The following is a 72,089-nucleotide window of genomic DNA, read 5'->3' as shown; positions in this document are numbered from 1 at the left end:
ACCATGCGTTCGCTTGCTCACTCCTACCCCCATGGGATGGGGGAGGGAATCAGAAGAGTAAAAGTGAGAAAACTTGTGGGTTGAGATAAAGACAATTTAATAGGTAAAGCAAGCAAAGCAAAGCAAGGAATTCATCCACCACTTCCTGTCAGCAGGCAGGTGTTCAGCAATCTCCAGGAAAGCAGGGATCCATCACTTATGATGATTACCTATGAAGATGAACACCATCACTCTGAACATCCCCCCTTTCCTTCTTCTCCCCCCAGCTTTATTTGCTGAGCATGACGCCATGTGGTATGGAACAATATCCTTTGTTCAGCTGGGGTCAGCTGTCCTGGCTGTGTCCCCTCCCAGCTTCTTGTTCACCCCCAGCCCACTCACTGGTGGGGTGGTGTGAGAGGCAGAAAAGGCCTTGACTGAGGGAGCACTGCTCAGCAATAACAAAAGCAGCCCTGTATTACCAACACTGTTTCCAGTACAAGTCCAAAACAGAGCCCATACTAGTTCCTATGTAGAAAATTAACTCTACCCCAGCCAAAACCAGCTCAGCGTTTAGTTGAATTTGTAACTCATGAAAGAAGTTACAGGAGCTTACTGTCAGGCACTGATGCGCCAAAGTGGTGCAGCAGAATTTAGACATTTTAGGTGTCTCCAGAAAGAGGTGTAGCCTCTATTCTACAGCACACATATCCGACAATCAGAGAAGCTACTCTGTTTCAGTGCCTATACATTTTCTCTCTGCTGCAACTCTTTATTTGTGCAGGTGATATTTTTTATTATTTTATGTTGCAGACACCTGTCCACTTGGAAACATCTAAGCCACAAAACAGCTGTCAGACAGTAGCAACTTTTGGTTACTCTGAACCAGGGCTGGATTCGACCCAACAGTGACTGAGAGGTGAGAGATTTGGTGTCATCTTACCAATTTTCTGAGCCATCTGGTTCCAAAAGTGCAATTTAACAGTGAAACATTACATCTAACAGCATTTATGAAGTTCAAGACTAGAATTATCCTCTGAATGACAGATACAATCCTATCAGCTTCAGCAGATTATGTGTTTAAAATATAGCTACCATTCACAGTGAAGAAAAGATAGCTGTGTATCATTAAATCTAATGCAATGTAAAATAATTCTCATATAGAAGCGTAATCTCAACCAAATACTAGAGCTGATTTCTAAGTAGCACATGTAAATCAAGATCAAGACATCAACACGAGATAAACAATTTAGTAAGAACATCTGTACAAATCTCCATCAGAGTGCTTCACTTCTCACACACAAGGTAGAAAACACCTTCTCGTGTATTGCACTATCTGCATGCATTGCCATGAACAGCAGTGCGTGATAGTCTTCTGAAGGAAGGAAAGGATTTAATAGGTTGTTTCCACCAAACTTACTGCTCTAACTGCTGAGTGTCCCACAAACTTCAGCTTAGTTGGAGCAATTCCTGCTAGGTCAGTCCTTTCAGCTCTTCCTTCTTCCATCCCTCCTTGTGACTATTCTCCAGATGGGGAAATTAAAACCAGGCACCTACCAAGACTTGATAGATCACACAAAAAATCTCTAGCAGAGGTCTAAGCTGACAGACTTTCTCTAGCTCCAGTTTTGCACACTCGCTGGATGACCGTGTGACTTCTCATTTTCCTTCTATAAAGTACACCTTATTTTTATGATACATATTTTCTAACGAGTTTGGAAGCTTGGACTTCAGACTGGGTGGGCAGTCTTTGCAGCCGTTAGGAACCTCTATTAAAGTTAATGCACATCTGGGAAAGGGGAGGCTATGCTCCAGATCTGGCTACCGATATAGTGCTTTAATATTATTTAAGACTTTATTTGAACTTTTAGTGAAATATTCATTCATATCCTGATCCTAATATAAAATTCTTTGTTATGTAGTGGTACTGATTTTCAGACTTGCAGTTTTAAAGTAGGGCAAATGTTAGGTTTAAATACCCTGAAATTGTCATTCTCGAAGATAATAGTCCGTCAAATGTAAAATTGAGCTTGAAAGGTAACACATCTGTACGGATCAGTGCGATTTTGAAGACTAAATTATGCCTAATTAGCTAGGCTGAGATAGTAGCTTTTTTTCCCACCTCATATTTCATTTCATTGTTAAAAGTCATAATCTATACATTAACCAGGTCTCCGCCTGAAATGTGGGGGAGTGCTGCTTGCAGAAGGCTCCAAAACCAGACCTAAATTATCAGCCTGCGCAGTTCCTCACAGCTAAGAAATATGTCAAATGCTGCTCTCTGTTGTATCACATCCCTGACATTGGCTTTCAAGGAAGATTCAGCCTGAAAACCCCTTTGAAATGGAACAGAAACTTCGAAGGCAGCATCAGAACAAAATCACGTTCCACTCTTCACATCTGTCTGTGCACTTGGCAGATGCCACACACCAATAATTTAAATTAAGGCATTTTTCATTCTCAGGCATTGTGATAATTCCAGGGCATTTCCTCCATCATATTTGTAACCTATTCATTATGCCATTTTACTGCATAATGAAGACAAATGCCAACAGTTTAGCAACAGATTTGGATAATGACAAGATGTACAGTAACACAGAGTAATGTGACCAGGCCTGCAAGTTCTAATTGAATATTTTTCTGATCCCACTTCCATTAATCTTTCCTCCTGTTTCATTTTTCTAGCCATTTCACGTGTCACCTGCCCCCTTTCCCTTCCTCCTCAAACCACTTGCTGAAAGCATTTTCAAGAAATAGATTCTGCCTCCATTGTGGAGTCAGGCTTTCTCCTTATCAATATACACAGCTCACTTGCCGATGAAACATTGAGCTTCTGACGGAGGGAAAAGCTCACATTCTAGGCATGGTACTTAATTGGTATGCTGGGCCCATGCAAAGCTATCTGATTGCATTCAGTAACTGGCAGGGACAGAAAGCATTTCCAGAGGAAATAATATCTAGCTGTGAATGTCGAATATGTGTGTAAGAACTGAACAGTAAACACCAGCCTTAATTTTAATACTCACATTATGCAAAACTTAAAAAAGATGAGTGCTCTGATATTCAAGCAGAACCCTGAGGGATAGGAATGTTATCATAAGAATATTATAGAAACCAATGTAAAATATCCAGCTGCTGTGAGAGTTTTGGGGCATCAAATGTTTTTGAATCACCATTTTCCTTCCACAAATGGAGGTATTTACCTATTAACAGCAGCAAAACTATATTATTTCACTGGGCTGTACGACTGCAAGCAACATTGCCTTTCAGTTTAGGCTTTGATATGTTAGCACTTAATGTCCCAAACAGCCCTTAAAAGCTCCAAGGTGAAAATGTAAAACCATAATCCAGCCCTAAATGGTCATTTAAAACATGTTCATCCCAAAGCTCAGGAGTGCCTTTATCTGTTTATGAGGCATTCCAGTTAAAATAGTTACACTAGGAATGCGGGCAGTATGATGCCTATTTAATTTTATGGTGTTTTTCTCTCTCTCTCCAATGATAAAAGGTGGCTGGGACTGCAGCAAGAGCCAAATCCTGTTAGCCTTATTCACACAACTAGTGACACTGAGTACAGCAGGACTGTGAAAGGGGTTTGGCCTGGATTCTTACTGTGTCAATTATCTTTACAAACCAGTTTCTCTTTTCGTCCTACGCTCTAGCCAAACTGTTACCCATATGCTTCCAGATGAAATGTGTGACAGATGACAGCAAAGATGTGAAAGCAGCAAAAAGAAACATCAACTCGGATCAGTGGATCCAGATTTAAAACAAAACCTTGACAAAACAAAGCCTCTTACTGGCATAACTTTCAGGGAATTGGTCAAGGAAGATTTACACAGAAGTGTTTAGACAATACCTATCTAGGATTTACATCTGCTTTCCCAGGAATGGAGGGCAGAAAAGAATTTGTGATATTTAGTGAGACAATTTGTGTGCAAATCTTGACCTTCATAAAGATGTCCAAATGTCTGCAAGTTAATTTTTTTTTTAAGTAAGAAACATGTGACAAAAAGAGAATTAAGTGCCTATCTGGCTGGGCAGTCATTTAAGCTAGGAAGACAACTAAGCGCAACCTGTCAGCACCGTACAATTCCTTGCTTGTATTCTGTCCAATGCACAGTCCAATGACCTCATGCTGAGAGCTTTTCACACCTCAAAGCTAGATCTCAAAAGTCTTGGTCAGTTCCTGGGTGAGACACCCCCAGAAGCACCTTGGGAGCATGGTGCTGAAAGATGGTTGCTGCCCTGGTTTTGCTAGAACTACTGCTGCTATCAAGAAGGACCTTTGCCACTTCAGACATTTGTCCCCACTTTCTCAGCCTGATTCCAGCTCTGCTTGCTGACTTCTTTCAGGGTTACTCCTGAAAATAATAGAAAATACATCAGTTCTCCAATGCTGTCTTTGCAGGGGTCCCTGCTTCAGGGTGAGGTTGACGAGTTGGCATTTCTTGACCAACTTCCCATGCTCCCCTTGAACTCTCTGCTTTTGAGGGATGGGGAGAGGATTCTTCTGTAAACTCTTTTCTTTTTCTGCAGGTGGCAGAAGAAACCTCAGCAAGCTGCGCAGACTAGCTCCTCCTAGAGCCTGAGCCCTGTGAGAGGAGGGGATCTTATCATCGCCTTTCTCTGGGATATGCCTCAGCAAGGAAAAATTTCTCTGTAAGAGCCCAGACCTTTATCCTGAAACACTGAAGAGCATGACATGATACTGAAGCCTTTTGTGCAAGCCTGGAAGCAGCACAGAGAGAGATGACTCAGGGAACTAGCAGACCTAGTGAACAGCCAAATTTGCTCTGCTTATAATTAGAAATCTTGATATTACCTCAAAAGAAAAAAGCCTGAGACAGAAAAAAAACACATAATAATTTGAACACCTGTCATTACTGATTCTTCCAGAAAAGATGTGGATTGTGAATTTATTTGGGACCAAGTTTCAGTCATCCTCAGACTTTGCAGATCCCTTCCTTCTTGCAGAATAGTAATGGAGAATGGTGCAAACCTTAAATGATATTATAATGTGAGAGATAATAGCAGCAAATCCCCATCAGTGGCATAAATCTTCAATATCCTATGTTTAATCATTTTGTTTTCTTCACTGTTGTGCATTAATGGACATAAGGGACAAAAGATTCAATAAACATTTCTGCACCCTTTGTGCCCTATTCTGGATGTGAATGTAGGCTGCAGCAGTCTGTGATGTTAAGTCTAGGTGTCAAGGCAAAAAAGAACAGAGATAAATGGTCACCCTGTTGCACAGCTGTGCTTACTGCAAACTAAGCACAAACACAGTATTTAGAGCCCGAACATTTGAAAGGTTACGACACTCCTCCGAATGAGTTTCCGTAATTAAAGGATAAAGAAGTTGACATCGTTTCTTAGCCTACTTGTATAACATTTTTCTAAAAGTAGGAATTTAAGGGAGACTGGATTCACCTCAGCAAGCTATACTACACAGTGAATTGTCTGATGTTTCCCCAGTACATTTTGCCAATTTGATCACCAGTAGTAAATTGGGTGAACTTTTGAATTTCAATGCATGAGACTCCTCATGCGTCAAGATGAGATAATTCTGTGACTTGGATGATTACTTGTGAAGGCAAAAGGCCAAAGTTTTCTCCTTGAACTTTACATATGAATCGATCAAGTAAATGCATTTTACATAGTTTGAGGTACCTTCTTGCTTTGCCTAGCCACATCAAGGGAATATGCTGGTAAAAAGCCATTTCTTTCTACTTGCAGAACATATCAGCATTTGAGAGGGAAACATCTATAAAAGACCTTATAAAAGTCTTCAGAAAATCCATTAATCCCAGACATTTTGTCCATAGTTCCTTGCAGTGCTATCGGAGTGTCTAGGCTATTGACCTATAATCCATTAATAGGATTTTTAAGAGTTCTGTTATGGTTACTCTTCAGGAAATGAGTGAACAGATGGATAGGATGGTCACCCCCTCGCTATAACCTTTGCCTAACAAAGCTGATTAATTCAGTCTTTCTAGTTGATAAGGCATCAAGTGTGGCTTTGTCTACAGATAATTAACTAAGATACAAGGCAGAGGAGTCAAAGGAGGTGAACAGCAAAGGGAACTCTCTAGGCTAAATCCAACAGATTGGGGACTAGAAGCAGAGGTGAGGTATATGATGCTGTAAAGTATATGTCAGTAATGACCATTCCTTTAGCACAAGCGTTTGTGAGCAGATGCAAGATACAACCTAGCAAATAAGCAGGTATTGAGCAATGCCAGACACCATGACCACCAGCTGGAGCTCTAACATTGTACCATCCGGCAGCCCAGCGTTCCACTCATTGCTCATTACACTTACCTTCCAAATACCTTGACACCGTCAGAAGACAGTCCACCTGCACTAGGTGGAACTGAACATGTGGCATACAGCAACATCCCTACCCTGCGAGCAAAGGGGCAGTTCCACGGCAAGCAGAGAGGCAGAACTAACAGTAGCATAAATGTAGATGCCCTACAAACCCACACAGACATGGTCCTCTCCCTTCCCATTTGCTTTTGTTTGGCTTTTTGGAGCATTTCCATGGGCCCGCACCAGACCGGAAGCTAGCAGCTCTTCGCCTTCCTTCATTAGATGTGAGCAGTAGGTGTTGCAGCCATCTACCACACTTAAGACATTCAGAAGCTCCCAAACACATAATTGACTCTTAGCTCCTTTCAACTCCAAAGCAAGCTAACTACAGTCAACAATAATGAATAAAGAAAGAATTCAGGCCTAGTGAATAACCTGAAGTAGAACAGATGCAATGGGAAGGGAAGCAGCCAAGTGAATTAAGCCTCCCATGTTCCTTGCTTAGCCTTGCTTTTCTCTCCCTGACCTACAGCTGAATACAGCCTCTTACCACTGCTCCTCCCAGCTTGCAGCTGCACGGCTCTGAGGCTGTGCCTCTTAACTCTCAGCTGGTCAGTAGTAGGGAATTTGCACCACCAAGGCAGGTACACCATGTTGCTGTGCCTTTATCTGCTCCTCTAAAGCCACATCTGCCTTCCTTGGCATCCTCCCAGCTCACCTCCCAGGCTGCGCCAGCACACACCACTGACTATATGTTCATAAAGAGCTTATCCTAATCAAGCATGTTAGGAGGCAGCCTCAGCCACCACATTTCAGCAAGGAGGTTAACACAACAGTAGATTAGCTGGTTTGCTGCCTCACCTTGCAGTGTGGAGCAGAAGAAACACACAATCCCTGCCTTGTCAGAAAACTGGAGGGCAAACTGGGTTTTGTGTTTTCAGTTTTAAGTTTCACGCCATGAAAAGTAAAAGGATGTTGTTAGGCTATGTAGAGAGAAAGTCAGAAAGATGAAGGCACAGATAGAACTAAATTTGGCCACTGCCATAAAAGACAATAAAAAGGACTTTTACAAATGTATTAGCAATAAAAGGAGGTCCAAGGAGGACCTCCATCTACTGGATTCTAGGGGAAACCTAGTGACTGAGGATGAGGAAAAGACTGAGGTACTTAATGTTGCCTTTGCCTTAGCCTTTAATAGTCACTGAGTTGGATGGCAGAGATGGGGACTTGATTGTAAGTCCCCATAATCCAGGAAGAAATGGTTAGCAACCTTCTGCTCCACTTAGACATACACAAGTGTATAGGGCTGGATAGGTTCCACCCAAGAGTGCGGAAGGAGCTGGCAGAGGAGCTTGCTAAGCCACTCTGCATCATTTATCAGCAGTCCTGGTCTAGTGGACAGGTCCCTGAGAATTAGAGACTGGCCAATACGATGCCTCTCTACAAAAAGGCAGGAAGGAAGACCCTGGGAACTACAGGCCTGTCAGCCTGACCTCAGTGCCAGGGAAGGTCATGGATCTCATGGGAAGGTCATGGAGGCTACTCATCCTAAGTGAGATCATAAAGCATGTGTGGGAAAATGGAGGGATCAGGCCCAGTCAGCATGGGTTCATGAAGGGCAGGTCCTGCTTGACCAACCTGATCTCCTTCTACAAAAAGGTAACCAGCTGGTTGATGAGGGAAAGGCTGTGGATATCATCTATTTGGACTCAAGTAAGGCATTTGATACTGTCTCCCACAGCATTCTCCCAGAGAAATTGGCTGCTCACAGCCTGGATAGGTATATTATTCCCTGTGTTGGAAACTGGATGGATGGCCAAGCCCAAAGAGTGCTGGTAAATGGTACCATGTCTAGTCCACAATCGAGTGCTAGTGGTGTCCCTTAGGGCTTGGTGTTAGGGCCAGTGTTGTTTAATATCTTTATTGATGATCTGGATGAGGGGATCAAGTGCACCCTCAGTAAATTTGCAGATACCAAGTTGGCTGTGTGTGTTGATCTGCTGGAGGATTGACAGGCTCTGCAGAGGGATCTGGACAGGCTGGATCGATGGGCTGTGGCCAATGGTATGAGGTTCAACAACGCAAAGTGCCAGGTTCTGCACTTGGGTCACAACAACCTCATGCAACACTACAGGCTTGGGGAAAAGCTGCCTGGTGGGAAAGGACCTGGGGTTTTGGTTGACAGGTGGCTGAACATGAGCCAGAGAGTGCCCAGGTGCCCAAGAAGGCCAATGGCATCCTGGCTTGTATCAACACTAGTGTGGCCAGCAGGGCCAGGGAAGTGATCCTCCCCCTGTGCTCAGCACTGGTGAGGCTGCACCTCAAATCCTGCGTTCAGTTCTGGGCCCCTCACTCAAGAAAGACATTGAGGTGCTGGACTTGGTCCAGAGAAGAGCAACAAAGCTGGTGAAGGGCCTGGAGCACAAGCCTGATGAGGAACAGCTGAGGGAACTGGGGTTGCTCAGTCTGGAGAAGAGAAGGCTCAGGGAGGACCTTATTGCTTTCTACAACTACCTGAAAGGAGGATGGGGTGAGGTGAGGTGGTTACTTGGCCTCTTCTCCCAAGTAACAAGTGATAGGACAAGAGGTAATGGCCTCAAGCTTCACCACGGGAGGTTTAGTTTGGATATTAGGAAAAATTTCTTCACCGAGGGTGGTTAGGCATTGGAACAGGCTGCCCAGGGAAGTGGTGGAATCACTGTCCCTGGAAGTGTTCAAAAACTGTGTAGATGAGGCCCTCAGTGACATGGTTTAGTGGTGGCCTTGGCAGTCCTGGGGTAATTGTTGGACTTGATCTCATAGGTCTTTTCTAACCTAGTTGATTCTATGCTTCTAAGTGTTGCCAGCTTTTTTTTAAGAACACAGGCTGGAATTTTATCAGCACTGAAAGGGGAGGTTGTGCAAAAGCTTTGGACCACAAACCCCAGAAATTTTTCACACATAAACCCCAAACTCTGATTTATAAACTGTTGATCCAGTTGTGAAACAGTACTATAGCAACCCAAACATTTGCTTTGGGATTGCAGAATTTTGCCTTTGGTAATTTCCAGAAATATCTCAGTATTGCTAAGGCAGTCCAGCTCTAACCTAATCTCACGCTCATGCCTCATCAGATGGCACAAAAACACAGCCCTCTTCTTACAGGCTAATTGCCAAACTGAAGGCTCCTCTGGGGTGGTACTATGATGAAAATGGCTCACTAGAAAAAATTGCTTATGTTTCAGTTTCTGTACCAATATCTATTTGATGTATTTTATTCTCTTCCTCTTTAAGGTGGACTACATAAACAGCCCATAGTAGAGGCCAGAAACCAAGAAGATGCTCTGAGCCACCAGTCAAACTGACACACAATCTCTTCCATGAGGAGCTACAACTGACCCTCTGTATTTGGTTTGCACATTTTAGAGCATTTTCTTAGAAGCTGGAAGATTCAACTTTAGTGCCATGCAGGCAGAGAAGAAACTGAACTCAGGTCTACCTTGTGCTAGGTAAACACTTTGAACACCTAAATAACATATGAAAAGGTGATAGTGATAGTGGTACACGCACAATGTTTTTACAGTCAGTTACAGATAAGAATGGAACCCTATCTTAGCCACATATTAAATTCTATCTATCTACATACAAACTTATATTCAGGATAGTATATAGAACAAATTTCAGGAGAGAGAATTTTAAAGAACATGGAGAGTTAAGCAATTTTGATCAGTTGGTTATGAATGATTAACGCATTCCTGTTCAGTAAGGGTGCGCTTGCCCTCTTTACTCAGATGAGCAGTACCACCAAAGAGGTTATTCATATGAGCAGAACAGCATGATTTAGCCCTGTCTGATTTCTAAACTCATAGTAATCATGATACGAGCTTGAAAATCAGGGCTGACTTGGATATTTATTAGCACAATTATGTCTGCAACCCATCGTACACTGAACACAATTTTGGTAGTAATTTTCAAATCATTAGCACACTGTTTTAGTAACATCTTATCTCAGCTATCAGACAGGCTGTCCTTAAATTGAAGTCATTTGCAAACACTCCATTACTGTATTGTTTTGCAGTATGCATTTAGGATATTGGATTATTTTGTAAAGTACATAGCCTCTGCATATGAAACAAAACAAAATATATCTACAAAATACAATTATGAGGCTACTTAATTTTGCATTATATAAAGAATATTTTCAACTTTTATATGAAGTAGCTTCTAAATAATAGAATTTATTGTACATAATTAATTATAGCAATGATGGCCATCTATCTGTGCTAAAATATGACAGTTTAATCTTCCAAATCACATCAGGAATGAAACAATTCTCTATCCAAGATATCCCTTCATGAGTTCTAAGTAGAGCTCATAAATTACTGTGGCTTTTAAATCTCATCTATTTTTCTGCAGCAGAGGGGCAAACCAATACTATGGTCAAGTCTGTAATCTTCTTCAGGTGAAATTCCCGTTCATTACATTATTTTTAAGGTGTGTTCATAAGAACAGTGCCATATGGCTAACTTCCTCTGGAAGGTATTTCCTAGGGTTTGTAATTATTATTCTTTGGGATTTTTTACAGAAAGCCAACACAGTGCTTTCATCACACTCCTTGTCTCTCTCTGAAGGATTAGTCCCTGCATCATGTCTGGGAAATCCCAAGTTACTTCAAATTTTTCCCAACTTGAAACTACAAAATCCCCAAACACGTGTAGTATCTCTACCTCCTACCCAACTTAATAGATTCAGAAAGTATGAGGGGGTTTTGTTGAAGGCAAGGAAACCTGGCTGGCTAGGAGCACAATGCCTGGTGCTAGGAGTTACTCTTTTCGTGAGTTACCAGGTTACTTTCATGAAGGAAGGTAACAAAATGAAATAATATTGTCACAAGTAAGTTGGGGAAAAGAATGATTCACATATATATGGGAAGCATTTTATCATCTCCTTCCCAAACTGTAGTCTGCAACAGCAGGTGGCTCCGCAGCCAAGCTCAGGGAAAACTTGTCACTGTGCACAGGCCGCTGTCTCAGGACACACTCTCTAAAGCGGTGCCTAAAGCCCAATTTGTTGATCAGCTGGGAATGAGGGAAGTTTGCAGAGAATACTGTTGCTCAGTCAGTACAAGACAAAAGAAATGGATGGTTGCACTCAAAGAGTTGTGGTCAACAGCTCAAAGTCCAAGTGGAGATCAGTCACAAGTGGTATTCCTCAGGTGTTGGTATTAGGACCAGAGCTGTTTAACATCTTTGTCAGCAAAGTGGACAGTGGGATTGTGTGCACCCTCAGCAAGTTTGCCAACAAGCTGTATGGTGCAGTCAACACTCTGGAGGGAAGGGATGGGATCCAGAGGGACCTGGACAAGCTTGAGAGGTGGGCCAGTGCAAACCTCATGAAGATCCTACACCTGGGTCAGGGCAATCCCAAGCACAAATACAGGTTGGACAGACACTTGATTAAGAGCAGCCCTGAGGAGAAGGACTTGGGGGTGGTAGTTGATGAGAAGCTCAACATGCCCAGCAGTGTGCACTTGCAGCCCAGAAAGCCAACCATATGCTGGGCTGCATCAAAATGAGTGTGATCAGCAGGTCAAAGAAGGTGATTCTCCCCCTGCTCTCATGAGACCCACCTGCAGTACTGCATCCAGCTCTGGGGCCCTCAATACAAGAAGGATGTGGGCCTGCTCAAGTGAGTCCAGAGGAGGGCCACGAAGATGCTCAGAGGGCTGGAGCACCTCTCCTATGAAGACAGGCTGAGAGAGCTGGGGTTGTTCAGCCTGGAGAAGAGAAGGCTCAGGGGAGACCTTATAACAGTCTTCCAGTACCTAAAGGGAACCTATGAGAAATCTGGAGAAGGACTTTTTACAAGAACATGTAGTGATAGGACAAGAGGGAATGGCTTTAAACTGAAAGAGGGTAGATTTAGATTAGGAAAAAATTCTTTATTATGAGGATGGTGAGACACTGGAACAGGTTGCCCAGAGAAGCTGTGGATGCTGCATCCCTGGCAGTGTTCAAGGCCAGGCTGGACAGGGTTTTGAGCAAGCTGGTCTAGCTGAAGGCGTCCCTGCCCATGGCAGGGGGGTTGGAATTAGATGATCTTTCAGGTCCCTTCCCATCCATCCTGTGATGCTATGAAATAAACATGGAAATTCAGTGCTTTCATTTGGAAAGAATAATTAGCTCAAACCTGCCACACTAGAACCTAGGTTCTACTTCTAGTTTTATCAGAATAGTGCTGAATAATGTCTGATTAGTTTAATCCAATAACACAAAGCAGAGAAACATCATGATGTGGATGAAGCGCAAAGAAGCAACATCAGACCATGGGACAACAGTAATAAAGACCTGTGATTTCTCAGCAACTTGTAGGCAAAAGAGGAGCAAATAGACGAGAAGCAGCATCCCTCCATGTGCAGTTCTGCTTTTCTATTCTGCTAGGCTAGTGGTAGGGGAGTGAGATCAGCACAGGTGGAATTTGCCATGGTGTCCACACTGCCGTCTTCATTTGCAAATCTTAGCCTGTGTGCTGCCGCTGTGAGAAAGACTGTTTTAAAGATGGGACTGGATAAGGTTGTGTAGCTATGGCAAACCTACTTTGCTCTCATTAGCCTTTTCTTGAGACTTGACTACAATATGCAGCAAAACAGCTACACTATCCCATGGTGGCAGGGGGAGGAGAGGGAGGGAATGTCTTAGAAAAAGAAACAGTTACTGAAGTTCCAGCATGGATAGTGGAAGAGCAAAAATTACAGGCAAGTTCAATAATAACATTTAAAGAAGGTGTTGTTAACCAACTAAGCCACTGGGTTTTTTGTCTACTCCAACTATAAAAATACAAGACCAGTGGAAAAAATAACATTCACTGCACAAATATTTGGTTATAAAAGTGACCAAGAAAAATAAGTTGTCGTAGCAGAAATTCTTATCAGGATGATGCAAAGGAAGTGCTCTGCAAGAGATTGTTTTATAGCTCTTGGAGCCCTAAGGGCACTACTATGCCTTATGCAATACAGACAAGGAATAACCCTGCAGCTGCCTATCAGAAGAGCAACTTCCTATCACTTTGTTTCCTTTTCAAAATATTTTAATGCACATGTCACAGTCAGGGAGACACTTGGCTGAAAGTTGTGGTTGGATATAAATTTTCACAATATGAATCGAATTAAGTTTGCAGGTACTAAAAGCCAAAATGATCCTCAGATGTCATACATCTATTTCCAGTTTTCTTCTCCAAGGTCAGAGGAACTAATAGCTTTATGGGTAAATTGGCCAACAAGCAACTCCTCTCCTGAGTTTTCAGTAAAAAATTATTCTTCTGTTTAGCTGACTGCCTGAAGGTAATTTGCCAAACACAGGAGAAAAAGGTAATTTTTGTTGTTGTTGCTGTTCAAAAATGTTTTTTAAAGAAATCTAATTTTGCTTCCTGAGAGGCTTTCAAGGAGAATAATATTTTCCAAAACAACACTCTCTTTAGAGTTTTCATTTGACTGTGTACTTCTACTGCTTTCAGCAATCTCCTCCAAGTTGTCCCTGATTTGAAAGCATCTGCAAAGGAAGAGGAGAGTGTAAAAACAGGAGAGACAAAGTGAGGCCTTGAGATGGAAAGTGGCTGGAAGAAGATTTTCTTTTTTTTTTTTTTATCCAACCTGCATTGCTATTGCCTAAGAGAGACATGAGAAAATAGCACAATTCAATAATGCAGTATGCTATTATATTAGGTGCCCAAACACATACTCTTACATTGCTGCAAGTATTATTTTGGATTCCAAGTTTTTACTTTTAAGATTTTTTTCCCTCTGTAGTTCTACACATCAGCTCTTGAATTAGTTTCACCTTTCATGTTGGAATCTGCTGTGGCATAAGTTCATGGCAATCCTTATTCCTTACCTATTCCTTATTTCTATGCTTTGTATCCAAATCCCCCTGCTGAGGGCATCCTCATGAACTCTCAACAGCAGAAGGGGAAAAACAACCAGTGAACCACAGGGAAACAGAATCTAAGAGCAGTTTGTCCTCTGGACAACCTCGGTTGCTTGCTCCCATATTGCAGCACTCAGCATATTCCAATGACCAAGATCTTGTACTGAGAGAAACACACTAGAAATGGTATCTCACTTTTTTCTTCACTCAGTTTAGGCAGATCCTTTCTCAAACCAACAGAAATTTGATGGGTTTGATTCAGGAATTCACACTCTGCCAATTAATACCACATTTCTACCCTCTGAGCTGCTGTAGCCAATGGATTTGGAGAATCTCTGCAAGCAAGATTTGGAAACCTGTCACAGTTTCCATCCCTTTGGGTATTTCCTGCTTTTCCATAGCTGTTCCCACCTGGCATCAGTTTGAGAGATCAATATCGTTACTGCATATGTTATAATGTCTGAACTTTTATGCTTGGCTTGAGAGGCTCTCTTGATTTGTTGCCCTAAAGTATCAACTATTAAAGTCTGTCCCAGCTTAATAAGATATACATCTCTTTAGTGTATTAGATACAGTAATAGAATGATAAATATCCACATGCATGGGATAATCCTGAATGAATCATCACATACAGACTTACTAAGGTTTTCTAATAACGTACGTATAGTATTCATTCTCGGTTTAGTACACTTTGCATGCCACTGAATGGAGATCTACATATTTACTAGATAAATTACATGTTATATATTCCTCATGCTGCTGCTTCATGGGACTTGATTTTCTTGCTGCACCTTTTGAAACATCTTCTAATGTCACTGCCTCCCCTGTGCTGTCTGTAATCTCCTCAACTTTGCTATGCTGTACTAAATATTGTTTATAATTGTGTAAACAGCAAAATACATGTATTAGACTTTTGTAAGTTATAAAGCATACATCACTTTTCAGAACTGTATATCTTTTATCCAGAGGAGCTGGAATTTCCACCAAAGTGAAACCTGAGACCAGACTATGCTACGACAATATGATATGGGAAAATGCATGTTTTCTCAAGTGGGATGAATGCCTCAGTGTCTTCCAGCCAGCTACATGATAGGTCTATATATACTGAATGCAAAGAAGAATTTGTGTGTAAAAGAAACAAGATTCCTACTCGACTCAAATGCAACTATTCTCTTACAAAATTTAAGGTCAGGTGGGCATAAAGGGCAATCTAAACTATTGCTTTAAACTTGCTCTAAAAAGAGATCATTGGGATTTGCAGATACGGCAGGACTGCAGTGGCAATCTCATCAGCTGAACTTCTGATGTGCATGACTGCAGCTTCAATATGTGTTACTAAGAAATTGTTGTACTATTCCCTCACTCTGCCTCCATTCAAACTTACACAGTTCACATGTATGAAATATGACATGGCAGGACACACCACTGTTGACAAATAACTCCTCAGGAGAATTGTCTGGAACACAGGTTGCACAGATGATGAATACTAACTGTCATCGTTTTGGTATTATTCAGTTTCATATTTACATGGAATAGAACCACACTGTGAGTACAAATTCACACACATTTCAAGACTTACTTCCCCTTGCCCGGTAACAATTCACCAGCAAGCCCCGGGCAAGGTCTCAGAGGTGTCTACAACAGCGTGCCCAGACAGCCCCACTCCCAAGTGCACAGAAAAGGTCTGAGATCCTGAGATCCTGGGGTGACATGGGGCTCCCAGTGCCCTGGCATGAAGCTGGTATTCAACCACCACATCAAAACAAGGACCATAGCAGCTGCAGTACACCTAAGCTCCCCAGAGATGACAAACCTTCTAACTGTGCCATCTCCAGCAGGACATCAGGAATGAGCCGAGTTTTCAGGAAATTCTGCATTTCCTTAAAAAGAGATTTGTAGAAAAAAAAAAAAGAAAAACCACAAAATAAAACCCCCAAACCACAAACAACCCACAAACAAAACAAAACAAAAAACCCCTACCAAATCACCAACACACACCCCCCAAAACACAAAAAACAACCCAAAAGAAACAAATGAACAGATAAACAAACAAATAACACCAAAGCAGAAAACCCACCAAAGCAGAAAACCCACCAAACCTCTTCATTCCAACAGCTCCATGTTTTCGTCAGACAGCAATGTCCAGTGTCACAATGTTGGAGACAGTGTTCTCACACCTAGCCGAGGATCATATGCACAATATTACTGCCAGAGAACAAGTGCTTGCCAGAGTGTATTCTGCACTTGCAAAAGACATCACCTCGAGTATCAATGAAAAAGATGTTATTAGAGACTAAAGCAGTGGTACATATTAACATTATTGACCTTCAAAATTAGGAGATCTGTTATCTTTGGTAGGTAGCTATAGACAGGAGAACCTGAAGAATAGCAACTTACAGCAACTGTCACAGGGAAAGGTAGGATCAAATGGCTTGGTGTACTTTCATACCAGGATTACTATGTCCTGACAAGTGCTCTAGAAAGACAGTTAGTATCTACCCTGATTCCAGGTAAAGTCTCGTTCTCAAAAGAAATGAAGTGCCTTCAACATTACAAAGGAAAAAAAAAAGGGAAAAAAAACCCCACAAAACAACAAAACAACCAAACCAAAACACCATGCAGGTTGGGTTTGGGTTTGGTTTGGGAATTTTTTTAATCTTTAAATGCCAGTGTTGTATGTTGGCTTAACGTTTGAATCTCTCTGCAGGTGCTGTTCCAAAAAAGCAGTGTCCCTGGAGAATTAATAACATATGATCACTAAAATAACTTTTTACAAGTCCCTTGAATGTCTGTAATTAACATGTTAAGCTGCACTTAAAGAGAGTAAAGTATCATTATACACATAATAAACCATTTCAAATTACTGAATTATTTGTCTGTACAATTACGCAGGTAATTATCTAAACTTTACTAATAAAAGGTTTCATTAACTACCACTTACTCTGGGTAGAACTAACCCATCAAGCTTTTACACTTAAATACATCCACAATGCAAAATAAAACACAAAAGCCATAGCCATTTTAAAATAAAACCTGAGTTTTTATTTAAAATAGAATACTGAGGTCAGCTCATTCTGAGGCTGTATTTTTGTTACATAGGGTGCATTTCTACACTGAGCTAACTCAAGATAGACACTGCAATATAAAGTATAATAAAGGAACTAAAAGTTTTACCAAAGTGTAACCAGCCAAGGTGAATCTTAAGCCTGAGATACAGGGTTGCAATTGAAGAAAATTGACCTGTGGCACATTCGAACAAGATTTCATACCAACACGGCTATTTTGGTTTAAGATCAGAGCCTTTCTTCAGCAACTTTATAGCCTACTATAAGCCATGTGCATGGTGGTAGACAGTTTTATGCTAACACAGTGATGAGAGAACAAAGTGGGAAGTAGAACTGACAACAAGGTGGAGTTACCTGGGGCTAGTGCTTTAGGAAGAGCTTTGCATAGGTGGCTGATCATACACATGCCGCTGGTCTGAAGGCAATGAAACCTGAGGGTCTTGCTCTTTCTGGAGCTGAGGCACCTCAGATGCAGACATGTGACCCAAATGGGATGACTTTAGCTCTAGAGCCATGGCTTAAATAGTCTTACACTAAACACAACTGCTGTATCATCTCATTATAGGTAAAATGTAAAACCTTCAGGGAAGGTTGGTTTCTTTCATTTTAAATTAAGTCAGTAATGACTTTGTCACAGCTGGAACCTGCCGCATATGCAATATTCATGCATGCATATGATACTCCACTGTGGCCCCCGGTTCAGCTCCACACATGAGCTGAGCTGCTGTAACTGCTGCCAGACTTCAGCAAATGCAAACTGAACTGATTGAGGTGGGATGGGTTTTGTTTTAAGTGCAAAGTCATACTTCCTCCCATATGCAGCAGACTAAAAGCATGCACAGGGACAATTAGAACACTACAAACATCGCCTATGCCACTACCTCAGCCATATTCAAGCATGTCTAAAACCTCAACCATTAGAGCACATGAAGTGATATTCAATGTTTTATCCACAGGCTCCCTTGCCACTTATAAGTTGCACAATCATGTTTTTTACCCACAGATCTCATCTCATGTTTACACAGCTTATCAGGAATCAGGCACAGATATACCATTGTTTTTCTGGCCCTGGGAACCTACCAGATCCTAAATTTCGTGCACTAGCTGTTTCCTTCTGAGATGCTCCAACCTCAGCTACACAACTGTTAAAAGTACTCTAGACATCCTAAACCCTTCCAACTTCTCAAAACATCACATCTCAGAGGTGATACTGGTGGTGGTTATATTTTCTTATCCAGCTGATGAGTTAATAGGATACTCAAGACTTAGCCTAAGAGCCCTTGAACTCACATTAGATATCTGAGGTGGTATATCTGGAGTGGGAATTCCTCAGTATTTCCAACTAAAGTTCCACTTCAGGTGAAACAATGCCTGTCTTTTTAGATGCGGATCTGAGCGTCAGTTTCCACTGGGTTTGTTATGAAGACTGGGACATACGATTAATGTGCAACTGAAGACTTTGTCAAAATGCATGTAAAAGTTTGCATCTTCCTTTTTTTGAGATTTGTGGGTTCTTACATTCCTAAACACAGAACTGGGAACCTTTGCTTTCTTCTTTGACTTTGTGTATGTTACTTCCTAAGTTTTTAAACCACAAATTCCATCACATGAACCAAACATAGCTCATTAATAGTGTTGGAAACGTTATATCCTCACCTCAAACTAGCATGGCAATGCTGAAACTTTTTTTTCAGCCTGAACAAGATAGTGGCCATTAAAAGCAACATATTGTAATATAAGGCACTGTGCAACTTGTGACTTCAAGAATTGCTACTTCAGATGAATAAAATTGTAATCATATATAGGCTTAGGCAATGCTTTTCATCCTTAGTGTCCAAACCGCCTTATAATAAAGGAGTATCAGAAACATTGGCATTTCCTCAGCTACAAAAATTGTCAATGTCAGGACAGACTTGGCTACCATACAATTTCCAATTTGATCTATAACCTCAGAAAAAACTTGCTAATTATTGTGATCCTGCTCCTACTCTCAGGAAGGGAAGCGTGACAGGGAAGAGCATCACCTCTGAACTAGTCATAATGACTTGAAACAAACTTGGATTCTTAGACACACAGCAGAACTTAATGCCTTGGATACACATCTGTAGGTGCCTGGAAGCTGAACAGGACCATAGCATTTCCTCTTTTCTTGGAATGGGAAAATGAAAGAATCACATCTTCACCTTTGTGAAGCTTGGAACCCACTTGTTTTCCCTAGTCAAAGTTTCCCTAGTTTCCCTCTGTTTTGAAAAGCACAAGAGATGGAGCACAGCAAGTGGTGGCTTGCAAGGAAAGTTTTATTTAGAGAATGGCAAGCAGATTGTAGATTCCCAACTGCTCATGAACACACCATGGCTCAGAAAGCATGTCTGGGGTTCGCAGAAGCCCATGTCAGTATTTTGCTCTATGCAGTCTGGAGAGCTATGCTCCGTTACTGATGTAGGAACATGGAAGGGGTTTTTTGGAAAAGAAATCTTGCCATGGCGATGGAGTTGTTGCAACTATGCCTTCACGCTTGTGTAGCCCCAGACCGCTGGGGCTTCCTTCACAGCTGTGAAGGAGAACACACAGTACCCCTGAGGGCAACTGCCAAAGCAATTTGACTCAATTCTATCCATAGTACTAGAAAAGACATGTGCTTGAAATCAGGAGTCCCTTATCCAGCACTGCCAAGGATTTCTGTCATTAAAATGTATGAGTACAAAATACTGAAAGTCTCACTTCATCTATCTATTTCTTACCTAACTCCACCAAATCTGTGTTTGAGAAGTAGCGTGATGCCGAACAGGGTATAATACATCTAGGTACCCTCATGTGCTGTTTTTCAAGAAAGGGCTATGCAGTTACATTGAAAGTAGGATTGTTTTGTCCAGCTACAGCTCATTAATAATTGAAGTGCAGGCAGGCAATGCATGTGCTCACTGGTGTCAAGCTGATGATGGCAAATGACCTCCAACCTACCCGGCTATCTCTGAACTGTCCCCCAAAATTGCTGCATGATGTTTTCTACTTCCACTCAGGCAGCAGAAAACTGAACATTGTCACAAAAGGAACACAGACACAATCCGTTTTGCCCAGCTTCCTGCGCTCCAGAAAATGCCAGTGGTGTAAGGGTTAAGAGCTTCTCTGATAGCAAACTAGTCATGCTGAATTCTTCAGTCACGCTGTTGTGAGGTATATAAAAGTGTTTTTCGGGATTAAATATCTCCATAGGTTATACTGTCATTATAAAGAACTGAATTTACACAGTAGGGGAATTTAAGTTGGAAATGTGACACTGCTAGTAAAAACATGAACTGGAACAAAAATTACCCAGGAAAGAAGCACCTTAAACCTTTCATTTCAAAGAATCTGCACTAAGCATGAAGAGAGCAAATAATGAGCAATGAAAGGAGTCTTTGTTATGCCATGATTTCAAAGCTCTGCCAAAATGTCAAATAATCCATTTAATCAATCAGAAAATTAAAGAATGCGGTAAATTCCCAAGGTAGTTTGAGGTTTTATCTGTGCCAAGTAACTCAGCTACTGCATAAAGCTTATGTCACAATAGCAATTATTTAATAAGTCATTTTTGTCTAACCATGTTGATATAAAAATACAATTTAGTTTTCAAATTATTTGCAGCTGTGCTCTTATTGGGATACATGCAATCCTTCAGGAGATGTTTACATTTGTTGCTTCAAGCACTGATTTAATTTAATTTTTATCACACTATATCCTTCAAAAAGTTCCTATTATCTCAACACACTAAGAAATTGATTTCTTAAAATGGGTGTTCATGAGATCATGTAGGAAAAGGAAGACACTGTCTGTCGATTCATATACAAGACTCATTACACGCCTCTGACATCAATAGCAAAACTCCTGTAATTTCAAATACAGGTTCTTTCTGATGTTTACATTTCAAATTGGTGATTTATTTCAGGACAGAGTTTAACACTCCTGAGAATCCTGGATTATAACGAATTAAATTCTGGAAAAGTGAAACAGAATACACTGAACATTTTTTACATTATAGACTATATATTTTCTATCTCTCCACAAGCACAAATTTGACAGACTCCTTACAAAAGTAGATTTTTGCTTCTAACAAGCCAAATAAAATTACAGACTCATTTTGTTAATGTGAAATTAAATACAATTTTTTTATTAAAGTAAAAAGTTCAATGGGTATTTAGATGCAATATGTTAGTTCAGAAAACTTGAGGATACTAATATTGTCTGCCAAAATAATTCATTCCTGTTCAATAAAAAACATGAAGTTCAGCTTAAATTTAATAAACCTTAATTTTAAATGAAACTCTTTTGGATTTGGGTTTATTATCTACATATTTCCATATAGATTTTAAGGAATTTCTTCTGAACTTTACCTTGCGTCAGTGGCAAGAGACACGTCCTATGTCTACATGTAAAATATGGATGATATCTTTTTTCTTTCTTATGTTTTAAAAATTGAAATGCTGATATGAAAGAATCATAAAATCTATAAAATATATACCTACACTTCTGTTTTTAAAGGAATAAAGCATTCAGCACAGCAAACAAAGCCTGACCTGCACTCATAACAGCAGGTGGTGAGTGTCTTTGTGATCCTGGAGCCTATTAGCATGATCTCCTTCAGTGGCCAAATGAATAGGGACCTTCCTTTCAGAAGCCACAGTGAGTTTCACAAAAGCTTCTGTGCGAAGGAGTGCTGGAATGAATCCAGAGTCATGCAGCTTTCACTAACCCACTGATCCTTTCTTTGGCTTCCCATCTCCACTGCCTACATACCTCTCCCTGTTCCCTGCGCCTTGCTTCCTGGTGTAGTCTCATTTCCTATAAACAAAGGCTACAATGAAGATAGTAAAAGTATCCTACAGTAACGTACTGAAATGGGCCATAAGTGGAGAGTTCCTCAGCATGACTAGGAGTTGCATTTACAGAAAATTCTGTGGGAAATTCAAGAATTTTGGCCAAAGAGTAAGCACCAAATTTGTATCAACTGAGTGCTTCTAGTCTCCATATTATAACAAACCAGGGCATCTCCTCGCAGCTCCCCTTCCAGTGTCCTTCAGAAACACAAGTGTTTCCAGGGCAGAAGAACCAAGGAGACAACCTCCTCATTGTATAATGTATAATGAAAAAAAACCCCAAACACAACAGTTAGAATATATCTCAAATATCATAAAGGGTAGTAAAGCACCAGGTTGACAAGGCAACTGTTAAACCAACTTGAGGAATTCAAATACTGAAAAACTTGATCAAAAAACTTTTGTCCTTCTTTCTCTGAATAGATCTTTCCACCCCTAACACCACAAACTGAAACAGCACCTCAACTTCTTGTCTCATAGCGTCACATATATTTTCAAAACCCAACACGGGGGTGTGGATGAACAATCAGCTGACGCTCACATCAGCAAGACAATGATAGTGCTAGGAGTATAGGTTAGTGCCAGTCTCCAGAAATAGCCTTTCCAATTGTATATTTATACAGCTATTACAAACCTTTCTTCTTCCTCCAGTGGCATGGCCCTCCCAACAGTTAACAAAGCCTTTCTTACATCCAGATTGAATTGCTGTAATTTATTCTCCATGATGTTACCCTTGAAGACTGCTTTAAAGCACTAGCTCTAGCAGAAAACACCTGCCCTTGATTTTATATTCCTGGCCTTGGAAAACACATTATGCTTGTTTTGAGAGGTTTGCACCCTTTCACATGTGACACTCAAGCTGTTTGCATTGTCCTAGAGAGACTTACAAATTCCTGCTTGGATCTGAGATTTCATCTCCTGAATGCTGGCACTTACAGTACCTAAGACAGTATTTTGAAGGCATAAGTAGCATATTGTCTTGCTTTTGACTCAGGCTGTTAATAAATAAAGAACACATACAATATGGACATTTACAAAATGTTAAGCGGAGTGGCAACTTTAACATTTCATCTCTGTGACAAGACCTTGTTTTTTTTCTGACAAGTGACTACGTTTTGAAAATAAACGCACACACCTTTTACTCAAATTGACACTGACAAGAAAAATACTCTTTGCCATCACAGCAAGGTGTCACTTAAAACTTGATTGCCACATTCTTATAACGCATAATTCAAAGAGATATTTCTGATGTCATGTTGCAGGATTTATAAGAAAGCATATTCCTTGCTCAGAGAAAAAAGGAAATAAAGAGATGAGCACCACCCTGGGAGCAGAGGGAAAGAAAAATACTTAGGGTAGAAATAATACTTTTTTCAGGAAAGACTAGACTAAAGAAGGTGTCTACAACCTGTACGGATGAACTACTACTAGAAAGAAAAAAATAAATAACCCCTAGTGATATTTTCTTCTCCAATAAGAAAAAAAAACATCATAAAATCAGAAACATGTTTAAGGTGTGACCACCCCAGGACAGGTCATCATTTACTAACTCCTGGTCGAACACTCATGGCACTTGGAGTTGCTTATGAAGTGAAGTCGGTGGAGTTATATCAGCAGACATGCCATGAATAAGGTATCAAAGTGCAACAGCACTGTTAGGCCACTCCAACGCCTACTTTACAGGGTTGTATTTACCTCTGATATTATTTCAGAGAATTGTAACTTCCCTGGCATATCTCTCCATACATTTCAGAGCACAGCTTTGGAATTTCTATTTGGAACACCAGATTTAGGCAGTTTCCAAAAGCCATGCTTAAATTTTTACTTGTATCCTATATTTCATTAGGCAAATGGGAAAAAAAAAGTTGGCAAGATGAAAGCTCCTACAGGTACGCTGACAGGCCTTGTTATGGCAGACATGAACTCATCCTGCCCATGTTCTAAGGAAAAAGATTTGCTCTCAGTGGACACAAAGCAGTGTAGCTGCATCAGCATGACACAGAACCAAATCTTGCATTTTCAGCACCTCACCCTAGAAACACAGGCAGAGTAAGCCCATGTCAGTGACCAAAAGATCAGGTAGGCACTCCATATAATTTAAGGGGAGTGAGGGGTGGGACAAATTTTCCTTTACTGGCCAAATCTCCTTCAGATCATAGCATGTATATTATTCCCTAAGTGAACATACTACACTGGTTTGTACTGTTAGATGACCCCCACAAAAAATGCAGGTGTGACAGTGGCCTCAGTGACAAAACCTGCCTTTTGAAACTCAATTCTGAGTTGCCTCCTTTAATCCTTACCACTAGCCACAGTAGAGGCAATCGTTTGCACAGTGAAGTTTATGCCGTGCTAATAAAACAAAGTGCCTCAACCTATTTATACCAGGTTTAAAAACAGCATCAACATATTCAGAAAACGTACATTGCATTTTCAGAGTAGTTTCTGCTAAAATGCACAGCACTTCTAAACTTCCCTTGACCACTGCGGAACCAGAACTACTATAGGAGAATGAGCTTGATTCTCCTCAACTGTTATCAAATGAGTTATTTAACAAGTTCCAGTCACACATGTGTAAATTTATTGAAAACAATGGCATTGTAAAGGGAGTAATCTAGAAAGATTAATGGGTTGGTACTGCTTAAACTGAGGACTTAAGTTTTGGTCGAACCCTTCCAGCCTAGTACTGACATACAGGAAAACAGCTTCGCTTTCCTTTAAGATCACATATTCAACCATTTGGCTTGACATTTAAAGACATTTAAAAGTACATCAACTTGGAGAATATTTGACTCCGGAAGTAATTTGGAGACAAAAGACAATACTGAAAATACACTGTACAGGTGGGACTTGTAGATTACTTTTCAAAGTATAGTCTGCAGTAAAGATTAATTGCATATTATTTAGGAGTGATAATATATTTTGACTGGAATTCATCATTAAACTGGGAGAAATTGAGAAAAGGAGTACAGAAGCCCATGTGAAACTATTTAAAGAACTTTCTCCCAGGTCTCTGAAAAGTAATCACCAAAGTATATATTGAAAACATGAAGACAATTTTTATCTTAGCTGCATACAAACTTGAAAAATAAGCCCGGTTTATTCTCTTGACAGTACACCCTGGATACTCTTGGAAGCAATTTTGTTGAAACATAAGGAAGAAAATATTTTGCCTTATAATAGGAGTCTGAAGGTAAACTTATTTTACAGGTTTTTATAAATTTTTCTTCACATGGCAGCATTGAAGCAAACTGGTATCTACCATTTTTGTAAGCCCAAGTAAGACTGAAATAATTGCCACACAACAACTGTTAATTTAATCAAGGTTACATTCTCTGTGTGCTATTTGACTTAAACCAGAAATTTAAATTTATAATAAAATAGGAAATATACCTCCTGCCTAATTATTGTATTGCTTTTCACCAGAAGATGTCCTTACTTACAATTCTGAGAAAGTACTTTTTAGCAGACAAAATTTCACACCTGACAGAAATAACAATGGAGTCAAAGTACCAAAAAAATCAATAATGTTTATTAACATATGCGTCAGAGAAGGAATACAGAAGGAAAACCATAAATAGTTGCATCATAATAAATAACATTCCCAAAATATTCCCAAAATAAAGTGGTACCCAAGAGCAAAGCAGATGGAGCAGGAAGGCAATATGCAATATGTGGAATGGCAGCACTGTAAGGAAATTGTCAGGAGTTGTTTTCTGCCCCCAACACTGTCAGCCTTTATCTTAGCTCCAGAGAGAGAAAATATCATGCACTTTCGGAAAGACATGCAAGAGGGGAAAAGAATTATTTTTTTAATCCTCAGATCATCTCTCAGTTTTGCTCTGGAATGTGGAAATATAGGACCTGGACCACTTGCTAACAGGGTAGACCTTCCTTTGATTCATTCTTAATTTTCAAACATTTAGAAGTTCATTGGCTTTTCTTTGTATTCATTTCGGCATGTGTTTATTAGCTCTATCAAATTCTTAGCTTAGCGTTTCATATACAGTGTTATCTTTGGCAGAAAATGAAAGATGCATGAACAATTTAAACACTGAACACTGATGTAAAGATGGATCGGCTTGTTACAAACTGATCTCCTCTCATCAAACTACGTGGGTGAAGGATGAAGAAACAAAATGCAAACCCATGGTAGTCAACATAGTGACATACTAAATCATCTTCCAATCATTCTTAATAACTCTACAACTACAGCATGCTATCCTGATGGCCCCATCTGAGTTGATGATTTTTCACAATGTATTTCATGGCTTCCATCCCTACATGAGACTTTATTACTATCACATAGGAATAAAAAGCCATAAAACACTAGAGTGAATTTATCTTGATCAGATGCAATACTTATTTTCTTCACATGATTTCACCACCATTCCAAAACTAACTAATGATTTCATGCTACATTACTGAACATTTTAAACTACATTTCAATGACAAGAAAGACACTGAAATGGTTACATCACAAATTAACAGAGCTTTAGCCTTTAAATACATTCCTACCTACGAGAATCAAGAAACAATCACAAGACAACCATTTAATTCACTGATAAAAGACAGGACACCACAGAAAAATATCACTTCCACATACATCTTTCAACACATAAGGAAAGACAAGAGACACAAAAGAAACTGGTATAGATTAAAGCTATGAAAACACCACTACCAGCATCTTTTTAAAACTATTTTCCTTAGTAGCCTCCTTGCATGCATTCTGAAAAATTCAGACTCCATCACTAAGACATCTTTCTCTTTAATTAGAGAAACAAAGCAAAATTCCCTGCTTATGGCACTGAAACAGCTACTACCACAGGCTGCTAGCTAATACAACTCACTCATTCCTGGGACTTCTACCTTCATGGCTACAATAAATTTACTATAGCTCCAAAGTCCATATTTCTCCCGATGAAAGACCAAATGAGACAAATTATAATATACCCTTATTTTCTAAGCTAGACTATAATACTGAGGTCCTGGTCTGAAAACAGTTATTTATTAATGTAATTACTATTCATCTTATTACTACTAATTGGCCAAGTTGAAACACAAGTCTCTAGGGTCATTGAAAAGTCAATACAATAAATTTAACTGCCATTTGAAAATAATTTTGCTTGTACACTTGCAAGCAAACTAAGCTGCATCAGAAATGACTTCTTAAACTAGAAGTTTGTGTTTTACCAGAAGTATTTTACATTTTCCCAGCCATATAACCCCACTGGCATAGTACCAATATTAATTCCAATCTACTCTTGACACTAGAACTAAAAATTAACTCAGGTTTGATTTATATACTGCTATCCTTTCTTGCCTACCAAATCCTATTTCTTGCATAATATAATGTTGATAGCAGAGAAAAGAGCAAGAAATCATTAAATGAAAGGAAGTGCATAAATAAATTCAATTATCATGCATAAAACATGCAAATGATTTAAAGACTGCATATGAAACTCTAGTTTATATTCATTAATCTCAGGTTGCACTTTTGAGGGAGAAGGAGACACTAATCGGGTCCAGATTAATGCACTCCCAAACCTTCCAATTTGTTTTCAGGAGAAGGTTAAATGATATGTATTAAAATAAACACAGCTGCTCAACTTGCCCAGCCCTGCTTCATTTGTGGGGAAAAGGCAAAAACTAAAAAGTATATTGCAGGCTTGGTGTACTGAGAATTTGTGCTTTTTCTGTGGTCCTTAAGACTGCCACTTGCCCACTGTAGCTCCTTGGTTTTGAGGTTTTTGGGGGGGTTGGTTTTGTTTGGCTAGGAAGATAACTTTGTGAAACTAGTCCAAAAACCAAGCTAGCGTCTTCAGATGAAGAACAGGGCAGGAGTGTTTGGCCTCACCTAAACCCTGCCTCTTTTCCTCCCTTTCCCACCCTGAATGATGCTGCAGATGGACCATTTTAAACTGCATGCAGTCCATTCTTAAAGGCTCGGTCCGAAGCTAGCATGTTGCTGCCATGCAGCTCCGTTAGGTGGGAAAGGGATTCATGAGAGGACTTGAGTGGTTCAGCTTTGCTCACCCAGCCCGCAGAAACACAATACCTAATGGGGGCAAACCCCTTTGACCCACCACCTGCTCTGGGTTTTGCTGCCCAGGGGTTCCTCTCAGTCTCTGGTAAAATAGCTGGGTATAAAATATCGGTTCCCCAGCTCCCCCTTCCCTCTCCCACTAGAGCTGGGTGCTGGTCCCTGGCACTCGCCCTTGTGCAGGGGGCACCCAGGGACAAGCTGCTGAGGACAAAACCAGCACCTACAACAGCAGACGAAGGGGAAGTGGTGCTCCTGGGGCTGATCCTGCCCCAGGAGAAAAGGAAGCTCATGGGAAGGGAAATAGGGTTTTGGCCCAGAAAAATAAAGTAGGGAAGGGCCCGCTCCCATCCACTAGCAGAGGAAGGTTAAACAAAGCAAACAAAAAAAGGTCACCAAACTAATTTCATACTGAAACCAATGAATTTGGATGAGAGACCCAAAGGGGAAAGGTTAGGGTGTTATCAGTGACATAATTTCTCTTCCCTTTTGTTAAAATGATTGGAAGTTAAACCACTCCAGGACAATGGGACACACTTTCAGCAGGGTGGGAGGCATTTAAAATCTTACATTTCTCTGGTTTTTTAAATGTTATACCCCTGAACTACAGACATTACACCATACAAGCACAAAAACACATACATATAGACTCAAACATATATTCACATATATAGTTTCAGACACAGACCCACTTCTGCTAACAACCTGATTCTAAGAGCTTTTTATTAGAATTAATTTCTGCAGGTTTGCAGATGCTAAATTAGTTGCAATAAATAACAACAATACGGCTGAAATCTGTCAACATCTGGACAAATAATTCACAGAGCCATTTAGTTAGGAAATATGCTTATGATATTCATTGCTCCTAAAAGAGAAAATGATTATACAGTAACTAAACCCTAAGTAAGAGCTAAAGATATTCACCTCATGAAGCCATTTCTCAACTAGCCCCTTGGCACTTGCTGGAATTATTCGCAGCACGAGCTCTACTTTTTCATTTTCTGCTGACTCCATGTGGGTAATTTCCTTCTCATGATTAAAAGTGAGCTTGGCAATTCCTTCAAAGCATTTCCTTAGGTGTGGTTGGACTTGGAGTGGATCCTTTATCTCAAAAAGGATTCCTGAGAGATCGCTGCTGCATCGAGAGAAAAAAACCTGAAAAACGATAAAAAATTAACTTTAGAAGTACTTATATAAACGTATTTTACACCAACACCGACAGCAGACATGAAATGGACTGTTTACCTTGGAAAGAATAGTCTTTTCTTTGCCAAATAATCATTCAAGGCCTGCCTGAATGTCATCCAAAAGTGATTCTGCCTCCTTCAACTTATCCAGCATCTGGGGCTGCAAGATAACCCTCATGGCATTGGTCTCCTTCACTGACTCCTTCGTTATTAGCCTCCTGGTGGGTGAGATAGAATACAGTGAATGTAATAACCATACTTCACACAACAGGCTCTCTCTCTCTCTTTTAAATTGAAAATCCCCTTATTACAAAACAAGGGGTGTTCTTTTTCTTCTACCTTTAAGTAGGACTGCCACATTCATTGCTTTTTACAAAAACGCAGCTGCTTTTTAAGCTACAGATAAATAGAATCTGCTAGGCAGTAATTCTGCTCAGTCTGAATGCATTATTTTCTAAGTCACTTTAGCAATGGACTTTTTATTATAAATTGGAATGAACAAGGAAAGCCCTTTTCTCAACTAATTACGACTATGCTTTGTTCTATACTATTAACTTACAATGCCAGATTGATCAGCTTCTTTTCTTTCTATTTTTTGCTTCAGCCAGTTCAATAAATTAACATGCTTTTCCTGGGAAATTAGAGAGCTAACTATTAAGACTTTATAGATTAATGATGAAAATATAAATAACACAAAACAATAAAGAATGGTGTATCAATAGCATTCACACAATCCCTTTGATGTGCACAATGCAATCTCCCATTTTAACACTACTGACACATGGGCAGGAGTTACTTTGACTCAATCAACAAAATTTTCTTCTCATAAAGATTTGTCAAACTAGATATTTTTTAAGAACTGAGGAAAAAGAGCAAAGCTGAAACACCGTTTCTCATTTACATATCCCTGGCACCCATTTTGTTTTCCTACTGATGGACTTTCAATTCGTAAAAATCATAAATGATGGAACAGAAAGCGAAGCTATAAAGACATTAAACCAGACAGACATCAGGACTTCTATTGTTACTTTTCCTACTATAAAATACAATGTAGTATGTTTTATTTGAAAAATAGTTGTATTTATTTTTCATTTTTTTTTAATCCATTACTTTCAAGAATTGCTTAGTTTGCAAAGAAGAGATTGATCTTCTCCAGTAATACCAAAAACCAGAATAGAGTTCTGAGGTTTCAGGACCTTCAGTGATCCAGAAAGCTTGGCTTTGACAAAGGAAAAGATACTCAACTACACTCCAAGTGGACAACAGATTTAGCTCAACTGTTGGCCACAGCTTGTAACTACTGGTACACAACCACTCCAACAAATGAAATGTAAACACAGATATTGACACAGAGTTCCTTTTATGCAACATATACTGTGATAAACTGAATTTAAATAAATAGGAAAGAAAAAATCCTTTCTCCTTATTTCAAATTCACTTTCAATACTTATGAGCTGAAAACCATCAGTATGGTAGAAAGACCTGTTGATGGAACCGCTTCTGTGCAGCATTCAGGATTACGAATTAGAAAGAATCCTGGAAACAAGAACTTGCTCAGTGAAAGAAAACTCACACTGCTACCATCTTAATAATTCAAAATAATCCCATCCCTATGTATTTCTGCCTGAAATATTATGAGGTGTATATTTATTATACATTTTTCAAGCACCTACTGTAAGAAGATATATACAAACAGTCAAAACCAGTGTCATTGCTTTCAGATGCTAAAACTGGCTACTTCTGTGAGGCATATCTTAGTCCTCTGATACACTTGGCAAACTACAGACCCTTTTGAGTTGCTGGTCTCCACATCTGGAGGCCAACCTGGATGCTGGAGTGCCAGGAGAGGACCAATTCATGTAGAAATAAGAACAGCAAAACTGTTCTACTAAGAAATAACGCTATATATATCAGTGGAGCTTCCAAGATGTGAAAGTAAATCAACACATCCACACAAATATTCATTTAATTGACTACATTTTAATTTAGTGCCAAGCTGTGTGTTTGTATACATTCAGAGTATGTACTTTCGTATTATTTCCAACACTATCTAGCACACTGCCAATTTAGTTATGTTATCTTTTGTACTAAAATAATAAAATAATTTTGAAATGCTTATTCCTGCTTGGCTAAAAATATATCTGGAGCTGTCCATTTAGCAACACTTCTTTTCACGATGTGACTATAAGGACACTAAAGAAATAACAAGAAGGCTTGCCAGTGTGGGATACTGTTTTCCTTAAATTAATTTCAGAATTAAAGATATTCTCAACAATTTTATGACCAACTTCCAGGCATATGACTGGCTTTCAGATTACTGAGTATCCCACTTTTAACACTGCTAATATCAATGATGTGCAATACGTTATGACTTAAAATGAACCTATTTTATTTCAGCTGAATCAATTAAAGACAATGAAATAGATTGCACCCTGTACTCATCCTCTGATGTAGTACTAACTGACAGGTTTTTACAGAAGCCAAGGTTATGATGGAGAACGATTAAGTGACTCAACAAATATTACAGCCCTACTAGGGGCCCGTTTACATACACGGACAAGATCTATAAACTCCCAGTTCTGTGCTTAATCCACCTGGCCGTGTTCCCCTACACTTTGGAAGGGTGAATCAAAATGAAGACGAATTGAGGAAAATCAAAAAAAACCCACCACCTGTCCTTACCAAACCTCTTTGTAGCTACTGCTTTGCCTTGTGATTATACATAAGTTAGCTGCATATGTCTTCCAGTATATTTCTTGCATGATTAAAAGAAAATGGTGCTTTTTGATATGCATTAACTTCCAATATTCTGCAGGTCATTCAATAGCACATCAGATATAACTAGACACAGACTTAAAACTCCGGGGAAGAAAGAGCAGCAAAAGCCAATTTTATGACTTTCCCTTACCTGAAATGAAACAAATCTCTAGGTCTTAATCATATGGGGAGTAAGTTAACAGCCAAGAGCTTACCATTTCTTATTGACAGCTCTCCTCATGCTGTCCTGAAGTTACTTGTGAACCATAACTTGAAGTCACTACTCCAACATACCCCGCAGAAGTCACTAAAATGAAACCAGACATCCAAATGAGTTGAAAAGAAAGCACTTTCTCCTAGATATGAAATATTTGCCACCAAAATACTCTAGTAAATATTTTGCTGAAAATGTTCTTTATCCATTTCCAGTTTTACTTCATGGAGTACAATGAGAAACAAGCCATACACAAGCGCTTGTCTGCCTTTCTCACTCGAATGATTCACTAACTTACTGGAAGGTTGTGTCTCTATTGTTTCCGAGCTCACATCATAAAAACTAAACAGAACTCAATTTAAGACAATGAACTTGAAACTTTATTTCTCTCCTTGGTACTCTAAAGTAGCACAGCTAAGTTGGAAAAGTTTTAAATAATGAAAGTCACTGAAGCCTAAATCACATACAATAGTGAAAGCCGAGATGCGAGATGGAGATGAAATCTAAAAGCTAATTAAATTCAACAAGAGCCTCTCAAAGGCAACATACCAGCTTAGCTCCCATGCTAATATTTCGTTTTGAAGGGTGCAGTAAATGGAAGGTCTTTCATGGCTGCACATTTCACAATGTGATCCACCAGCTAAACCTGAGAAGGGAGAAAAAAAAGAAAAAAGATTAGATGCATGGATTACTGTACTGAATAGATGCCAAGGCCAAGATAAAAAGAATAGATAAGTTAGGGCTTCTGAGGAGCTAAATTTGAAGCCAACCAGCAAAACGGATTGAACCTTATTACCTCTAGTCACTGAGAAATTCCCTAGACAGTTGGATGTAATTTGAAAAGGTCAGAAAAAAATTTCCCTCACAGTATTATTGCTTCATGGTTTAAGGGTGTATGTTTGTGAGATGCCAGCTCTAATCATTTTTATTGACTTGCTCTAGAGACAGACAGACGCACAAGGAGGCAAGACAGATGGATAAGACATATCCTACCTTTGTTTCCAGTTCTAAAACATACCACAGTATAAGGTATGTTTTAATATTAATCATTTCAGTTTATCCTTTGCCATCTCTGAGAAGAATGTGCCTTGTTTCTCTAAGTTAGCCACAAAAGGGGTAAAAGAACCTGTGCATATCATTGGAAACTTGCTACAGTTTTTCATATTTTATCTGAGCGTTCATCGAATTCCATGTGAATCTGAAATACATAACTGAAATTCAGAAAGTGTAACAGCATTTCCTAGTCAATTTTAGGTATGCTCAGTTGATTTTTCTTTTCACCTAAAGGGGAGCAGTTATCACTGAACAGATTATAAGAATGTCCTTCAACACGCTGACAGTACAAGCTTTATCATCAATGTGGCTGTCCTGGAGGAAAAGCAAAAAAAAGGCAAAGCCACCCCAATTAAAAGCATTAAATTCTTCAACTTAGCATACACAGATGCTTGTAATCAAATATGAACATTTGCTAACATTACACTTACAGTCAATTTTTCTGTCATGCAATTAAAATCAAAGCAGATTTAACAACACAAAAGCAGAATTATCCACCCCAACCCCTAGAAAAGTTTAATTGACATTAGATTTTCTTTTGCTCAGAAGACATTTGTCTTCCATTCATAATACAAACGTCAGTATTCACTGTATCCTGGCTCTGAATACACTGCAGAGGCAATTTTAATGGCCAGTAAAGTACAGATCTGTGAGTTCCTTTACTGTATTACGTTTATGGAGCCCACCTGAAAGCTGACTAAAGCTGTTTCCACTTGGATAAGAAAGCCATTTCCATATGGTCATGTTCCCTCCCCTAAAGCCCTGTATATTCATACAGTAACAAGAAATTGCAGTGGAAGAGTCACATATATATTCACTCCTCCAGAACTTTATAACTCTGAAAAGAAATCAGAAAGGCTTAGCTGCAGTGAGGAACAAAAAGCATGGGGAATTGTTCTGCTAATGGAAGCCGATACTTTCAATTGAAATGGGACTGTTCGCCAATAGAAAAGACACATGGACCATTTAAATGTAACACTTTCTTCAACAATTTAGAAAGCTTTTGACAGAGGACATGTGCGCCTGCGTATATGGAAATATGGAAAGGGGGCTGGAGAGAGGTAGTCACATACTAAATTTATAACAATTGATTTAAACTCTACTGCTCTTTCTTTTAATCACACTCCCACTGTCAGCTTCAGGATGATGCTGAAACAGAATATGAATTTAGGTTTTTTAAGATCGCAGATGCGTAACTACAGAGGAACCTTCTGGTTTCTGTGGCAATATGACAACATTTACTCCTCTAACTTTTTAACAACAGGAGTGATAGAGAAATTAAGTTCTGTCATCCTCCTGATCTAAGACCAAAGACTCATGAATCCTATGAAGCTTTTAACCAGAAAAAAACCCTTATTCATCACTAAAATAGGGAATGGTCAAGACAAAAATATTTATTTTCAGAGACTCAATTTCCAACAAATATTCCTCCAATGTATATTGATGTCATTTACAACACAGTAATGTGATGCCACCTCATTCCATCTTTGCGAGACCCTCACTTCTTTTGTTTCCTTCCTTTTTTTTTTCCTGTCTCCTTAAGAGCAACAAGTATTAAAAGACAAGTAACTTAAATCTTGATTCATCATACCAGATGTAGAAAGGAAGGATAGCAAGAGTGACAGCACTTCCTTTGCACTATTCGTAGAATCCACTGCCAGGAGGGCCCAAATAACCCCAGCAATGTCATGTTGGTTTGGCTTTAGATTCAACAGCTGTAGTTTCTGTGGGAAAAGGGGTTCTGCCTTTTGGTGGTTTTGTTCTCCCCTTGCTGACCATTTCTTAAGAGTGGCATGGGACATTTTATCTATTTATTCTTGGAAGTGATGTTGCATAATCTTGCATATTGTCCTGTCTCTCAAATCAGCCAGGATTCAAGGACTACTTAAAGAACGCAAAGAAGTGTCTTTAAGATTTTTTTTTTTAAAGCTTAGTATAGGAAGAAAGCACAGACATTCCAGCTTCCTACATCATACTGAGGCAACTAAGTCCATTTTGCATTCTACAGATTATATCTGAATATCAGTTTTCTTAAAGGTCTTTTCCAACCTAAATAATTCCATGATTCTATGTCAGTTAAGCATTTACTAATGATTTGCTCTGTCTTAAAAGCCATCCTGTGATGTGCATAATTTCAGCCTGCCAATTTTGTGTTAAACAGAAGAATTAAAGTACTCAAAAAAGGGTGTAGTACACTTACTAGATATAAAGTTTATGTCTTAAATACCCACTCATTCTTAAAATAAATTACACCTTCTTAAAGACATAAGACCCAACTTGTGGATTTACTATGCATATAAACCCACCTTGCCAAATTCTCTCATGCAAACACAGATTCAGCTCCCAGCTCTAGTATCATTAAAATTAACTTCCAACAAATTACGTTTGGGAACAATGAAATGCAATTAAAATACTACATGTACTGCAGCAGAAATAGGGAAGATTTTATGCATGTTTAGTGGGCAGAAAGAGAAAATTTTTTCTTGTAACTAAAGTCACTAGTGAAGGGATCTCTAAAAACATGTATAGGTTTAGGAAGAATTTATAGTTGATTTTTTCTCTCAGCATTTCAACCATCAATTCAATGTTGATTGATCACATAGAAAATGCAAACCTGAATATTTGCATCATCAACAGTTTCTAACACATGAATTTTTCTGTCTTTCCAAGACAAAAAGTGGATATACCTTTCCAATCAGCAGTCATTTTAAAAGCATTCTCTGAAACACAGTCCTTAATGATTTGAGCATTACACATAAAACTTTAAGCCTCTCTCCTATTTTTCAAGAGTAATATTTAAATCAAGAGCCAGAAAGAATCTTTCTTCAGTGAACTGTTGAATCTTCTCCAAGTTGTACACACTATAAATAATTACATAACAAAATTGAATCCCAGTTTTTGCACATTTGTTTTTTGTTATTAGAACTTAAGTGCTCTAGCCATGCCACTCTAGTCTTGGAAGGCAGATGCAGGGACTATGAGAAGGAAGACCTTGGGCTTACTGTAGGACAGAATCAGGTTTGAGATCATCTTAGGAACCTGAATGTGCACAAGTCCATGGGACATGATGAAATCCATCCATGGGTCCCAAAGAAACTGGCAAATGAAGTTGCTAAGGCATTGTCCATCATATTTGAAAAATCATGGCAGTTGGGTGAAGTTCCTGATGACTGGGAAAAGGGAAATATAACTCCCATTTTCAAGAAGGGGAAAAGAGAAGACACAGGGAACTACAGACCAGTAGTCAATCTCACCTCTGTGCCTGGCAAAATCTTGGAGCAGATGCTCCTGGAAAGCATGCTAAGGCACATGAGAAACAACGAGGTGGTTGGTGACAGCCAGCATGGCTTCACTAAGGGCAAATCCTGCCTGACCAATTTAGTGGCCTTCTATGATGTGGGGCTACGGGACAGGGGCAGAGCAGTTGTCATCAACCAGCTGGACTTGTGCAAAGCTTGCACTGTCCTGCATGACATCCTTGTCTCTAAACTGGAAAGACATGAAGTTAATGGATGGACCACTCAGTGGATGAGGAATTGGCTGGATGGCCACACACAGAGAGTTGTTGTCAATGGCTCAATGACCAACTGGAGACCAGTAACAAGTGGTGTCCCTCAGGGGTTGGTGCTGGGACCAATCCTGTTCAATATCTTTGTCGGTGACATGGACAGTGGGATTGAGTGCGCCCTCAGCAAGTTTGCTGGCGACACCAAGCTGTGTGGTTCGGTTGATACACTGAAGAGAAGGGATGCCATCCAGAGGGACCTTGACATGCTTGTGAGGTGGGCCAATGCCAACCTCATGAAGTTCCACAAAGCAAAGAGCAAGGTCCTACACCTGGGTTGGGGCAATCCCAGGCACAGCTAGAGGTTGGGCAGAGAAGAGATTCAGAGCAGCTCTGCGGAGAAGGACTTGGGGGTGTTGGTTGTTGAGAAATTGAACATGAGCTGGCAGTGTGCACTTGCAGCCCAGAAAGCCAACCATATCCTGGGCTGCATCAAAAGAAGCGTGACCAGCAGGTCGAAGGAGGTGATCCTGCCCATCTACTCTGCTCTCGTGAGACCTCACTTGGAGTATTGTGTACAGTTTTGGTGTCCTCAATATAAGAAGGACATGGAGCTGTTGAAGCAAGTCCAGAGGAAGGCCACGAGGATGATACGGGGGCTGGAGCACCTCCCGTATGAAGACAGGCTGAGGAAGTTGGGGCTTTTAAGCCTGGAGAAGAGAAGGCTGCGTGGAAACCTCATAGCAGCCTTCCAGTGTCCGAAGGGAGCCTACAAAGCTCCTGGAGAGGGGCTCTTCATCAGGGGCTATAGCGATAGGACAAGGGTAATGGGTTTAAATTTAAACAGGGGAAATTCAGGTTAGATATAAGGAAGAAGTTCTTTACAGTGAGGGTGGTAAGGCACTGGAATGGGTTGCCCAACGAAGTTGTAAATGCTCCATCCCTGGCGGTGTTCAAGGCCAGGTTGGACAGTGCCTTGGGCAACATGGTGTAGTGTGAGGTGTCCCTGACCAAGGCACAGGGGTTGGAACTAGATGATCTTCAGGTCTTTTCCAACCCTAACCATTCTATGATTCTATGATAACTTATTTTGGAACCCAGAACATATGGGTGAGTAAACTGCTGGGCTGCCCTGCAAAAGTATAGTGGAGATGCAGCCAAGGTTCTCCTCATGCTGTTCATCATCTCATCAAGCAAAGTAAAGTTTATATAATGCAGCACAAACACCACAGGTTTCTTTTTCAAATTTGTGTTGCTAAAAGATGTGTGTCTTTTTTAGGCCTCTGACTCCACTCTGAGCGAAGTTCACTCTCTGTGGGTTCTAATCCAAAAATTTACTTTAAAATACTTTAGACATAGTAGCCATGTTAAGAAAACCTCTCCTTTAAGGCCAGGCTTTCTTTAATGCCTATATTGTTAATTCAGGAGTTCAATCATTTGTTTAACATAGGTTCGGTGAACCATTCTTCGCTTTCTGAGGTGACAGAGCACTGACCCCTCTCCAGCCACATCAAAGCTAGAAAGCAACAATATGCACTTTTTTTTTGTTGGATTCTCTTTTTTGTCAAGCAAAACCAACCTTTCATTTATGTAATATGTGTATGTAAATATGTATACATCTATAAATATATAATATTTATATTACAAGTAAGTCCCAGAGTGAATGGTCAAGACTAAGGAGTTACTGCACTTTGTACTGTACAAGCAAGAATGGATATAGCTGTTGCCCTGAAAAACTTCAGAACTATCATGTTTTGATTATTTTTTAGCTGCCCATGACAGTGACATTTCATTATTTGTTCACTTACTTTACAGCGTATTTGTCACGGACACACAAGCACAACCATTAAAATGGTACTGTTGATATTTATGTTTCTCCTCCATGACATGCAGTTTGTATGAATGCATTATTATATTTTATTATTTGTACCAAAGTTGTACCTGGAGCCCTCAGCTCGGAGAACACCACTGCAATACAGACTAGAACCCACCACATTCTTCTCTTTGATCTCTCAGAGGCCTCACAGCTGATTCAGATGAAACAGAAGTTGAAAACAAAAGAGAAACAAAGTGACTTTCCTAAAAACTTCCTTTTATCCCTCCTCCACACATGCATGGAGACACACTTTTTTTTTAAAGAGATGAAAGAGAGCTTACAGAGAAATATATTGTTCAAGTAAGGAATCAAAGTTTGTACTATAATGAGGAAATGGGGAAAGAATTAAGATTATCCATAACATTTTACAACACATTGACATTGTTGAAGGCAGACTCAAGCTGTGCAGATCCAAAAGGAAAAGGACAATCATTGCAAAAATATTTTAAAATTATATAATCTAACAGAAAAAAAAAGTTAGGTAATGATAATATCAAGACTTTCGTTTTCATATCTGAGAGCTCATATGCTTGAAAGGAAATACTTTGTTCTACTGGGAATTTGGCTGAGCCTTCTTCCTTCTTTCCAAAAGGATAATTCTCACACTCAAAGAGAAAATTAACATAAAAATAGTCTGACACTACTCTAGAGACTAAGAAGCATACAGAAAATTTTCATCTAAGAGAAAAAGAACTTTTTTTGCAGGATATTTGCAAAAAGAAACTGGGAAATGTTGAAAAAAGGCTCCAAATTTCGGAATGATGGTGACCCAAAGTGGAATTGGCAAGAAAAAGAAGAGTGAGGTGGTGAGTTCTTAAAAATTTCCATGTGATCTTTGCAGCCATTTTGATGGACTGTGCATGTGTACGTGCATACACATGAATATACCGAATGCAGATAGAAACACACTCACTATACTATGCAAAACACAACATTTTAGGCAGGCTTTTTCACTAGTCTAAATGCACTTACGCATATTTTTATCTGGTCATGCAATTTTCCTTCTGAGAGTTTGTAGGCTTAGAAAAGCCATTATCCAAAAATCACGTAATTTATAATACCCAAATGAAATGTCCTCTATTTATGACAACATAAAAATGCCACACACAGGTTGGTTCATAACTACCACACAGGCACCACTCTGGAAAGAATCAAACTAAATGCAAATATGGATACTGCTTATTTTACTTCTCAATTTGCACCACTGACAATTGACACCTGAAATAGTTCATTAATAGACAATCTAACATAAGAAAATTTACTGTCTTATGTTGAGGTTTTATTCATTTCATGACAGTTCTGTCTGAAATACAAACTGTCTGAAATACAAAAACAAAGTATATATATCATAGGTTCACACAAGTGCACACTCACTCACACACACACCGTATTTGCTAGAAGAGAGGATTCTGGCAGCATTGATTTAATCACCAATGTCCAGTGCAGGTGGAGGAAACGCAGTAATAAAAGAAGGACTATGAAATACATAATATAAATGAAGGCAGAGATGTAGTAAGAGTGGAGCTATGCAAGGACTAAAAGACAAGAATTTTCAATTTAATGTGACTGACAAAGGAGCTAATAGAGTAAACTAAGACAGACATTAATTTACCTAATTGAGTCTTCCTTTCTGAGCATTCCTCCTGCACAGACACGGACAACCACACAAAAAACAGAATATCTCTAATCTGACAGAGAATATGGTACTGATTTACCCTATTTTTACTTCTCTATGTCATGTAGTTTTATATAGTTGAAAGTAATTTTAGCTAAAAAGCAGATTGTATTGTAATACATGCACAGAAATGTTACAGGAATGATGTCATCTGTATTAAAGAACAGAGAAGATTTTAGGAAATTTAATTTAAAAGTAGATGCAGCAAAGACCAGTGATGAGAGAGAGAAGAAATTTTTGGTTCCCAGTTTTGATGTGATGGAATTTTGCAGATAGCACACAGTTATTGCACTTGCCTTTTTGACACGTGTGCTGGTGGCTTTTAATTTAGACATGAAGTAGATTAATGGATGAAAACCAGTAGGTTGAAGCTGAATCTGAGCAGAAGAGGGATGACAGTGTCTAGCAGAGAAAAGCATATGAAAAAGTTCATATATAAAGTGAATGTGATTAAAAACATCACACAGAAATAGTTAAGTAAGAGTTTGCAAGTCTTTTTGAAATCCATGCTGACACAAGACACTTCTTAGAAAAAATTATTCACCATTGGTGGTAGTGCTTCTAGATGTCTACAGTAACCTACCAGATTAACACACTTTGGTTTTGCCTATCAAAGCTAAAAGATTTTTTTTTTTCAGGTGCATAACATCACACATATGCTATTATAGAAAGAAATAGCAACTGTAATAAAGCAAGACCAGCCAAAAGCTCATGGCCAGCCTAAGGATCTTAAAGTAGAAAGCAAAAATTATCTATACGGCAAATCAAAATTACCCAAATTGTGTGCCAAGCATAAGGAGAAAGGGACAGAGGGGAAAGAGGATCAGGGTAACAGATGAAGCAAGATATAGTCACAGTACAGAAAGAGAAGACAGAATGAAAGTGAAAATAGCAACTGGACCATAACAGAAAAGAAGCCTGAAGAAGGGTGGGGACAGAGCCTGGAAGAGACTAGAGGACTTCACTTCTGACAAGGTCCTGAAGGATGACTTTTTAAACAGGAACCCTCTACACCAATGGGTACTTGGCGCTGGAATATGCATAAAAAGAACATGTTACATATGCTCCTCTTTTAGAGGGGAGTGTTAATTGCATAGTGTTATACAATTAACTTAAAAAAATATGAAATATTTAATTTAAATCAGACAGATTCATTGGAGAATAAACATATTTACTTAGTTTAGCAACAAGAAACTGTACAATAGAAGTAGACTAAAAGTGACTTAAAAAAAAAGAGATCGAGTAATTGAACTGTAAGTGCTTTCCTGCAAGTGAACTGCAAGGTGTTCCTGTAAACTTATAACAAAAAGACTATTTCAGAACACAGACAGACCAGACATCAAAATTCCATTGTACTGAATTAGGACAGATATGAAAAATGTCAAATATTATTTATAAAAGCAGAAGATGCTTTTTGACTTTCAGTCTATAAAGAGATTTCCCAGTACAGCAATAGCATGCTCCTTGTTTTGAGAAGTATCTTGGAAAGTTGAAGAGGTAGCCAACAGAGCCAATACTGACACATTAATTGCTTTGAAGATCAGAAATACTGCACTGAGTTCACAACAGCAGAAACCTTGAATCCAGCAGAAATATCAGAACAGAGGGGATGAATATGTATAGTCACTCAACTCATTCGCCAAGCAGTAATCAACACAACACAGTGCCTCATCTTTCCTTCCAGGTCAACTCTGTCTGACAAGAATTACAATAACACAGACTGCATGTGGCAGAAGAAAAGACCAGCTAAGAAAAGAGCATTTAAGGGGGAGAGGAAGAGAGACTTTCTGCATAAGCAACAGGTTGGTCTTTCTGCTGTAGAAGAATAAAGTGAAATTCAACATGAGTGGTTGATTAAGGAGCAAGACAGATGAGTAGAAAACAAGGATACATATAAGCAGTGCTACGAACCATTCTATCCTTAAATGGGCTTCCCCCTAACCAGAGCTGTAACGTCACTACATGATGTGGGGATGTAAGCCCTGCGAAGCTGCTGCTGAGTGAGGAGGAGCTCAAATCTCCTTTTCTTCTCTTCTTCCTTGGTTCGTATCTACAGTTTGTGTTAGGCACACTTCCTTAAAACCAACTCTCCTGTTTACTTCAGATTTTCTGTTATCCTGCTTACACCCATAGCTTTCACATGTCTTCTGCTTTAAAATCATTTCAGTTCCAATAGACCAAAATTGATCCATTTTCCACAGGAATTTGATGACCACTCACTTCTATTGCTGAAGATTCTTTGACAGAAATAACAACACAACAGGGAATTAGACATGACACTATTTTATTTTTCCGTGCATGATTTTTTATGTCATTTGTATTTGAGGGTTGACTGCACACCCCATAAGACAGTGTCTAATTCTGTAATTAGTGTGCAAAATCTAAAGAAAGATATGACAATCTTACTAATGTTATTAGATCTCTTTACTAAGCAGTCTTGTGCCTAACTTGTAGAATGCATAGTTTGTACACAGCAGGTGCACCTTTTGGGTGTCAGAAGATATCATACACACCTTTAATTTCTTGGACAGAAACAAGATCCCATTGTAATGCTAAGCCAACTTCTGCAGCTGCATCATATAGATACCCTGAGTAGCAGCTGACCAACCAACTGAATTAAAGGTTACAGAAAGGTAGAAGTATCATTTAGGTTCTGTATGTTCTCATAAATTGTTCATCTGCTATTGCTGCCATTAAGACTCTGGCCTGAACTCCTGTTCTGAAGGCTCAAAGCAAATACTGCAGACTCTCAGTGATTCTGCTTTCAAATGATGGTTGAGTAAAGGTCAAAGTTTGGAGAGATTTTCTGCATCAAGTGCTGGCTTTCTCAAGACCTTTATGTGGAAGTTGCTACCTTATTTTCTTTGGAAAAAAGTCCTTGGTAGATTTCTTTTAAACAATCTGTTCTTCCTTTCGTCTACCAGTCTAAGTTATTCCAGTATTTTACTAGTTAAAGTAATAATTAGATGTAATTTTTCAGGAGTTTTTCAAGCTCCATCTTAAAACTTTTTTGGATTTGTGTGTCTCCCTCTTCCCCTTTCTGTGCTCCAGAAGGTAATGCTTCTCTTTCTCATTTACTCTTTCAGCTGCACCTTGCACAAGGAAGTCAAGCTTTATTGAGAGTGGTGAAGTACTTGTGATTAAATCGTCTAGTATCACATTCTATGACTCAGAACTCCTGATAAATATGATTTATTTGGGATAAAAGCTCTTTACTAGGTCAGACGTCTGGACTGAAGAGACAGTTCATTATAGAGGATCACTCTATATTTTGCAACTGTAATAAGAATGAAGTGATTCTTCTATCAGTGTGGTCCAAAACTGACTCGCACCACTACTGTTCTCTTTAGCCTGAGTTAATTGCCAGCTGAACAATGTGGGTATCTGTGGCTGATTTATTTAGGAATATGTTCCATCTGTAAAGCCTACACCAATGAAGTACAAGAGGGCATGACAGGGATTCAGGTATAAAGCTTAGGAGCTTAGATAATTACTTGCAGAAAATATGATCAGCTCTACGTGTCAGCTTACACAAAAACAGAGCTATTGAACCTTTTGAAAAAGGATCACAGTGTTCCCAAAACTAAGTAACCAAGTAAAATTCTCTTCACTGTATTCACCATAAGCGTGGAATAACAGTCAAGAGTTCTCCCATTGCAACACACAGAAGAAAATAGATTCTGACCAATTTAGGTCAAAAGATCTGCTACTTCTTACAACTATAACCATAGCTACCTACATTACAGATATCTTGAGAACATTTATGCTAGAACTGTCCAAGTATGAAAATTAAAACATTACGACTGTAATTATTATTTTGGTACAATTAGTTAGGCATAGCACTTATAATCCTTGCTTTGCATTTTGACAAGACATTGTGGGAAAAGCTTCTGATGGAAATACTGAGTTTCATATGGGAGCTGACCTCTGAATATTCAAGCTCTGAAGCAAAAGTAAGAATAAATGGATTGAAGACTGGGCATATGCAGTACAGCTGCCGATCTATATTAAGAACACTTAAGTCAATGGATATTCTTTTATACTACTTTCAAATCTATTTACAGTTCTGTGTCCAACAGAACTAGTGAGAAGGATTAAGTGCGTTATCTGAATACCTAAATCCGTACTGTTCTTGATAAAATTGAGAAATAAAAATATTGAGAAAATAATCTGCATTTGTATTTCACAACAAAGCTTAATGTAATTAAAAGTCTTTCCACAACAATTTGGAACGCAAAGCCCAATCCTCCTCTTATATCAAAACTCACATATTTTTGTTATTGTTGCAAAAGGAAAAATCTCTGTTGTTGCAAAAGATACCTTTGTTACCGAGATCTGTTTAACCTGTCTTTTATTTGGTTTTATTACACTTAATATCTTTATTAAATATGCAAAACAGTTTGTTTATCTTCATTCTGGGAAAGTAGGTGGCTATAATTTGCAAATATGTTGGTCAAAAATAGAGTTAGATGTTCTTGGCTGGCACATTGTCAACGCACACAATCAGTTTCTGCCTCCTCTCTCTCACATACACAGAAAAACGTCTCCAGTAGAGTAAAATATTCACATTAATACTGGAATCGATAGCGAAGAACCCCGGCCGACATCCCATCTGTTCCCATGAATTAAATTTAGAATTCATATGTAATATAGACATTTCTGTCTGAATATCATAAAGCCCTGACACATTCAGGCTTTCATTAAAAAGCTCTGAGATGTGACTTGAATAACAATCTGTCTTAGCTAATTAGTATTTTCAGTTTAGCATATTCACTTTCAGACGTATTGCTGTTTGCACATGGTAATTTAGGTAAACAGAGCCCATCCACAGCTGCATCAATTAACACTGCTAATCAAAACTGAATTCAGGTAATTAGGCACATTTATGCAAAAAGTGTGTAATTTGTGGGGAAAGCTAGATTCTTCAGTAATATTTCAATAAGTAGGAGTCTCTTTTTGCAAATAAGACAAGGAAATAATGGTAAATCATTTCTAACATACACGTGATGCATACTCAGTGACAAATATCTAAATTAAATCTCACTAATTGGTCTGTATTTTCAGAAATTGGACTATATTTTTTCATATAAATGTTTTCCTCAGTGTTTCTACATGGAAGACTGGATTCATTTCTGACCAAAGATTTAGTGATTATTCAAACAGGACTTTAAAAGTTAATGTTTCCTCAAGCAGCTTTTGAACTGTTGAACATATTGGCCCAATGCGTTCTCATTTCCAGTCAGGCAATTTTAAGTGAAAATGCCCTCACTTCATTTTCAATTTAACTTCTTCAAAGGCATATTTTAGTTTACTTTAAAGACAAGCTTCTAGAAATTTCTTCCACCACCCACTTCAAGAATATAAAGTATTAAATACTTAAAAAAACATTCTGCCTTGACTTTTGACATTTTACTAGAAGAACTACAAGTTTCACATTCTTTCCTTCTCTTCGCCTCACCCCCAAACCAGAATTAGAAACCCTCCCAAAACTACAGAAAACACATTAAAGCAGCGTAAGAAACTATATTCATAACAGAATTTTCATTTCTGTTGAAAAGGAAGTGTTCATTGTAACATTAGACTCCAAGAGTTTTCGTATGTAGCTATTCAAATTCAGTTATCTGTTATGCACTCTTTCAGAAAACTACACAAGTCTGATGGACAAAAAAATGCAATTATCAACTTGCAGCTAATCTTCCATGATAGAAAATGAAAAAATGCCTGGGCAACTACTGATTTTTAACAGAAGCCTAAAATGAGTCTATCATATTTGCCTGCTTCAAGCTCCCTTCTCCCCCTCCTTCTGCCCCCCTCCCCCGAAAAAAAAAAAAAAGGGAATTAATTTTATTTCCAAAGTAGTAGAATACATTTACCCAGACTAGTCAGCATGCATCTTGTGCCCTGATTGCAGGGTAAATTTTGGGGAGAGGTACACAACACATTTTCATCATGTATAGATTTGTAGCATGGAATATGTAGCTTTTGGTAAAAACTTCAGTGTAAAAAAAATTATTCTTTACAGCTTTAAGGTCTAACCCTATATCACTATTGAAATTGCAGTGTGTTTTGCAATCATATGCAGTACAGTGCTTGTATCACTATTCAGAAAGTTTTCTCTATATAGAAAAGTGTGACTTGTTCTATTATGAAAAATGCTTAACATATACTGCAGTCAAAAGGTTATTAACTTCCAATTTTCATTTGGCTATTGGCAGAGTAGAACACTAAGAGAATATTGACAGAGCATTCAGAAAAAAAATAAAGCTTGTGGAAGGAATAAAATCTTGACCTGTTTTCTATTCAATAATCACGATGATAACTGCTAATGTAGTGAAATGTTAGAATGCTGAACAAGATAATTTCTAAACAATTACCAGGCCAACTTTAAAGCATATGCAGTTCCCTATGCCATCCTCACTGGGGGCAATGGGAAACAATGTTGTAACTTCACCTTTTTTCCATTTTTCTGTTGCAAGAGAGAAACACTCACCTATGTGTCATACAACACAGTAAGCAGCTGTCCAATCTCTCACATGACTTATTAACATCAACAAACAGCGAACATCATCAAAACAAACTTACTCGACCCACCTCCAAAAGAACTTGCCCTGTTTGGCAAATGCTTTTTCAAAAGAGCGAAACAGAAGTTGTAATGACTAACTGTTTATTTTAGATGTTATACTCTGTAGGAAGTGAGTACTGTGACAACATCCTAGCCTTCCCTCCTGCCACCCACCTGTTAGTACTTTTTTGCTTCAAGTGTTCAGATATAATAAGCATTCCAACAGACTTTCCAGAAATACTTTACTACATTGCTCCATCTCTTCTGCCTGACTACATCGGTAAATATAAACAGACACATTTAGGAGCATCTCTTCACTGAACACATATACAGCATACATTATTACTTCATCATGGATTGTCCTGATGTGCCACCCATTTGAAAACTTTCTATCATGCTAGAGCATCATCATTTCCTGCAAATTGGAATATTTTTTTTTTGGTATTGAGGTTTAATAAATGTATGGCAGTATTAGCTGAAAAAAGACAAGTACATAACAGATATCTCACAAAAGAAAACGTTATATGAAAGCTGGTTGGTTCAAAAGGAATTTCTTACATATGCAGCCCCACTCTTTTCCTTCTCCTGCATTGCTCTACTGTAAATTATGCAAAGGGATGGACATGTCTAGCTACTAAAATTAAAAAAGGTGGGTGCTGCATACTTACTATTGTTAACTAAAATACGATGGATACGTATGACTAAAAAGATCCTATAAATACTGTTTTCCTCAATTTAAAGAAAAATTTCATCCTACTCCAAACACTAGAAAGCATTCCAGGAATATAAGTAAAACAACAGATATTTAAATTTAATATTAATTTTGTTTATAGAGCATATATTTCGATATTCATTACATAATAACAGTTGAAATGTTTCATGTCCCCAGTTTTCACGGGGTTAAACCTAGAGCATGCAAAAATTTTAGTTTGAGAAAAGCAGAAGCAAGAGACCAAAGCCAGCAATTAGTACTCTACACCTTACAGGAGGAAAAAAAGCTCAATAATTTACAAATGTTGAAGGAAGTGCTAGTTCCATAATTAAAAATCAGGCAGAGATCCTTTTGGCAAATGGATCTCTTTGTTAAACATCCTACTAATCCAAGCCTGAAGGTATAATTCAGTACCCTGGAGGATCCCCTCTATACTTTTGCCAGCTGTTCCATTTAGGTCACTCCACAACAAGTTTAGCTTTTATCTATTCCTCACTTTCCTTGCCGGGTCCCAGAAGCAGCAGCCCATCCCTCTGAAGGCTGTTTAAAGTGTAAATGAAATACGAGACAGAAGTGAGCTGCTACCTCAGGGTCCTTAATTTCTGAACTGCAATTCCTTGGACTTCCCTACCTTGACAGATGCAATATGAAGTCTTCCTTGATGAAAAGTGAGGAAGAAAAATGAATATGGAATGCAGATAGCACATTCATTATCATTTTAATGCTTTGCAGCTGCAGGAAAGAATAGGAAATTTTACTAGGCAGAAAGTCCACTTAAGGCCGAACAGTTGCAGTAGCCCTTCTGCCCAATTCCCAGAACTACTGCTGCTGGCACACAAGAAAAAGCCTTCAGAGAGCCAATTTAACTCTTCTCAGGTGATAAGAGAGAGGTGGACTAAGGGAGAGGGAGGGGAGAAAAAAAGAAAAGAAGCAGTGATGCTTCAAGGGCTTGTTTATGCAAACTGAATCAATCTCAAGTAATTAAACTGCTTCTAATTTACCACTATTTTGGTGCAAGGCTTTTAACAAACACAGCAGTTCTTACCCAAAGCAACAAAAACATGTGAATTTAAAATGGATCCAATTATAATGGTTCTAGTCAGCGTAAAGTTAAGCCCTCAGAGAGTCACTATAGTCCTCCAGAACTGCTTTTAGACAGTACACTGTTTTATAGCAACACACTGATCTCTTACTCTGGGAAAATTAAGTGTAATTCATTACAAAACAAACCACTGCCCTGACATTCATTTGTCTGTTAGAAAAAAAATAAAGAGCAAGGCAGATACTCTGGAAGGAATTTCTAAGTGTTCAACTTTTAATGAAAGATTCATAAAAAATGCAGCAAGCGTTATCGCTGAGGTCTTTCCGATTTAATATTAAGTAATAAAGTTTGCACACACAGATACCAACTGTAACATGAAGCAGGATTATTAGATCTATGAGGAATTAACTTTCTAGGTGTTCAAAGGCTGGTTGCTAGTGTAGCCACAGCGACTCTGAGACCATCTGCATGACTTTACACACGTGAGTAATCCCACCAGCTTTAGTCAACTGCTAAGATCATGCCCTGAGCCTACCCATTCAGCATGACGTACTGGCTCCAACCTAAGAAGCCACTTGTGCACATTTACAGGAAGGACTGGAATCACAGAGTTTAAGCAGCGCAGTGATTTTCACACTTGCACATAGCCTGCTCCTTAGGAAGTGCTCTGTCAGAAAGTGCAGTTCTGCAAGCTTGTAAATCTGACTTTCAAGGGTTAGGGAGAAGATAAAAACAACAAAAAGAGCAACATACATGCAGCTTTACTTCTCATTCTGCAATGGCGCACACAGGTAAGCAACCCCGCTCCGATGAGCTGCCTTGCGAGGCTGAGCAGGAATCCTCACCTGTGTTACGCTGCCCACTCATGCACGCATCAGCCAGCTCAAGGTCCACGCTAGCAGACAAAGCACACCCACAGTGATTTTCACTGCTTACCTCGCTGATGTGCTTCCGTGCATTCCTGCTGACATTCCTGCATGTGAGGACTCATCGCAGGCAGCTGCTCCCAAATTCGGTGTTCCTGCGGCAGAGCTGCTCCGGTGGTGACGAGCAGAGCAAAGGCTGTTGCCACTGGTCAGTTCTACCAGAGCCCAGTCGCACGCCGTCTGCAATCACATCTCACTGAGTGCAAAAGGAAAATTAAAACATTTTTTTCCTCTTACACTCGAATGACACAACATACTGTTCTGTGTTTGCATTTAAATTGGACAGAATAATTTACCACTGCCTTTTAATTTCAGAAGGGTTAATCACCTCAGCAAAGGTCAATCAAACTTAAATCTCCAATAAAATTGTAGTAGCTTCAGTCACCTGCAGGACATTTATTATATTCTTATTTCCATGCAAAAGAATGCATCACTAATCTTCTAACTCCTTACATTAGCACATTTGCCATTAACATTTTACTAAAATTCTTAATTCCTCCGAAACTATTACAAGAGCTCATTTCTTCACATCTCAGAAGATAATCCTGTTAAAAACCAGTCACATCTACTGTGACATTGCTTTAGTTGTCTGCTCTAATCCTCACAACCGTTTGATACTCCGAGTTCTAACAATGCACGAAGTCTCAATTACACAAAATATTACAGGGTTTAGTTTAGAACAACAATATACTGTTTTAGTAACTTCATCTTCCCTGTTGTCTGCAATCACAATACTAATCTATTTTGCCACTGTTCACAGCATTTTCTATTCAAAACAAAACATAGATTTTTAATTTTGCTTAGCAGCTCTTGAAAAGCAGTAGATTTACGAGGATAAGTTAAAACCTAGAATCTGTTACTGATGATAGGAATAATCATGAGGATAGGAATATCTTACTGGCCTGGAAAAAGTATTTCCTCACAAACCAGAAATCTCTTTTGAGGCATAGACCATTAACAAAGAAAGAAATAAAGAAAAAATATTTTAGTTGATATTCCCAACTTGGTCTACTAATTAAAAATAATTTATCTGCCATTAAATTGACTGAGAACTGCAAAATCTCTCTGAAAAAATCAAGTCACTATTAGTTTTAAATTACCATTGCAATAATATCAGCTCAAAACTATAAAATCATTTAACTCTAAGCAGAAAATTGTAAAATAGAAAATAGCGCATCCCCAAAATATGTTGGTTTTAAATAACCACCTACGTTAGCTATATAGCAATACATTCCTTCAAAAGACTACTGTAACAATTCCACCTGAATGCTCAGAGCTATTTTACCTGTAAAGATACAGAGGAGCAACAGAAAACTCAGGGAAAGCTCATTACAGAACTGAAACACAATGCAAACAATTCATTTCCCAAATTTTAGAAACTGGCACCAAAAAGTCAAAATTAGTTGGGCAGAAAAATAATAATACCACCAAAATAAATGGGTCTCCCTTATTCTCCTACCATGGCTATATTAGCTCCAGTGAGAAAGAGAAGGAACTGTCATGTTCCATCTCATGTCTATTTAAAATGGATTTTTTAGCCATAATAACATTTTGACATACCGTAATGTAAATAAACTGTTCTTTCCCATCCCAATATTTCCTTCTCTGTCTCTCTGTCTCTCTCTGTCTCAGTCTCTCTCCTCTTTTTGTTTTAATATATGGCACACAGACAGACACACGCCCCCGTCACTGTCAATATGCACACTCATTAGCAATATGTCAGGCTGGCATTTTCAACACATACTCCAGAGCATAACGGAACTACCACGCAGCACACGCACATGTAAAAATACAATAGCGAAGAGCTCAGCGGAATCATTTTTAACTTGGAAAACTAGGTAAATGTACAAGAGGAATAAGTGAGATTCTCATTTTACAAAGGTGCTGCGAAGTGGCTCTCCAGCTAACAGCATCGACATTGCTCTCATTTCACACACACAAACACACACACACAGATATGCACATACAAAAGCGAGTATGTTAGCAAGATATTTTAATGCTGAATTACAAACACAAGAATATGGGGATTTCCCCAGGGGTATTTTTTGCCTTTTAAATTACATTCTAACTTCAAGTAACGAATGAAAAGAAATACCACAAAACAAACCCAAACAGAATTATGAATTCCTTCAATATAGACTGTCAACAGCATTTGTAGTTCATCCAACTGAGAAAATTAGCTATGAAAACAACTGTATCCATATATTTTGAGAAAAGCACCTGGCAAGGCAGTGAAGACCACTTAGAAAGGGTGAGTAGCACTGAACTATGGTTTTGATTATTCACCTTTTGATGCATTGATAAAACATATTTTAGATTGCTATTGTAACTGCTTTAAAATATAGAATAGCATCACACGGCACCCTGAAATGAAAGGTATCATCAAAGGATCACCTACTTTATTTTTCAAAAGAACAAACATGGAAGAAATGTAAGGGGAAAGAAACATACCTTTAGTGATCCCAGTGAACGACTTCTCAGCACATCTACATAGTCCTGCGGCTCCACCAGTACAAAAGTCGACACTGCAGCGCTTGTGATCTCTGTGACAATGGCATCATACTGCCAGCAATTTTTTCGATTAAACTTCTCAGACATGGCAGCAACTTTGTTAATTATGATATTAGCCAGCTGGCGGGTACAATCAATCATCCACTGTAAGAAAGCCAGACAAAAAGACATCTAATCATTGCAACCAGAGCAGATAAATTTTGTTCCTTTCTTATATGTGTCACAGATTCTATCCCTCCTGACCCTCTACCCAGCCATCGACTGTCAAATTTAGATTCAGCAAGCTTCCAGCTTTTCTTTATCCCTGCCTTAGATCTGAAACTCCTGGTTATCAGGACGACAAGCGTCACCAGCTGTCTCAGAACAGGAAGGCAATCAGGTGAATAGTACTTATTATCTCTCATTGCCTTCTGAGGAGCGACAAGATTGATTTTGGACCAACACCACGTCCAGATCTCAGGCACAGCTACTACAGCATCAAGTCTAGTATGTGGTGCATATGTAAAGTTGTCTTCAACCCTTATTAATACTGCATACCAAAAGTTTGAGGGTTGCTTCTTTTTTTATTTTAGTTTGGTTTAAGGGGTTGGTTTTTTTTGTTGTTTGTATTTTTTTCCCTAAAAGAACTCTTAAGTATTTTTTCCTTCACAGCTGCACCAGATATTCCCTTATTCCAGGCCTTCTTCCCCCCACCTCAAAAAACCCAGGCAAGCTGACTGCATCGTTACTCAAGGGACTGTGTTTCACAGTTGGGTAGTCTTAATTGGGCCCACAGAAGCAGTTAGCTACCATTAAAGGCTTCTTTGGATACATCTTCCTCTCAACTAGTCTGATTGTCTATAAATCCCCACTAGTGAAGCCCACACTTTGAGAAGGTTAAACATGCAAATACATTATAAGCCCAAAATATAAAAGCATCCTAACAAAATTTGAGCTGATACTGAATTTCAGCATTGTTTCAGAAAACAATAATACGTTTGGGCTTTTCATTTACAGCAGCCTTGGAGAATGGTGCACTCTTGCTGTAAGACCTTTTTCTTACAAACCAAATACACTGCAAAGTACTAGAAGGTAGTTCATATAAAGTAGAAACTAAGGTTACGATAGAATAAAAGCCATCACGATAACGCATTCTGGTACCAAAAAAACCCCAGTCTGGTACATTTCAAAGTGCCTGCCGAGAATTCCACTTAACTAACTAGAGCAGAGTACATTGGTCAACTAATACAAATTTATAAGGACATGCAAAAAATGTTATGACCACTTTTGGATTCATGGTACACTGCCTGCCCTGGCACTTGGACCAAAGACTGCTTTTCCAAAACCAGACAATGTGATCTTGTTTATTTCACCTTAACGTTAAAGGTAGTATCCAGCAATACTTTCTCAATCTCTAACAAGAAGATGTTCTGGACTTTGCAGCACAACATTATCCCGTTTTAGTAAACCCATTGACATCAATAAATTTTTTCTTCAAAGTTTCCACATATAATTCAATTAAAATTTTCACATGTTCTTGAAATGCAAACAGAAAATAGTGATAGTTCGAAAACATAAGCTTGTGGGAGTAACAATTATACCCTGACCTCCTTCCATTGAAAAGTGTTGCCAGAATCTCCCCTTTCAGAAGTCAAACTTTTATTTTATGTATCTATCTAATTTGGAAAGTTTGCGAGGCCAAATACAGGAACTGTTACGGTGTTCAATATTGGTCAAAACACAGCTAATTGCTTTCTGGTATTTGTTGGAAAGGAAGAGAGCAGGAAAATAAATTACATCATCAAATGTAACATCATGACTCCAGTCATACTGGATGACTGATGAAGTATTCACCCAGCTTCTCAGGCAGATACTGAAGACTGTGCCAGTTCTGCAATGCGACCTTTACACAAATTGTTAACAAGTTGAGGTCTAGCTCAAGTACCTCCACACCACGTTGTCATCAATGCAATAGCAGACATGCTGTTAGAAAGCTCAGTCCTAACCCAACAAAAATGACGAATTCACTTGATTTTAATCAGAAGTTAAGGAAGCCCTTTGTGCATTATTCCTTCTTATTTCTACTGCTGTACTTGAATCAGATCCTGCTTTCTCTAGACAGCCTTTAAATACAAAGAAGTAGTCTTGATCCTAGCACAGAGTTTTAAGGCAAGAGGAAATAACTGAGCGTAGCAAATGAATGAGGGACTTGGGAAGGACATAAAAATAGAAGGCTGCCATAACAAGTGATACATTTTTCTGGAAGGTGAACAAAACACATCAGGTACATAAGGCTATCCATAGCAATATCTCCAGTTAGGCACCAACATAGACATGACCAGGTTTCTAAGCTGTCAGAACAGATCTGAGCCAGTGGAACTGAAAAACAAATAGGATAGTCTCTGACAGGTCCAGATTGACAGTTATTTAAGAGTAGCATGAAAGAGGAATCGAACTTGGTCCCCTAGCAGCACTTATGTTTGCCCATTTTCAATAAACACATCAGGTTTTTCTCTCACTCACACTCTTTCATTATTTCAGAGTTCACTGTGGAAAAACATGGAATTCATCTCATCCTACCCTCAGCTATTCTAAACAAAGGAACTAGGTGGGTCAGCTATGCTTTCTCTTGTCACCACTAGGATGAAGGACAGTATGACAGGGATCTGCTGAGAATGAATTATTATACTCATTTCCATACTTGGACACTGGTGGAACAACTTGTTCACTGGATGTACTGCTCTATATTAGCTGTCGTGGAGGCTACAAAACTGGTCGGAATTCAGTTTTAACCCTGCGTGGAGTAGGAGGTCGGACTACTTGACCTTCTGAAGTCAACCTGAATTATTCTATTAATCTATGAACTGGCTAAAGCAAAGCAACATTAATAGCAAAACTTATGAGGTGATCCAAATTACACGAATTACACATGTATTTCTTTCAGAAGGGCAGGACAGCTTCTCTAAGTAGTTTGGCCCTCACCTTCCTCAAACCTGTTGAAAATGCAGTCACTTTTTGCCTTTTTTTCCTCTCCATTGAGACAAAAAGATGAGAATCACCAAATCATCTATACAACAAGAGGTTCAGAGCAAAGAAAACATATCAAAAGGAATACAATAGGGTAGTACACAAAGACTTCCATGGAAGCAACTAGACAAAATAGTTGGTATACAAGGAGAAAAGGAAAGTGAATGGTAAAGGAAACGCAGACTCAGGGTCAAGAAAAATTTCCTTATTGGGGAGGGAGGTACAGCAAAGGATAGGTCATGGTTAACCTAAAGCACATGCAGTTAAAAAAACAAACAAAAAAAACAGAAGTATGACCATAATAATTTTGGTCTAGGCTCAAAGGAAAGGTTTATTCTAGTAAAGACAAGATGACTCCAGGATTTCCGCAATACTTGCTGCATTCTCAGAACACAGACAATCGCCACTACAAAACCCTCCAATAACTTCCTAGAAGGAAGTACAGAAAAGAGTTCCATGACCTAAAGCAAAAAAGAAAATAATATTCTAAAACATTTTGCATGTTTTAGATATACGGTTGCATAATAGCGTTTTGCAACCCCAGACTGACATAAACCAATTTAGTTTTAGTTATGTACACATATACATAAGCTTAACCTTAAAAACGCCTGTCTAATAAACCTTTCATTTGTACTCTCATAAATCCTGCAAATCTTCCATTCAGCACCCCATTACAAAAAATTAAGTGAAATTAAGTGGTAATATATGTAAATTATACATTTTAAATAATGGGCAATGTAATGAAAGGAATACTCTTCACAATGTAATCCAGTGGGCTTTTAAATTAACTTTTAATGTTCAGCAGCTGCCAATTAATAAGGAGCTTACATGTTTGACTGTGCTACAACACACAAACTAGGGGAAGGAAAGGAGCAACACAAGGGCATGAAGCCAATGCAGGATGGTGCACAGATGCCGGTCAGCAGGTTTAGGGGAAGAAATGTGGCAGAGACTGGGTCTGAGAGGCAACATCCTTCTGCAGTGCACCTGTTCCTGAAATGAGGAGCTTCAAAGGCTCAGTGACACACTGACCCTCTCACTCATTGATACCCCCAAACTCCAAGAAAGAGCATATGTAGCTACAGAGAGCTTATGGTATATTTTCTCATTTTGTCACACCATATGCATCAAAAATAGTCATGGATTATTTTTTTTTTTTCTTATTTTATTTTTTTAGTAGTGCAAATCAAGAGTTAGCCTGCCTCATAAACTGCATGTATACCCCACTGAAAAGAATGAAGCCATAAAGTTTCATATCACAGAACCATGTCTGCAAAGATCACGTGTAACTTCTTGAAGGAGAAGCGCCACGAAGATGTGAAGAGGCCACAATGTTATGTCAATCATTAGCACAGAACGAATAGAGGTGAAATATTAATGCATTGCAAGAAAAACAATTGTGCTTACAATTCTAGGAATAGACCAAGAATGAAAAAGGGGAAGCAGACAATTCCTCCACCTGCATCATAATAAAGAGGTCCAGTTGTATCCTGCTATAACATTGTCAGTACCCGTGAACTAAAGGACTTGTAATCTATTCTGCTGTGACTAGCTGCAGGTGAGCCTGAAAACTGAGGTTTTTTCCTCACCACTTCCTTTTTCTTGCACCAATATTCTGTTATTCTGTAACCTGCACTAGTAGTCAGACATATGTCTTTTTAAACGGATCAGTAAGAATACATAAACTGGTTCAAATACCAGCATCCTGCCTTTAATAATGTCCAGTAGCAGGTGTCCAGGAAAAACATGTAAAGGCAAACACAGAGCTATTTTTTTACCTTGTATATGCTCTGAACATCTGCCCATCTTTGGCATGGAAGTTTATTTAGTACATGAAATATCAGGATGGCTTAATGCAACACATTAGACAAGATTTCAGTACAGTTCTCCTGTATCACAGACTGACAAAAATCAGTACCAAGAGCACACAGCTAACTGACAACGTATCTGTAAAACAGGAAGGCTTATGTGAATAAGAAACTAAGACTGAGATGAAATCCACAAAAATAATTATATCATCATTTAAAATTATAATTAAAAAAGGCAAGTCATTCACACTCAGACTACTAACAATTCTGTATTAGGGAGTTTTGTTGTATCATTCAGTAAAGATGAGACAATAAAAAACTTGCATTGTCTTAATGGAAAGATATTTTCATATGTAAAGCACCTTCTCAGAGAACCCCTCACTAGGTCAAGTGAGACATCTGAGCACCATGGATCCAGGAGATGGTTGTAACTGTTCCCTAAAGACAGGGTTTGCATTATTTTACAAGAAACTCATGGGCAGAAATTAACTCCCAAATTTGTGGTTAAAAAGCCTTTTACAAAGCCTTAAGGCTTCTTCTATGCAAAAGTTCCCACCTGCAGTAAACTGGAACTGGCAGACAGACACACAGAATGAAACAACAACGGAATTAAACAAATGCTTATTCTGAAGACAATGAACACAAAATACATTGGAGAAAACATACTGCCGTGTTGCAGCAAAACAACCTTTCTAGATTGCAGGGTACTTGTTTTTAACACGTCATTTTATATTTTTTCCCCCAAATAAAAGATACGCTTACAGCTGAAGTAGCCTACTAAAAGAATACGCTTTGTCTGAACAAAATTGAAGCCTGGGAAACACTAATAATGTGTCAGAAAAAATCTGGCACATGATCCATTAGAATTGTTGTATCTGCAATGATCCAATCAAAGTGACACAAGCTAAAACACCCAACTGACAGAAAATTAAAATCCAACAACTCAAAACACTAAAATAATCTGTTTATAATTCATAAATAAAAATTAAGAGTTAATGTAGTTACATTTTGGGTCTGCATTCTCCAAGGGTAGGTCTCAAATTGTGAAAGTGTCCAACATAGGCATTCAGGATTTTAATAATTTTCTAGATTGACTTAATGAGTTTCTTTCAACACAATTAGTTAATTTCCTGACAGATAATACTTTACACCTGATTAATTTCAGAGCAGTTAAAAGGCAATAGCTCTAAAGGCAAATTAAAACCAAAAAAGTCAGTAACCATTTTTTTTCATATTCTCAAGTTCTTTCTTACACACAGTAAACCTGGACTCTACATCAATGGCTGTTAACTCTTATTTTCAGTATCAGAGGACAGCAAGTTTTTGTAGAGTCATGTCAAGCAGTACCTAAAAGAACAGGAAGAGAAGCACACGTTTCAGGTTTGGGTGGGTTGTGGGTTTTTTCATTTGTTTATTTGGGTTTTTTTTAGAGGGAAGATTTATTGTACCATGCAAATATTATCAAATCATCTATTTGTAGCAGCAGCAACAGACATAATTGTATCATATAAGATTGAGGTCCTTTCACTCTTTTATTACAGAAACTATTATTAGAAACAGAAGTATCTACCTATGCCACAGTGAAATCAAGCCTAATGTAAGTAATTTTGCAAGGCCACTTTCAAAAATGCACATATTGCAAAGTCTTGGAATAAGGAATACACAGCTGCGTAAAATGTCACTGAGGTTTTCAAAGCTGCCAAAAGGACATGGATACTCAAATCTTTCAGATCTTCAAGACCATTCTGCCTCGTGCTGTGTTCCTTTTAAATAAAGCCTAACAAGTTCAAAAAGAAAAATGTTATTGTTTCCCAAAACTGAGTGTTTTACAGGTTTTTTCCAGTTTATAAAGGTGGTATTTGCACAAAAATATTAGAAGATTCCCATGTAATGTGACTGCATGGATCACATGCATTTGACCAAAGAAGCATTACTGAACAATGTGTCTCCAATTGTAAATGGATGATTCCCTATCACGTAACAATCAGCTGCCCCAGGCTTCACCACACCAAACAGGGAGGTGGAAGTTCTGCATAAGCAGCCCTCTCCTGAGAAAGAACAAAAAGAAACACCACAAAAACTTTAATGCCCAGATGTTGCCTATTCCGAAAGGGTTTCTAAGACAAAAATATGACCACTTTATGAAGCAAAATAGGAAATAGCTCTGAGTATGACATCTATGTAAGATGCTGGCTTGCAGTGAAATATATCGAACCTCTTATGAGCAAAGACTCCTTAAGATTTTAGCTGTTGCAGACCAAAAGCTCTTTGCTCACTTGAAAATGCTCTTGCCACTCTAGCATTAATGACCACTAGAAAAATTGCTACTCTCACCTAAAACTGAACACTGATTTAAATCTTTTTGAGAAAGGAATTTAAACTCTATTGTGTAAGTGCAGGAATCACACATAACATTACAAAGTGCTCTATTGATAATGCTAATTTCAACTAAAAAGTATAATCAAAATTGTTCCTTTGCTGGTTTCATTTGAAAAAGAGTAATCCCTTGCTGGTTGTCATATTTAAATTTGTAGGGGTGGAGAAAACCCAAAATCTAACCATAACTCACCATTTAACTGAGTTAGAACATGGAACTTAGAATGTCTTTAAATCAAAACCACCTGTAGCAGAATAAACCCACAGTTAAGAGAAAATATAATTGCTTAAGAGTTCCTAAAGAGCTGTTTAATTTGAACAGGAATTTAGAAGGATGAACTTGAATATATGCTCATGTGTTAGGCCGTTGAGGTGCTACACCTCAAGAAAGTATTCCATTATACCAGTTCTGCAGAATATTGCTCAATGCTGCTATAGTTCAGGTGTCAATACCCAGTAGCAGGCTACTCCAAATGTATATACTGTCACATCCTATGATTCTTTGGTATTTCTTCTATTTATCACAAATACCAGGTGTAGTAATCTGCAAGTTTGTAAAGAATCACATGAATCCTATTTAAGGATTCTGATCAAGGTTCTCAAATGCAAAGTGCTCACCCTATACAACCATAGGTCTCTGGGTCTTCGCCTGTGTTTCTAAATACCTGTACCTACTTAATTATCATTATCTTAAAGCTATGCAATCAAGTTCACTGCACATAAAAAGGCATGCCAAAAAGAACAAAGTAAAATTGATGGATTCGAGTGAAGAAAAATAAAATAAATAAAATAAAGTGCTAGCTAGGAGTTAGGAAGATCATGCATTAAGATGAAAGATGAAACAGATGCAATACACAGCAAAGATCGAAGAGCTCCATCAATTCATTCTAAGAGTCAAAATCCAGCTGAGCATGGGAGCCCTGTCCACATAACAAGAAAGGTTGACTAAAACATAAGGATTAAACAGATGAGCTGTCTCCAGTGAATGTACAGCACAGGAGGCCCTGCTAAGCCACTTGTAAAGACACTTTGGAATTGTACACCTGCTACTCCACAGTGAAATCTACAGGAAGCCAGCCTGGAAGTGGAAAGAAATCCACTAATGGACTAAATAGCTATCTTTAAGAGAAAAAAGAAAAGAGTCGATACAAGAAAACAGCAGCTAACAGATTTGCTCTTGCCCCTCCATTTAGTTTATTTACCAAATATTTCCATCAGAAATTACTATAAAGAAACTGTTATTGCCATCCTCTCCTTCCCTAGAAATAAAAGAAAAAAGCTTAGCACGTAATTAAGCTGTGGACACAACCATCCATATATCGCAGGGTCAGCCTAGGATTCTAGACGAAAATCTGTCACAATATTACTGGTTTGGAATCAGTTTGTGCTCCAGCACTTATGCTAAATGGTCAAAGCTCTAACAACTTCAGTGCTGCTGGATTAAGTAAGTCTGATGGTCACTAAAATTGATATTATTCCTAATAGTGGTGGCATTTTATATAATGTTATACATAAATCTTCATTTTTCTTGTCTACTCATTAGATAGAGATGGAAATATTTCAACAATCAAAAACTACAGGTAATGATTAGTTTCCTTTTATTATCATTGATAATGAGAAACAAAACTAGAAAAAACCTGTTAATAACAGGTAAGAAACACTATTCAATTGAATTAATTCAATTAATTCTCATATTATAAGGTCTGCATTTAGCCATAAACACAACCCTTACATAAGGAAAAATGTAGTGCTAGCAGTCATTCCATTACTGAAAGGAGCCGAACTGCAGAGGTTCCTAAAACCTCCAAAAGGATCAGTGTTCTACGCTACACCTTCTTGTAAGGAATAGACAAAAGTAACCTTCACATCAGAAGATGGCAAACCATAACTTAAAACAATCAGGGAGCAAAGCCAATTGAACGTATACATGTTTGCAAGTTTCTTAAGGCTTTGCTTTCTGCTACATGTTCAATTAATGTCAACTGCCTGCTACCGGTGGCTCTTTATTTATTTTTTAAATGAATGTTACTAACCTGCTTGTCCCACGAATGTTATTTACAATCACATCTTTTATTCTTGTTTTAGTTGACAGGACAATCTCTTCCAGGATCTAGGCAGAGGTGATATATTTGATTTTCAGGTTATCTATTGCCTGCAGATACAAGCACTTTGATTGTTTACAATGCAGCAGTAATTGGTAACTGTTAAATAACTCCAGAGACTGATTTAACAGTCCTTCACCTACTGAATGAAAGCAGGGCTTCATCCCACAGCCCCTAATCTGGCTAAATACTTAAAGATTTCACTATGAAAACATGATGTTAGAAAATTAGCAAATGCAATGATAATTTAAATCATCAATCGTGCTAGCATTATATTCCATTTTAATGATTTAAAATTAATTTATATTTTGAAGTGAAAATTAAAGTAAGAAACAAGCATTTTCAAATCTCTATTTACATTTCCAAAATTAGCTGCAAATATGAATTTGCACAGCACAGTTTTAAGCAGAATTTCTACAGTGTTTCTTTCAGCACGCCAAGCCAAAATGAGAACAGTAAAACAAAATTCAGCAAGTATTCCTACGAGGAAGTTTATGTGTTGTTTCATTGGTAATATATTGCTTCCTGATTGCATATATTCAAGCTGTGGATAGTATTTAAAATAACTTTTCGAAACATTTGCCTAGCCTTGCACAGTCAAATAGAATTACTTTGCTATAAACAAATCAGGCCCATTTTCTGTATCAGCAAAAAGTCACAGAGCGCATTTTAACTTTTATTTTCTGACATCATTTTATGGCCACTGAACTTTAGTGCTTCACAAAATGGTGTAGAAGCACAGCACTGTTATGAACACACTGATTGCTGATGGAACTCCTCTGAATTTAGCATTTTGTACTGGAAAACAGTAATGAAATGCATCACTTAATATATTGCACACTTCCAGATAGCTCCATCATGGAAGTAGCCTAAATGAGATGCTAAAGCACACTGTGGAAGGCCACCCAGAACCGCAGAACCCATGTTCACCATGATTTAAGGAGAAAGGTTGAGGTATGCAGCAGGACGTGGGGTGTCCTTGGTCCTTTGCCACTGCACCTCCTTTGGAGAGCACTTCACTAAGACTTCTCCACTGCTTCTATATAAAACTAATTTGGGTCCTAAAAGGCTTAATGGTGGTGGCGCCCTGCAAGTGCCATTCCACCTGCTCATGGACCAAAGGAGACACTAGTGGGAAAGGATGCATGCTTGTGCAGCATTATTGTTGCTCTAAGGCTCCTCAGCTCCACACAAGTCTAACTGCAGCCTCTCAATCCCATCTGGAGGGAGTTCTCTTTTCAAGAGAAGAAAACTTAACGGAGAACTAGGATTGCTCCTAAATCTTTAACAATGCCAATTACTTGACCTCTTGGGGCATAAATATGCTTGTTAGCACACTGTAAATCAGTCAAGAGGAAGCTCAACATTTTACAATTTACAGCCAACAGTGAACGACACCAGGACTCCTGCAATCCCAGGTGGATGTCCTGCAAAAATCACATAACATATGTAACCAGAGGCTGAACTAACTGGTCTTCCAAAGACATTTCTCTTGAGAGAGAGCTGCCACCTTGAAAAATTTCAACCTGTTTTTCCAGCTGTTTTGCTACTACAACTGTCATTTAAAAGGTCATAACCACTCTTTTTTTATAATGAGGGCATTATTTTACTTTCTTTTTCTTTAAATTCTGCTGGACAATTTTAGATACACTTTTGAAATAACTTTTGCACTCCAAGTATACAGCAGAAAATTTTAGAGGAGTATGTGAACAGTTCAGAAGCTCATCAGTCAAATGCAGAAATTGCTTCTATTGTTACTTTAGCCATTAAGCTCTATGCAAGTTCCAGTGGGATGTGTGTAGTTTTTTATCTCTTTCACTTCTTATTTGAATATTGCATCCTCAGCTTTCACTATCTGCTGTTCTACTTTTTTTCCCAGCATATATGTATACAGGTACAGAGAAGGAAAACAGTATATTATCTCATTATTTCAAGAAAAAATCACAACAAAAATTCTTTTTAAGCTTTATAGTTCACCTGCGATTTCATGGAAAAAAAATAATCTGAACATACTTGCAAGTATGCTAAAAAACCCAAAAAGAATGCCCTCATACCTAATTCTGAAACATTTATTCTCTTTATTTGCCCTCAAACCAGACTTTTTTTTGGGGGGGGGGGGGAAGTGTTTTTTTTTTGGCTTGACACTGAATAAAAACTGTGATTATTTACAACTTTTTTTAGGGAGGCAAGACTAAAATTTTCCAAGTCATACAGAGATGTCACATGTGCAAGAGACAGAAAACTTAGTTTTGCATACTACTCTGGCTTGTCTCTGTAAACTTAGTTTGCTAGATTTCATTTCCTAGACTAAAAACATTGTTCTTCATATACCTTGATGGAGAATATCAGGGAATAAATGAAAACTATAGTGTCACTTCAGGGACTATAGCTATCAGTGTAATCTTTTTCTTTGCTGTATTTCCTTCCAGTTTGTTTGAAAGTCTTACATCATCACACTCTAACCTTAGTTTTTCAACTATACATCAATCAGGAAAATCTATTTTTCTAAGTTAAAAAGTATTAAAAATTATACAAGGTAATTGAATGAGAGAGGTGAGTTTTACAGCCATATCACACACACAAAACCCTGCCTATATGAAAGTGTCCATCAACAGGTTTTGTGCTGTTTCAGGACAAGACAATATATAAAAACGCATACAAATTGTAAATGCTATTGCACACAGAATGAATTCAGTTGTTATAATTTGCTTTGATACAATGTCATAAATAATCTAACTCTGTGTCAAATTCAAATATTCGGCTTCATCTCAAAACCTCGCTATCTTCCCAGCTTCATTTAAAGAGTGGATAAAGTGTGAGAACAAGGGTGAAGGAGTTTGACCTACAGTTTGTATCTTCAGCAAAAGATGTAACGTGATGAAAATGAAAATTAACAAAAAACCCCTAAAGAAATTTATTTCCTTTCAGGTTCAAAATAAATGCCCCTACACAAAACCTGACAATATTTCCTCAGTCTTTCATATTCAGCTTCCACTGCTAAAGCCAGCCCTGCCGATATTCACTAGTACGTGATCATGCATACCTAAATAAACTGAAAAATTTATCTTAAAGTCTTAAAAAGTTCAGTCTGAGCTCTTCAAAATGGATTACTAGCATTTCTCCAAGTAATTTCAGACACCAGATGTTATAAATACATTTAAACTTGCCTCACTTCAGCAGTGGTCATGCATTTACTGTACCTTCCATTATATCAAAAATGCTTCAGCTTCATCAGCAACAGATGAATTCATTAATTTGTGTATTAATTCAAACGATTTTTTTTTAATTTTTTATAAGCCCCAAGGTTCTTTCAGCAATATCGGCTCCTTCTCTGTTCCATAAAATCGTAATCAATCTCTATTATTGTCATGAAAATGGTATTTGTCACTTTGCTGAGGAAAAAATAATCAATACGTCTTGCAGGGCAGAACAGGCATTTAATGCAGTGAATTGATGCCTGTTAGAGAAATTTAGCTTGCCAGCAGTTTGGGACAAGCTAATAGAAAACTAGAAAATTCACTGAAGGTTGACAGATGAATATACAGACATGCCACAAAAATTAATATTTGGGCATTTTGTATAGCCTGTCATTTCATATGCTGGAGAGAAAATAGATTTAGACAAGCAAATCCCTACGGAAATCCTTCTGGTTTTTAAAAGCCAAAAGCCAAAAGCATGTGGGGGAAAAAAAAAAAATCTTCACTGTATTATTTTTATCTTTATATCTGTTTCTGGAAAGTCAGTATTCTGAAATAATCTTCCATTTAAATATTTTGCTTCAGACATGATACTGAATGTGAAAACACTGCTGAGTGATAAAATAGTGCAAAGTCTCTGAGGCAATACTGAACTCCTGATCCTTCTGGAGAACACACATCATTACAAAAACAAATCAGAGCTGTGCTTCAAAAATGAGTACACAATCTGCACAATGGCATTGCTCAGAAAGTGTTCTGAAACATGAAAAAAAAAAAACCCCTAAGTAAAACTGTCATAACCTATATCTAGAAAGAAATCCAGCCATACTATTCATGACAAATAAAATACTCTCAAAAGAGCTGCTAGAATTATTTGAACCTTATTAATAAAAAGTTACACTTTAGGAATGCAATCCTCCCTTCTGTCTGCTGCCATCTGCAGAAGCTGTCAAAACACTCCTCCTTCCAATTATGTGCTTTCTGTCTTTCATTTGCTCTACGGTAAGCCTATAATCTGTTTAATTCCCTTGTTTGATTGGTTTAATAAACAATGCTTTTAAGTTGCAGAGTTCGATAAACCCCATATCCACAACAAGCAAGCTAAAGTTATCCATCCCTCCAAGAAAGCACCAGCACCACTGACCGCAGATGTGTTATGCTGGCCACAGCAGGAAGAAGCACAGGGCACCCAGTTTTGGACTTTTGTTGCAAGACTACCACTTGCCGAACTCCATTATTCCTAAGAAATCCCCCTAATTCTGGGTAGGATATAAATGGGACACCCTCTTCAGTGACCTGCCTGCGGCCTCTGGCGAGTTCTGACAGCAGGAATTTTAAAATCTAAGGCACCCACCAGGTCACAGAGCAGCAAACATGTCTTAAAATACTTAAGGCGGCAACCAGCGATTGCTCGTGGTAAAACAATCATGCTCTAATTCCAGAGACTGAGCAAACAAGGCTGGTGTGTGATAGTAGTTTGGGAAAGAGGAACAGCATTTTCATCATGTGTAAAATAACATTCTTGGGCAAAAGGAAGGGATTCTAAAGATGTCAGTAATTTTACATAGCTTCTGAACAGTCGAACACTCATTTTCATACATAGGAGAACAGACATGACAAAATTTAACACCTCCTTGCCTGTAAAACTGAAATAAGACCAGGCATCAGAAATCTGTAATAAGGTGAACATTGTGGAAACTCTGTACCTCCTACTGCCTTCAGCATTCTGTCACGGGTTTAAAAATACCAGTGGTAAATTAGATGTCTCCCCTGCCGCTACTTAGACATCTCCTTTCTGACAGCAGTGGTGCTAACACTGAACAACTCCATAGCCATCAGAAATTTGCTGTAGGAAGTGAAGGATTGTTAACATTACTGAAGTTCTCCAAAAATAGGGAACTTAATCTAATTTTGTCCTCATCTGTAAAAGAATTTAGCCTTCAGTCTGACAAAATTCAGGCTGTTTTTCCGCCATTGCAAAAGTTAAGCTAAACAATAAAAGAAAAATAAACTTTTATCAAAACATTAGCACTGACAATTCTGAAAGCCTAGTAGAAGGTAAACAAAAACACTATTTGTAAAAGTTTTGCATTCTTCAAACAAAACAAAACACGAACACAAAAACCTCCAACCTAACAACCAAACAGGATGTCACACTCCATAGAAATTTGGCAACACTAACATAGGGATCCCCAAACGCCAACTGTATGGGTTTCATTTCACAGCTGAGTTCCAGCTGCTATTGTACATTATAGGATCATGCAGCTGGTGGGAATGACAAGTCACTGTTACATGACAATGTCGACATTAATATTTATGCTTTGCATGAGTGCAAACATTTGTAATTCATCCTAGGAAAGTTAAAAGGTTATTACAGAAGTTGACAGTGTTAGCAGAGCTAGTTCAAAATGAGAGATGTTCTGATATACACTGTCAAGATTTGCACATGTGCTGAGAAAATGAACACTCATGTTATGCCCTGGAACTTACATATGTATTTTTGTCAGAAGTGCAAAGCACAGCTTAGTGTAAACACAAGTCGTTACAAATTTACCAGCACTGGAAGCACTTGGAAAATCATTGGCTCCATATGAATGTACACATTGAATCTATTTCATGATCAGTTGCAAAGATATAAGCATAGACTTAGTATTAAGCATGGATATTTTGTAATCAGTATGGTGGACCCTGAGGGAAATATTCCCATTGATTTTTCCTTGGGCTTTCTAAGATAATTTGTACAAGACTGATGATGAATTGGAATAGGTTTGAAAGCACAATCCCACTGAGGAAAAGAGTAAAAGGTACTTCCCAATTAAACTCTTTCAGACTAGCTTACTGACAAAGGGACATAAATATGAACTCACAGCATATATTAAAAATAGATGAGCTTTTACTGAATATGGTAAATTTGCAGATGTTTTTTCTCAATTTCACAGACATTTTTCAGTCATTTCCATATGACCAACCAGAAATTCTGTTATACTCGTAGAACAGACTGATGAGTAAAAGCACTTGCAAAAAAATGCCTTCCTTCCTTACTATTTTCCCTCATCATCAAGTGAGAACTAAACCACAAAAACATTTCTAGCACTTGCTAGTAATGCAAATACCATCTATTGACTCTACTTCCTCATTCTCTAAACAAAATTTTAATGCGGTCTGTCTCCTCTGAAAGATTAAACATTTTCAGGGTCTATATGAACATTTTTTCCAATAAAACTCAATAAAACTGTGAAATAATGGCATGATCCTACATCCACTGACCTTAATAGAAACTGTACACAAGCATAAACAGCACAGGAAGAAAGGTTAAAAAATATTAAAATGCAAGCAAAACAGACAACTTTCCATCTAACATCTGGCCTCATTTACCACAGAAATTTGGTAAATGATCATGATCATTAAATAAGAGACAACTTACAAAATATCTCCAGCTTCATTCCCCATGCACCTACAATGTCCATTAGCATCAGCAAATACATTTTGCTTCAGATTGAAAAATTTTTCAAAAATACCAAGCTGGTATCATCTTGATTTCCCATTTTGCTATTGACTAAATAATAACTGTTAACTACTGAATCTACTAGTGGAGTTTGCATTTTGATTCCTATTATGTAATAGAAGGCTTTATATCACACAGGTTTTCTCCTGAATCATCTCATTCCCCTCCCTTCATATTTGCAAATGAACCTACCTGATCAGCAAACAAGGGTTGATACAGTAGTGAGTAAAAACCCACAACCAATATAAACAATCTTCTAATTCCTTCTCAAAATCATAGAATCATAGAACGGTTTGGGCTGGAAGGGACCTTAAGACCATCTAGTTCCAACCCCCCTGCCACAAGCAGGGATGTCTCACACTAGAAATCTTACCTTCATTTCCAAGAACAACAATGATAGGTACTGTGCATAGATTATTTAGTTTTGAAAAAAGTCTTTGAATGGCTTTCCTCATTTAGAATCCATTTCTGTTCTGTTTTTTGTGAGGGGCATTACCTTAAATCTGCTTACAGAATAACAGAAAAGAAAAGGTGGTCACATGTACCAACAGCTATGAGCAATTAAAGGCAGCAAGCTCTAGCAAAGAATAAGCTGTCATAATTCTGCTTCGCTTCCCCCCACAAAGTGTGCTAACACTACTCATTTGGTGTTGTCTATTCAGTTAAGAGATTTGAAGTCAAAGGGTCCCAGAAGTTGTCTGTCTGCTGCATATATGATGACGTACATCCAAATTTTACGCATTTTGGTTTTTTTTTAAGGAAAATGCCTGCACCAACTCGTTAGAAATACAGAAAGGCACTTGGTAGCAGCCAAAATGGGCCAGGCAACACTCCCATCTCCTCCCCTAAGCTTCTCTTCTTGTCTTCACTGAAAACCTTTAAAAGTTGTTTGTTGCCAAGTTCAGGCCTGCTCTGTCCTATTGCTCCCCACCTTGGTTCAAAGGCAAGTCCAGGAAAGGGCCGGCTTCCACAGACCACAGCAGAAACAACCAACCACCACCACTGGGCAGAAGGAACAAACTTCAGAGGGTTCATTCTTGTGGCCACCCAGAGTCATCCATCAATAGGACCTCAGCTCTTCCCAGAGCACAGAGGAGTGAAGGAGGTGGCCGCTGGCAGTAAGAGACAATACCTTGCACTTTGTCACCTCTTTGCCAAGAAAGTGATTTCAGATCTTAACTTTTTAAACTCTGGATGCCAGGTAAAACCACAACTTAGTAAATTTTGTCAGAACTTTTGCTTTGCATATTACTGAGAAAACGTTGAAGTTAATTTTTTTTGTATGTGCTATACAATAAAAGCTGTTATAAGCCATTTAGTCTACTGAAATGTATGAAAAATACACCATATCCTTGAATTGCAGATTTGCGCTCATTAGAAACAATGGTTTTGTACAGGTATAATTAGTAATTAAAATGTTTTTAAATGGTTAAGGAATTTAGCACCTGTATTTTTAGTCCTGAGTGATCATAACTAAAATTCAATTGTACAAACTTCCATATTTTTAAATCTAAATCTTCTGCAAATATAAATTTAAAAAGAGGAGAGGAGAAGGAGAGGGAGATGGAAAGACAGAAGGACAGTGAGAGAGAGGGGAAAACTGCACTTAAACCAAGTTATCAATGAAAATTAATCTACATACCTTGGGAGGTTTTTGTATGTATACGTATATATATGAGCTACCTGAAGTCAGGCAAAAAAGAAGTAAATGAAACTTCTCTGTTGATGGTCCATTGAAACAATTACACTGACTTCCATGAGTCTGTACAATAAGGAAGAATGGACCCAGGAGTCAGAAATTAAAGCTGAGCTTTTAGCCTGAAGGCCAACAACTTTGGTGGCCACCGTCCATGGTAGCTGGTGGTGGCTGCCACATTGTGCAGCTGCCTTGGTTTGACTACCTAAGCTTTAACTTTGGATCATTTGTTTGTCTTCTGTCTTAAGGAAAAAGAAAATATGTAGAAAAAAAAGAATCAACTTGCTATTCATTTCTTAGCATCATGAATGCTGAAATCTTTAAAACACAGTCATATTACAGGGAATTTTGATTGGGCAGAATAAAGACAGTTTAGATGCTGTCATTGTAACTTCCTGTGTTCTGCTCAGTACACTTTTAAAGTGGAACTTTAAATCTGAATGCATAAAATGTTCTATTTGCATCTGATGAAAATTCCCAACTTGAATTTCACATTAAAAAGTTGTCTTTTCCGCTCTACAGTGGCATCAATTCACCAGAAAATGTTTTTAAAACAATGACATGAAACACTGTGAATAGAAAGCTTCTCTGTAATTTCTGAACTGACTTAAAATTCTAGTGAAGCAGGAAATACAATATTAAATCACAGCACCAATTTCTTTCATTTTTCTGAACACTGCTAATGCTATCCATTTCGATATGGACTTACTCATTCTGAAGAGCAGAAGGATTCTATAAGTTATATACAGTGTGTGAGAATGGAGTACTGTACTTATAATATGCCTGCCTTGTGAGTCAGTTCTTAGGACTATTACCTTACTAAATAAGACACCATACTATTCCTTTTTTATTATTATTTCTTTTAAAAGAAACAGTACCAAAAACTTAACAGTTAGTTTCTGGTGATCTTAAAAAGCCTATCCATCTGTTCCTCAAACATTACTCAGCTGTTTCTTTCTTAGTTGACATGCAGGCAAAAGATGTTCAATTCACAGTTTGACTCCTCGCTACTCTCAGGAAGCCCACATGAGGACTTTTGCTTTTGTTTTGTTAATAATAGCACCAAGCAAGAGACAAGGTGGTTGTCAGAAGCTCAAGGAGAGCGCTTCCTGTGGGCTGTTCTCATTGAGGCTCCACTCTAACTAGGAAAGCAAGAGAAAGGAGGTAAAGATCAAGAAAATGGCAGAGACCAATTAGTCAACACAGCCTGTCAGAGCAACCCAGCACTAAGAACCAAGAAGCTATCTTACCGCACACCAAGCCACAGGAAAAGCAGGTGAAAAAATGTATATTTGGGCATTGTAAAGTAAAACCTAAATGGCATTTCTCACATAAAGAAAATAAAGGGAAGGAAACTACCTTTTGTATAATGTTGTTGAAAAAATATCTACAGAGAAGTGCTAACCAGCAAGTTGGGATCTTATTAAGACCCTGAAACTGTGAGACTGGGATTATGTGGAATATAAAAAAGACAACTAAGAAAATGGGGTATTTGGAAAAATATCAGTGCCAAGTACAGCACTGATGTATTTGTTCAACTTTCCTACATAGCGATCTTATCACTTTGCTCTATCTGCCAAAATAAGCTGGAAAAGCAGTACTCTAAATGTGAAAAGTGGCTGCAGCAAAATCCTGCACATAATGCCTTCTCACAGAAAACTTGCTTAACTTACAGGAGAAAAACATTTTAAGACTGGGGAAATTATGGCAGGAAATGGGGGTTGTGAAACAATGTAAAAAAAAAACCCCAAACATAACAGTGTGTGTGTCTACCAGAGCAGCAGTTTTGAAAAGAAAGAGGAAAAACCCCAAACCTATCTCTGAATGAATGCTCCAGGGCTAGCACCCCAGTAAAGCTAGGGTAAAGACATGGTCAGATATTTAAGAACTCTGCAAGCGGAGACTTTACTTCTCTGTGTAGCATTCATTAGACAAACAATAAATTAGGCCAATACACCTCTTTTTTTTTTCCTTTTTTATTATTATTATTATTTAATCAAAATAGGGCAGAAAAGCCAAAACTGATTTGAGCTCACCAGTAGTAAAGACTTTCATTTAAAGAACTACCTTCTATGAAACAGTTCTTGGAAAAGAAGCAAGTATCAAAGAGAAAAGACAAAACGAAGGACAAATAACGGGGCTGAGTAACTACTAGAATTGGTGATTCCTTTTTGCAGTGATGCCTTCCAGAAACTCCCTGCTTTTCTATGCCCAGTCAGA

General features: G+C 38.4%; 1 long non-coding RNA gene across 1 annotated transcript; it reads right to left on the bottom strand.

Moving 5' to 3' along the window:
* Positions 1 to 27,602: 27,602 nt before the first annotated feature.
* LOC115605502 lies at positions 27,603 to 49,783 on the bottom strand. Its single transcript, XR_003990618.1, has 5 exons — positions 49,679 to 49,783; positions 32,867 to 32,963; positions 32,319 to 32,410; positions 29,405 to 29,564; positions 27,603 to 29,314 (listed from the first exon to the last, which is right to left on the bottom strand). It is a non-coding gene; the product is annotated as an uncharacterized LOC115605502 (long non-coding RNA).
* Positions 49,784 to 72,089: the final 22,306 nt, after the last annotated feature.

Source organism: Strigops habroptila, chromosome 3, assembly GCF_004027225.2.
Source record: "Strigops habroptila isolate Jane chromosome 3, bStrHab1.2.pri, whole genome shotgun sequence".
NCBI classification, from domain to species: Eukaryota; Metazoa; Chordata; class Aves; order Psittaciformes; family Psittacidae; genus Strigops; species Strigops habroptila.
The sequence above is the reverse complement of the archived record's forward strand: the minus strand, read 5'-3'. Positions and strand labels throughout refer to the sequence as shown.